This window comes from Chenopodium quinoa, unplaced genomic scaffold (assembly GCF_001683475.1).
Source record: "Chenopodium quinoa cultivar QQ74 unplaced genomic scaffold, ASM168347v1, whole genome shotgun sequence".
NCBI lineage: Eukaryota > Viridiplantae > Streptophyta > Magnoliopsida > Caryophyllales > Amaranthaceae > Chenopodium > Chenopodium quinoa.
In genome coordinates this window covers 8,018,260-8,090,348 of record NW_018745000.1, presented here as the reverse complement: position 1 = coordinate 8,090,348, position 72,089 = coordinate 8,018,260, and positions in this window count along the sequence as shown.

Below are 72,089 nucleotides of genomic sequence, written 5' to 3'. Positions count from 1 at the left end.
ATAATATTAATACATAATTGATATTACAGCTTAATCTTAACTAAACCCTTCAGGTCACACCCAATCGAGTAACCAAATCGAAACGACGAATTAATCCGAAGGATTAAATGAGTCATTTAAGTATTACGAACAGAGACGTCGGATTCCGAGCTTCGAGCGCCGGAACCGAGCGTCATAAGTCAAGTCGAATTTAGGAATCGACGAGACGAGAAATCAAGCAAATAATAAGTTCCAAATATACCCCTAGCCTCGGAATGCCTCGAGCAATCCGAGGGCCAAAGGCAATATAGCTAGCCAAGGCGACTGCCACAAGGCATGGCTCGGCCGCAAGCTCAGCAGGCCTAGCATGGCCGAGCATGTCTGCGCGCATCGCAAGGCCAGCATGGCAGGTCGCATATGCTAGGCGAGCTAGCAGCACCAGCCGCACCATCGCAAGGCCAACAGCACAGAAGAGCTCGCTGGGCTCGCACATGGTCGCACCGAGTGTGCGAGCTCGCTAGTAATACCAACGCATGCATGCTAGCATCACAAGCTAGCAGCGCTGGCAGCTTGCTAGTGCGGCATGGCCAGCATCGCTGGCGTGCTAGCATGCTAGTACCCCACACACACCAACCCGTAAGCAAGCGCAGCGTGCTAGGCTGCACCTAGCACGAGCATCGCAGCAGCAGCAACACGTAATGTGTGCGAGTGTTGCGGGTTGTGCGTGCTTGCGTGCTGTGCTGCATGCATGCACAACACCCAGCTGGCAGGCGTTGCCAAGCACCTGCCAGCATGGCGCGCCTGGGTGCCTAAGGCTGGGTGGCCAGATGGCGCTAGCATTGGACATGTGTAGGGATGCCGGTTTGTGTGGGTTTGCTTTGGGATCAAGGGGAGGATGGTCCCCCCCTTGTGATCCTCACCTAACCCCTTGCTCTCCACTTGACACATGTTATTTGTTTATTCAGTTGCATTTTAATTTGATTTTTGAATTAAATTAAATTGTATAAATGCATTTTACTTACTCTCCCACATTGATGGGAGATTGAAATTCAAGTGCTCCTTTCCTTATAAATACCAATCACTTGGCATTGGGAAAGGGCACTTGAGTTGTGAACTTGAAAGGATCTCCACAAGCGAGAACACTTTCGTTCTAATACTCTAAGTTCTTTTGGTCTAGCCCCGACTAATCTTCGGGGTAGGGTTCATTCGAGTTGGGTCTCAAGGGTGAGAGCCGTTGGAGGCTTGCGCATTTTTGAAGCACTACTCTTTCAAGTACGAGCTCTAAGAAAGAGCGAAGCACGCATCAAAGGTGTGATCGTCTTTTCTTTCACTCTCTTTGTTAATTAATTTTGTGATTGTTAATTAATATGCGTATTTAGTTACTTTAATTTGTGTGCGGATTTTAGGAGGGTTTCATTCCATATAGTGTCGGACACTACGAAACCCAACAAGACATGTTTCTACAATTGAAAGAATTTGCAATGAAGCCGTGATTAATTTACAATATAAAGATGTTGTCTAGAAGCCAAAATCCACCCAGAAACATGTTTTTCGAGGGGTTTTTCGTTTTTGACGAAAAATTTTAAATCGTTAAACCTTGATTATTTATGGCATGTTAATGTTAGATTATGTGTATGGTTAGATCATTAATCTACTACAATAATAACCCTTATTAATTAGGAAAAATTCATGGGAATAATCCCACCTTTGCACCGTTCGTTTTTAATAATCCCACCTTTGAGTTATTTTTTAATAATCTGACCTTTACCCCCCATTCTTTTTTAAATGGTCCCATTTGACTAGAAACCGGCTAAACCGGTCAATTTTTTTTTTGGTTTTAAATACACGTGTCACTATGCAATTTGTCTAAAATTTTAAATTAAAAACAAAATTCATTTTTTTTTAATTTATAAATCTTGATAATTTTTACAAAAAAAAAAAAAGAAATAAAAAAAAAAACAAAACCATCCCTGCCACCATCTTCCCCACCACCCCTGCCACCATTCTCTCTCCCCCTCCCCTTCACGGAGCTCCCTTCTCCCCACCGATCCCAGCGCGCCGACCTCCCCTGCCACCCCTCCCCTGAACCACCCTCGAACCCCCTCCCTTGAACCACCCTCGAATCGAACCCCCTCCCCCTGAACCACCCCTTTCCCTCACAAAACTAGAATCCCCTCCCCTTGAACCACCCTCACCCCACCCATCCAAATGCCCCTGCCACCGATCCTAGCGCATCAACCTCCCCTGCCACCCCTCCCCTGAACCACCCTCGAACCCCCACTCCCTCACGAAACTAGAATCCCCTCCCCTTGAACCACCCTCGGCCCACCCATCCAAACAAACCCTAAACCACGAAAACCGCAACCTCCACCTTCGCCCCACCCATTCCACCCCTTCCCGACTACCGCAGCCCGAAACCACCTCTTACCATGTTTTTCGGCCTCCATAAACCCTAATCCCCCAACCAACACCACCAAAAAATTGTTTTGTCTCATAAAACCCGAAACCCGGAAAAGGGGGTGCAGTGGTGGCGGTGATTGTTGCGAAGGTGGGATAGTGGGCGCGTCTGCCGGAGGGGGGTCGAATTCGGGGGGAAGGGGAAGTGGCCGAAAAAGGGACAGGGGTAGGGGAGGGAGCCGGAAACGTGGTGAAGTTGGTGGTTCAAGGGGAGGGGGAAGGGAATTGGCTGGTAGGGGTTTTTTTTTTTTTTTTTTGAAATGAGGTTTTTTTTTAATTAAGTATAATTTTTACTTTTTTTTTATTGTTTTTTATTTTTATTTTTGACCAATTAAGGGTCGCCACGTGTCATGTAACCTATTATAACAGGTTACATGACCTGTTGGGACCAATAAAAAAGAATGGGGGTAAAGGTCGGATTATTAAAAAATAACTCAAAGGTGGGATTATTAAAAATGAACGGTGCAAAGGTGGGATTATTCCCATGAATTTTTCCTATTAATTAGGCATGTTTATGAAGTCACATTTGGTGCTTAATTTGGTAAGTTCATTTTTCTTATAAACTTGCAATTTCACATTTTTGCAAATTAATTACTTCAAGTGTGAATATTTATGGTGAATTTGTATTTTTGAAGCCCCTACAGTTTTAAAGATCCAATCTTTAATTGTTTAATTTGTTGAAACTTTACTTTCTAGATTCCATGTTAAACTAATTTTTGATTTAATCATTTTTTAGTTGATTAAAGTCTTAAAAGTTCAAAACTTGTGATTGAAATTTAATTAATCTTTATATTGGAAGATATAATTTTTCAAGTTTACACAAGTTAGTGTGTGGAAATTTTCGTTGGATGATTTTGTTTATTTTTCCAACTATTTTTATTTTGTGAAATATCATTATAATTTATGTTTGGTTAAATTAATTGTGAGAATAGCCCTCAATTTTTGCAGCATCAAGTTGAGCCAAAAATAATTTAAAGAATGAATCTTGAATTAATTTTGGTTTGTGCACTAAAAACTTGAAATTTTCTTAAGTTGAACTTATTTTATTTTCAGTTTTGCTCAATATTGGTTCTAAAATTTTAGAATTAATTATTTATGTCATACAAGATCGGGATAAAATCCTAAGGCACAAGCACTTAAATCGATGCACGAAGCCTTGAGCACATCTCTTGGCCAGCCGGCCTGCTTCCGCAGCCCGCATGTGGCTGCCGAGGAGTGTAGGGTGGTTCGTCAATGTGATGTTACTGGCGCGGAAGTGCGCGTGAGCTGGGTGCAGAGCTTAGTGCGCATGGTGCGGTGAGGTGCTTGTGTGAGGTATGTTGTGCGACTGCTAGGCAGTGTCAGCTCACACAGAAGCAAGGGCCTTTGAGGCCTACACTGGCTGGCGTTGCAAGCGCGCTACTGTGGCCAGTATAACGCACATAGTGCGATGCTGTCAGCCACAAATAGGCTGCTTGGCACGGCAGTGGTTGTGTGGGGCAGCACCCACGCAAGGCAATCGTGGCTTGGTGCCTAGCAAACCAAGCCTTGTTACTTGGTGCTAGGCACTCGGGCATCGAAGGGCTATGCGATTTTGTGTTTTTTATCGTTTTAATTATTTTATTTAATTATTAAAACGAGGCTAGGCCTCGGTTCTTCGGGCAATCTCAATATAATTTTGGCAAAATTTTGGGTAAACCAGCTTAATTAAATTATTTGGATTAATTTTAATTAAGTTGGATGCGGAATTTAATGGAAGCTTCATTAATTGTTTGAGCTAATTTTATTGCGTTTAATCACATAATTGGTTTACAAATTTGACTAGTTTTAATTAGGCGCGTTAATTGGATTAACAACCTAAGTTAGTTACTGGTATGTGCGTATTTTGCATTGTTACTTGTTTTCCATTGTAAAATGCAAGGGCCATTCACATATAGTGAATGGATGAATGGAATGAATATTCTATCACGGGTTTTATGAAAAACTAGTGGGGCCCGACAAGGATATTAAATACGGACTGCGTTCTATTATGTACTGTTGTGTATTTTTGTACCTTAATATTGAGATTAGTCCTTGTCATAATTTCATGTAGTTGTATAATTGGTCGTGATGTCTCAAAGACAGTGTTTTTAAGAAGACGAGCCAAGGGGATGCAACGAAAACCCTTGAAGATTTGAAGACTCAAGTTCAAGGGGTCATGCTAGTTGCCAAATGCATCTATTACTCATGTTTTCTAAGTATAATTATGCTTATATATGAAAGACATGTTAGATGCATGTTTAGGGTTTCGAATGTTGTGATGATTAAATTAAGTTCACTTAAATCAACCAACATAGAAACCCTAGGTCCCTATAAAATTGAGTCAAATTTACCATTCCAAAATAACACTTACCGAACTAATGTGAATAGTGATGGGCTATGCCAAAGCAAGGCATCACTATCTCCCTAGGAACGTAAGGTACTAGGTATAAAAGTTGATTTTGGTTAAACTCAATGATATCAGTAAGGAGTCCTTAGATATCATGGCAATGGAGATAAAACGTCAAGAAAGCATTAGATGCGAGGTTTTATCGAACCAAGAGTAGCTTAGAGCTATTATCAATTGGATTGCTTACCTTAAAATATTAAGTGTTAAGACAAGCTAAAGCATGCTTAATCACTTTTTGATTTTTGGGATCTTGGAATTGTTTTATGCTAGCCTAAAAGAGACAAATTTAATGTGTGGATAAAACGCTCAATAAGATTGAAAATTTGCATGTATGCTTTAAATTTCAAACTTATTGGTTTTATGAATGGTTTTTCATTTCAAATTCATTCAATTGTAGAATTATGTCTACAACTAATAACAACAACATCTTAATGTGCCTAGAATTCCTTGACTGTTGGCTTTTAGCCTAAACTTGGTGAACTTCAAGAAATGGGAAGAGGAACTCCGGAAAACTCTTCAGAATTGTTCCATGGAGTACATCCTTGATACTCCCATTCCAAGCTTCTTCTCGAAGGAAATCATGAGTGATGAAACTCATGATGCATGGTCTTTCGATTGCAAGAAAGTCTCACAACTAATGTCTAATTCCATCCTGGAAGAATGGAAGGAAAAGTTCTCCTCCTATTTTTTGGACATGTTCCTCAAAGCACTTGAAGGCATTATCAATGTGAGAGTCACCAAGAGTCTCAATGGCAACTATGATGGACTTGTGTTTGATGTGACTAGGTCGCTCTCAAACATGAAGATAAAGCCACCGGAAGAGGGTTGCCTTGCTAAGGAGAGGTACCGGCTTTGGTCAAGGGTCTACAATACCAAATTGAGACCCGGTATTCCCCTCCAACCTCATGTGCTTAGAATGACTAGGATTTTCAAGCACATGGAGCTTCTCGAAATCCCATTAGAGGATGAGATGGCGGGTCATATCTTGCTTGCTTAACTCCACTCGGGCTATGATGCACTTAGGATGCATATAGCTGCAGTAAAGGAGTCACACTCGTTAAGAGATGTGGTTCAGTTACTTCGCAAGCTTAACTCCTATGGAGCAACGAAAATTCCCTTGAGAGCAAAGAAGAAGGAGTACAAAAACAAAGCGAAGATGCGATGCTTCTATTGTGGTGGGCAAGGCCACTACAAGAGGGAATGCAAGATCTTTTAAAGGGATGAGGAAAAGAGGAATGTTTCATCTACCTCAAGTATCTTCATTAACACTTGTGTATAAAGTTATTCATAGGTATTGGATACCATGTATAAATCACTTTATGCTCCCATTTTCAGGGACCAAGTGAGAGGGCTTCACAAGTGGATGTGCAACTACGAGCGAACAATGAAGATGGTCTATCTGTCATGCTTGTAGGAACATTATTTGTCTTTGGCTTGTAATAGAACTAATTCTCATTTTATTATGTTTTAAAAATATTTTTGATCTAGGGCGTTGGACGCTGAGTTATTTGATCACAAGACTATAACAATGGTTGTTTTTTGAATGTCTGGCTTATATGTTTTATGAGATCACACATTCTTTATGTGACTAGACAAATGTTAATGATACCTCCAAAAGAGCTAAGACCATTGAGTCGAATTAAAACTACTTGTGGCATTTTCGTCTTGTCCACATTAACATCAAACGCATCAAGAAACTTCTTCATGAGGGTATTCTTGACTCATTCAACTTAAAGTCGTTTGAAAATTGCGAAGGATGTTTATTAGGAAAGATGATAAAGCAACCATTCTCGAAGTTGGGACAAAGGGCTAGTGACTTATTGGGTCTTACACACAAGGATGTATGTGGACCAATGAGTACACCCGCAAGAAATGGTTATCCCTATTTTATCACTTTCACGGACGACTATAGTAGATATGGATATGTCTACCTTATGTCGCACAAATCTAAATCATTTGAGAAATCCAAAGAATTTCAGAGTGAAGTGGAAAATTAGCTAGGCAAGAAAATCAAAGCCCTTCAATCGGATCAAGGTGGCGAGTATTTGAGCCATGAATTCGAAGATCATCTGAAAGAACATGGTATTCTCTCAGAGTTGACACCTCCCGGAACTCCACAATGGAACGGAGTGTCCGAGAGGAGGAATCAAACCTTGTTAGACATAGTCCGATCAATGATGGGTCTTAGCGATCTTCATATCTCTTTCAAGGGACACGCACTTCTAACCACGACAATAACACTGAACCGAGCTCCATCAAAAGCTGTTGAAAAGACTCCATATGAATTATGGCGCAGAAACCTCCAAGGTTGTCTTTTCTTAAGATTTGGGGTTGCGAAGCATATATCAAGAAATTACACTACTAGAAAACAGCTAATCAACAACGGAAAAAATCCGTCGGATTGCCCTAAAATTCCGTCGGATTACCTTTTGTAGGAATTTCGCGATTTTCCCTCAGAGAATCCGTCAGAAAGGTGCATTCCGACGGAATTTCCGACGAATTTAGGTCTGTCGGAGTCAAGTTTGACTTAATTGGGAAGTCCGTCGCAATTTTTTGACGGAATATTTTCCACTAGTATGAGTTACCTTCTGACGGAATTTTCCGTCGGAAGAAGTATTTTCCGACGGAATTTTCCGTCGGAAAAGTCAATAAAAAAAATTAAAAAAAAACAGTCCCACCCCTACCCCACACCTACCACCAGTTCACACCCTTGCTCACCACCCCAACCCACCCCCACCACCAACCCACACAACCAGCCCACCCCCTGCCCCCCTACCCACGCATACCCCCCTGCCCACACCACCCACCTTAACCCACCAGCCCACACCACCTTCACAAATCCATGAAACCACCCACAAGCACCAACCTACACATCACACACGCACCTTCACAAATCCACGAAACCACCCACACATCACACACGCACCATCACAAATCCATGAAACCACCCACACATCACACACGCACCTTCACAAATCCACAAATCCACCCACCACCTTCACAAATCCACGAAACCACCCACAAGCATCAGCCCAACATCACAAACGCACACACAACAACTAAAAACCCAAAAAAAATTAAAAAAAACAAGGAAAAAAAACAGAAAATCGAAAAATTAAAACATAAAACATACCTTAAATTGAAATGGGCTCAAATTTCACCACGAAAACGGTTTAACAAGGACAAATTCGGCCATGTAAAGTCTAGATCTAGGCTTTTAATGGTCGAATTTGGCCTAAAAAACAACCCAGATGTTGCACAGTGGTGGTGGAGGTGTTGGTTGCGGCGGTGTTCATGTTGTTCGACGTTGGTGTGAGAAGGAGGGAAAGAAATCAGAGAAGAAAAAGGCGAGAAAGAGGAGGGATAAGAGGAAAGAGAAGGGGAAGGGGAATGCGAAGAGAAAGGGATTCAGATAAAACAGAATGGGAAGGTGAGGAGAAAAGGAGAGAGAAAGAGAAGAGGAAAGAGAAGAGATTCAGAGAAAACAGAAGGGGAAGGAGAAGAGAAGAAGAGTGAGAAAGAGAGGGGAAAGAGGCGGAGAAAGAGAGGGGAAATAATAAGGAGGGCTAGAGGGGAAATAATAGGGTTTAAATGTTGCGACGAAATTAAATTCCCTCGGAACTTACAATTATTCCGTCGGAAGCTGTCAGTTTCGAGGGAATTTAATTCCATCGCAACATTTCCGAGGGAATTTCCGTCGTAAATTACATTTTCCGACAGAATTTTATGACAGACCAGAATTTCGTCAAAAAATTCGAATTTTCCGACGGAATTTAGGTCCGTCGGAATGATTTCATCGGAAAACGACCTATTTCTAGTAGTGTTAATTTCTTACAAACTACACCCAAATCAGACAAGTGTTTCTTTTTGGGATACCCAAAAGAAACTAAGGGGTATTACTTCTACAAAAAATCCAAGAACAAAGAGTTTGTTGCTCGTGATGGTGTCTTTTTAGAGAAGGAGCACCTTTCCAAAATGACAAGTGGGAGGAAAACGGAACTCGATAAAGTTCGAGAGGACGAGCAACAAAGTTAAACTGACAATCAAAGTGCTTTAGAATCAACTGTTGACACTGGTCATAGTCAAACCGACAATGCAAATGCTCAACCTATTACCCTGCATAGGTTGTAACTGTTAGGTTTTGTAGTGCCCAACGCTACGTAGAAGAGAAACCCGCCCAAGACCCGCTCACTAATTAAAGCAACTAAATATTTAATCACATAATTAACAACATAAAAGAGAGAAAGAGAAAAGACATTCGTACCCTTGACGCGTGCTTCGCGCGATTCACGAGCTCTTACTTCAAAGCCCGAGCCTCGCAAGTGCGACGGCCTCCGACGGCTCGCACCCTCGACCCGACCCGAACGGTCTTAGTCCCGAAGGTTAGTCGGGACTTGACCAATAAAAACTAGAGTATTACGAACTTAAGGTTTCTCACTTTTCTAAAGAGATGCCTTTTTAGTTCCACATAAGTGTTCTTCCCAAAACCCAAAACTTGGGTATTTATAGGGAATGGAGACTTGATCTCTATTCTCTCATCAATGTGGGAGATTTGCAATTTCCTCTATTTAATTTTAATGAAAACTAAATAAAATTGCAATTCAATTAACAAGCTACAAGTGGCAAAAAGAGGGAGAGAGAGTCGGTAAGGACCACCTAAAGAGGGACCAGCTCACCATGCTCTCCAAGTCATGCACCATCCCATTTGGTCCCCTCCTTGACCGGCTCTCCATGCAACATAGCTGGCTGGAAGCTTGCCTTGGCTGCCAAGGCTGCCAGCTGGCGCCTTGCACCAAGGCTTGGTTGTCCAGCCAGCATGCCAATGCATGCGTGCTGCTAGCAAGCCACGCCTAATGGGATATTGCCTATGAGCTACTATGCAAGGTGCTGGGGTGCTGCTTAGTGCCCTTACACTGGCACGCAAGCACAACAAGCAGCAATGCCTGACCCAACTTCTCTAGCAAGCACGCACAACCTAGCACTTGCATTCGCAGCACGCTGCTAGCATGTGCGATGCTTCGTGCTAGCAAGGCCCAGCCTTCCAATGCTGCATGCTAGAGATGGGCTGGGTACTTGCAATGGTTGGCGCTGCCACGCTAGCACGCCCAGCCATGCACATCCACACCACACACACGCATGCACACATCTTGTGATGCTTGTGCCATGCGATGTGCGTGTGCTAGGGGATGCTAGACACCGATGATGCGCATGGATTGGTGACCTCGCGCATAAAGACCGTTTCCTGAATGTGCTATACCATATAAGACATTATCGAGATAAAATGAACAATTATTGTCTTTTATTCGAAATTTAAATCCCTTGGCGTGCAACGCCGAAATTGAAATAATGTTTTTGGTAACTCTTGGAACATGGTAACAATTGTCAACTTCTAAAATAGGCCCAGTGGGCAAAGACTAACTGAGAGTTCCAACGGATACGGCAGACATCCTTGCTCCATTGCTGACCCGAAGCTCGACCACTCCCTTCTCTAGCCTCCTATTTATCCTTAGTCCCCGAGCATTGGAACAAAGGTGTTAGGCACATCTGGTCTCTAATACCCATGATGTTTTTTTTAGCGAAGGTTAAGTCTATAACAAAAATACCTGATGAAGAAGCAATGGTGTCGTTCTTCTTATCTTCCTTGAATTTGAGGCAATCCCGCTTCCAATGTCCCTTCTTCTTGCAATAGAAACATTCGGAATCGGATTTAGAAGAGGCTACCTTCTTGTCTTTGCCGCTCTTAGCAGCACTTGACTTAGGCGGAAAATTCTTCTTCCTTTTTCCTTTAAAGCTTCTCTTATTGCCCGAGCGCTTAAACGGCTTGCCCTTTCTCACCTTGAGAGTTTGCTCCGCCTGCTTCAACATACATGAAGCTCAGTGAGAGTTTTCTCCATGTTGTGCATATTATAGTTCATCTTGAACTGATCATAGCCTTTGTGCAGCAAAAGGAGAATGATTTCAATTGCCATCTCGGTCGAATACCCAACATCAAGCCTTTCTATGTACTCAAATAATCCAATCATTTTAAGAACATGTGGGCTGACTGGCTCTCCTTTCTTGAGCATGCTCTCAAGGATGTGCCTGTGGGTTTCGAACCTTTTAGTTCGGGCCTGCTCTTGAAACAGATTCTGAAGTTCATAAATGATCTCAAATCCATCTCCTTTTCAAAGAAAGTCTTTTGAAGGTCCGGAGACATAGTTGCCAACATGATGCACTTGACATCCCGATTGGCACTTTGTCATCGGTAAAGGGCAGCCTGAGTGACCTCCTCGTTGGGAGTGTCGGGCATTTCCTCATCAAGGACGTATTCCTTTTGCTCTTGCATGAGAACAATACGCAAGTTGCTTGATAAGTGTCGTTTATGACACATATTAGGGCGTTTTTCTCCCTTAGGTTTAGGTTTATTTTGGTGTTTCTTTGTTATTTTTATTTCTTTTAGTCTTGTTTTAGTTATCGTTTTCTTAGTTTATGGTTTTGGGCCTTAGTTGTGAATAATATGCTTTTTGCTCGGTTTCTAGCTTGATTTGCATGTTTTTCTATGTGTTCTTTCACTCTTTTCTCTCTTGGTCTATTTGTGTAGGTGCTTGACGCTTTCTTTGATTCTTATGACCCGAGAAAAGGCAAGAAAGTTCAATAGAAGAAGCTTGAAGCTAAGGAAGAAGCTAAGAAGCTTGAGACAAGAAAGCTTGAAGCTCGTAGAAGGCCTTAAACCGAGTCTTGTTCACTCTTTCAGCCATAACTTTTGATCTACACATCGGATTGAGGCAATTTAAATTGCGTTGGAAACTAGACTTGAAGATATTTCCAACGGTAGGTCGCACACCCCAAGAGTCTTTCTAGAACAGAAGTTATGGTCGTTTGAATCTGCAAGATACTGCCAGGCTACGCAGCCTCCGCGGGCGCGGCCATAACACCCGCGGGCGCGGACAGTGGTGCCGCGGGCGCGGCAATCTGTTTCCCGAATTTGCAACTTTCTTCAGATTCCTTGCCGCGGGCGCGGCGACTAGACCCGCGGGCGCGGCATTCAGGGTCTTTTTCGAGCTTTAATTCCGGATTTCCTTCTTTATTTTCTTGTAATATAAATAGAAGACTTCCTAGATTTCTTAAGGGGAGTTTTTACATTTCCTCTCTCCTCTAATGAGGATTAGGGTTAGATTAGGATTTTCTCTCTCTAGTTTAGGAGTAGTTTTAGAGAGAGAAAGCTTGGATTTCAATGGAGATTTGAGAGGTTGAAGAAGCAACTTTGTGGATTCTCTTCTCATCTATTCAATGAGCTTTTCTAACTTTCTCTCACCTTTATTGCTTTGTTCCATCATTGTCTTTGCTTATTTCATTGTTGATTAGAGTAGTTAATTAGTTTGGTTGTTTGATTCTTTCTTTAATTCTAGTTTTATCTTGTTTTCCATGTTCATCTTCATTATGTTTGCTTAGTTTTTGTTCTAGGGAAATGGATTAAGCTGATTGGTTGTGATTAGTATGCAATTTATTCTTGATTATTGTGTTTGGATGATGCTTACATTGACTAGAATCTTTTTAGCTAATTGATTCTAGGTTCTTCATTGTGCTTGCAATCAATTGTGCGAAAGTGAGTTGATTGAGAGTCTAGATTCTTCCATACCTTTGCTAGGCTATTTGCACGGGAGTGAGTTAGCTTAGTAGGATAATTAGCATGCTTAATTGCGCGAGAGTGAGTTGAGTGTGTTATTCGTTCCTAATTGAGATAATGATCATCTATTGCAACTTGTTATTGAATTTATTAACATAATTGGATTCCCCTTTCCCTAGTACCTTGTTAATTGCTTTAAGTAGTGTTTTAGTTGTTTCTCTCTCTTTCTCACAACCTTCCTACTAGTTTAATTAGCTCAAATTAATACACTTAGTCCTTTTGGTTCGACCCTAGCTTGCCACTATCTATTGTGAACTTGATAGAGTTAGGATAGGAATATAAATTGTAAATTTGATCTAGGATAGTAGACCAACGACCTATTATCCCCCGATCATTGCTTTGCCAATCAAGAAAATTTGGCCCACTCAACTTCTCCTTTTCGAGAATTGAGCGTAATGAAAACTGGTTGTTTGAGTTATTTGCAGACATGTTTCTACAATTGAAAAAATTTGAAATGAAAAACCATTCATAAACCAAGAAGTTTGAAATTTTTAAGCATTCATGCAAATTTTCAATCTTATTGAGCATTTTATCCACGCATTAACATTAGTCCCTTTTTGGCGAGAATAAAATGATTCCAAGATCCCAAAAATTAAAAAGTGATTAAGCATGCTTTGGCTTGTCTTAACACTTAATATTTTAGGCTAACCAATCCAATTGCTAATGGATCCAAGCTTCTCTTGGTTCGATAAAACGTCACTCTAATGCTTCCTTGACATTTTATCTCCATTGCCATGACATCTAAGGACTCCTTACTGATATCGTTGAGCTTAAACAAGACAACTTGTATACCTAGTATACCTTACGTTCCTAGGGAAGCGGTGATGCCACGCTTTGGCGTAGCCCATCACCATGCGCATTAGATCGGTAAGTGTCGTTCTTGGAATGGCAAATTTGGCTCAATATTATAGGGACCTAGGGTTTCTATGTTGGTTGATTTAAGTAAACTTAATTAATCATCGCAACATTTGAAATCCTAAACATGCATCTACCATACAATTCAATTGTATATAAAACACAATATATATAAATCATAAGTATAAGATGCATTTGGAAACTAGCATGACCCCTTGAAATCTTCAAATCTTCAAGGGTCTCCGATGCAACTTCTTTGGCTTGTCTTCTTAGAAACGCTGCCTTCGAGACATCTCCGCCAACTAAGCATCTACTACCTACTACGACTAGGAATAATCTAAACATTTAGGTACAAAAATACGCAACGGTACGCAGACCATATTTAGATTTACAAAAATACATAACGGATCACAGTCCGTATTTGCTATCCTAGTTGGGCCCCACTAGTTGCCATTTTCACAAAACCTGTGAAACAATATGCATCCCATTCACCCATTCACTATATGTGAATGGCACATGCATTTTACAACGATAAACAAGTAACAATTCATAACACGCGCAAATTAGTTACTAACTTAGGTGGTTAATCCAATAAACGCCCCTAATTAAAACTACTCAAAGTTGTTAAATATTTTATGTGATTAAGACGCAATTAGTTCATGCAATTCATGAAGCTCCCACTAAATTCCGCATCCAACTTAATTAATCCAATTAATTAAGTAGGTTAACCCAAATTTTGTCAAAATTATATTTTTTTTTTATTGAAAGAGCCGGAAGAACCGAGGCCTAGCCTCGTTAAACTAATTAAATAAAATTAAAACGGCAAAAATTCGCAAAACTCATAGCCCATGTAACATAAAAATCAGCCCACTAAAACATAGTGCCTAGCATCCTAGCCATGGGGTTAGGCTTGCTAGTTACCAAGGCTGCGGCTTGTACGTGCTTGGGTGCAGGCATGCTTACCTAGAAAGGCACGCTACGCCTGATGGCACCAGCAGCATTGCAGCATGCATGTTGGCACTTGCACTGTGTGGCTGGGCCTGCTGAGGCTCGCTGCCTTGCTACCCAGCAGCACTTGCAAGCAACGTCCAGCAGCCATGCACCACACATCAGCACGCACCAATTGTGCACTCCCAGCCCGCCACACAACAGCGTCAAGTTGAGGTAGGAGCACCACCATGAGCACCATGCCAGGCATCGCCCTGTGCGTATGCGTGTGCGAGTTTTAGTGCATGCTGGCTAGCAAGCAGCAGCAACGAAGGGTGCCTGTGCTTGTGCGTGTGCGTGCGACTAGGAAGTGCGAGGGGCCTTACGTGTGCGTGTGCGATAGTGAGAGAGGCAAAATCCCAGCATCCCAACAACACTACGCACCCAGCCAGCAAGGCTGTGCGTGTGTGTGCGATAGCCAGGCAGCAGCGCCCAGCGCCCAGCACAAGGCGTGGCTCGCTAGCAGCACGCAAGTGCTAGGATGGGTGATGCGTGCCAGCTGGACAAGCTAGGCTAGCTGTGCTAGCTAGCAAGCGAAGCAAGTTGCCAGCACAGCCATAGCTTGAGGCAGTTTGAGGTGAGTGGGGACCAAGGGCTTGGAGCATGCCTTGGGGAGCAAGGCAATGGTCGCCCCCAAGGTTCATGGTCCTCACCTAACCCTCTCTCTCCCCTTGACACTTGTTGCATTGTGATTGCATTTAATTAATTATTTGATTTGGAATTAAATAAATTAATGTTTTTGCACATGATCCCACATTGATCATGAAATGGGATTCAAGTTCCCATTCTCTATAAATACCCATTTGGTTGGGATTTTGAGAAGAACACTTGAGTGAAAAAGTAAAGGCAACTCCATTGTTGAGTAAACCTTGAACTTTGTAAAACTCCAAATTTATATTTGTCCGGGCCTCCACTAACTTTCGAGGCTTAGGACGCTCGGGTCGGGTTTGAGGGTACGATCCCGTTGGAGACCTCGTATTTTTGAGGTTCAAGTAAGAGCTCATGATTGAGCGAAGCACGCGTCAAAGGTATAATCTTTTATCCTGTCTTGTGTTTAATTATGTTTTTCTTGTTAATTGCATTTATTATGGGGGCGGGTCTTGGCGGGTTTCTTTCCGCGTAGTGTGGGTCACTACGAAACCCTACAGCGGTATTGGAGCCACGCTCCTTTTAATTTTTGCAATTATTAATTAAGGTGTTTTAAAGTAAAATTTAATTTTTGGTTTTGCTTTTCTAATTAGATTAGAAGCTCGTTTTAATTAATTTTAAAACTCGTATTGTATCGATTTGGCTGTCGACCCCAGATTTTGGCTCAAAAATAGTGATTTTTGGGTGGAATCGACATTCTGAAATAGATTCAACCTTCTTTGAGAACTGTCCAAAAGCCAAATTCGAACCGGAATCCTATGTTTTTGGGGTTTTTTGGTTTTTCAACGAAAATTTTAAATTTTTTTAAGCCTTGATTAATGCAAGCATTACAAGGTTAGATTAAATGCAATATTGCATCCCTAATCTACTGCTATTTTAATTATCCTTGAGCATAATTATGGAGTTTTAATTAGTGCTTGAGTTGATATACCTTTTCACATAAACATGTTTTTCACAAATTTTGCAAATTAATTGCAATAATGTGTGAATGTTTGATGTGAATGTGTAATTTTAAGTTCTTAATATGTTAAAGTTCTAATCTTTAAAGGTTTAAATGATAGGAACACTAACCCTAAATTCCATATTGAACAAAGTTTGGATTTTTCATGTTTGGTTGATTAAAATCCATGAAGTTCAAATACTTTTGAATAAAATTTTGATTAATCTTTATATTGGAAGATGTAATCTTGTTATTTTACACAAGTATGAAAGTTGGAAATTTTTTATCAGTAGATGGTTAATTTATTTTTCCAACTCCCATTTGTCAAATCCATTATTAATTTGCATATTGGCTAAATTAATTATGGACATAGCTCATTTAATTTTAAGTATAAAGAGTGACCTAAATTTGTTCAAAAATAAATTTTGGGATGATTTAGGCTTGAGCACCATTAAAATTAAATTTATTTAAGTTAGACTTATTTTATTTTATTTTTCCTCGAAATTGATTATAAAATGTATTTTAGAATTAATTTTTGTCACACACAAATCGAAATTAAAATTCCGAGTAAAATGCACGAAAATCCATGCAAAACCGCAAGCGTCACCAAGGCTAGCTGGGCTGCCTAGCAACCCACATGTAGGCTGCCTATGGTGTGCACATGGCTGAGCATCAATGTTGCGTGGCTGTGTGACGAGGTGTGCTAAAGTGCTGGGCTTGGGCAGCGGCATTGGATGCTGGCTGCTTGGGGCGCTGCTAGGCAGCGTGGTAGCAAGCACCAGCCAGCCCCCACTTGCTGGCAGGCGCCAGCATGCGAGCAGGCATGCGTGGTGCTGGCCAGCGTAGTGTGCTGTGCTGGGCGCAGCATGCTAGCACCAAGCGCCAGCACGACCCTTGATGCTGCTGGTGCTGTGTGGCGTAGGCTGCTGGAAAGCTTATGCTGCTGCTGGGCAGCGAGGCAGCCAACCCCAGCCAGCTAGCCCACTGCTGCCTAGCAGCCATGGTGCGCAATGCACCATGCTTGGGAGGGGCTTGTTTGCTTAATTTTTAAGCTATGCAATTTTGCGAAAATTTTGTCGTTTTAAATTATTTACGTAATTATTTTAACGAGGTTAGACCTCGATTTTTCCGGCTTTTGCAAAATTTTTTATTTTGACAAATTATGGTTATGCCGACTTAATTAATCGGATTAATTAAGTATGGATGCGGAATTTAGTGGGAGCTTAGTTGATTACTTGAGCAATTTGCTTTTAGAAATAATGGATTAAACAACTTTGACTAGTTTTAATTAGGCCCGTTAATCAGATTGACCACCTAAGTTAGTTACTAGTTTTGCGTGTTTAATTATGTATTTCGTAATTTGCATGGGCCATTCACAAATAGTGAATGGGTGAATGGAAGATTGTTTTCAAAATAGGTTATTGAAAATGGCAACTAGTGGGCCCGACTAGGATAGAAAATACTGACTGCATTCTGTTATGTATTTTTGTAAATCTAAATACGGTCTGCGAACCGTTAAGTATTTTTGTACTATTAGATTAATCTTAGTCGTTCTAGCTAGTTTATTTTATTTTGGCCAAGATGTCTCAAGACGGCGTTTCGATGAAGACGAGCCAAGATGAAGACCCATGGAAATTGAAGATTTCAAGGGGTCATGCTAGTTGCCAAATGCATCTATTTTATGCTTTATATATATTTTGTTATTATATATGATTGCTAGATGCATGTCTAGGATTTCTATATGTTGCGACGATTAGTTAAGTTCACTTAAATCAACCAACATAGAAACCCTAGGTCCCTTAATAATACTGAGCTAAAATTTTTCGTTCCAAGAACAACGCTTACCGAACTAATGCGCGTACGTGATGGACTACGCCAAAGCGAGACATCACTACTTCCCTAGGAACGTAAGGTATACTAGGTATACAAGTTGTCTTGGTTAAGCTCAACGATATCAGTAAGGAGTCCTTAGATGTCGTGGCAAAAGAGATAAAATGTCAAGAATGCACCAGATGCGACGTTTTATCAAACCGAGAGTAGCTTAGAGTTATTAGCAATTAGATTGCTTACCCTAAAATATCTAGTGTTAAGACAAGCCAAAGCATGCTTAATCACTTTTTGATTTTTGGGATCTCGGAATCATTTTATTCTCGCCCAAAAGGGACAAAATTATTAATGCGTGGATAAAATACTCAATAAGATTGAAAATATGCATGAACGCTTTTAAATTTCAACTTATTGATTTATGAATGGTTTTTCATTTCAAATTCTTTCAATTGTAGAACAATGTCTACAAGTAACTCAAACAACAACCAATTCTCTTTACGCTTAATTCTCGACAAGGAGAAGTTGAGCGGGCCAAACTTTCTTGATTGGCAAAGAAATATGCGCATTGTACTAATGCAAGAGCAAAAGGAATACGACCTTGATGAGGAAATGCCCGACGCTCCCAATGAGGAGGTCACTCAAACTGCCCTTAAGCAATGGCAAAGTGCCAATCGGGATGTCAAATGCATCATGTTAGCCACTATGTCTCCGGACCTTCAAAAGACTTTCTTTGAAAAGGAGATGGCTTTTGTGATCATTTCTGAGTTTCAAAATATGTTCCAAGAGCAGGCCCGAACTGAAGGGTTCGAAACCTACAGGCAGATCCTTGACAGCAAGCTCAAGAAAGGAGAGCCAGTCAGCCCGCATGTCCTCAAAATGATTGGATTATTTGAGAACATGGAAAGACTTGATGCTTGGTATTCAACCGAGATGGCAATTGACATCATTCTCCACTCGCTTCACAAAGGCTATGATCAGTTCAAGATGAACTATAATATGCATAGCATTGAGAAAACCATAACCGAGCTTCATGGTATGTTGAAGCAAGCCGAGCAAACCCTCAAGGATGAGGGCAAGCATGACATGCTCATGGTGAGGAAGGGCAAGCCATTCAAACGTCCGGGAAAGAAGAAGAGCTTTAAAGGAAAAAAGAGAAATTTTCCGCCTAAGTCAAACACTGCCAAGCGCAGCAAGGACAAGAAGGTAGTCTCTTCCAAGTCCGATTCCGAATGTTTCTACTGCAAGAAGAAGGGACATTGGAAACGGGACTCCCTCAAATTTAAGGAAGATAAGAAGAACGAGACCGTTGCTTCATCATCAAGTATTTTTGTTATAGACTTAAACTTCATTAGCAAAACATCATGGGTATTAGATACCGGATGTGGCTCACACCTTTGTTCCAATGCTCAGGGACTAAGGATAAATAAGAGGCTAGAAAAGGGAAAGGTCGAGCTTCGGGTCGGCAATGGAGCAAGAATGTCTGTCGTCTCCATTGGAACTCTCAGTTTGTCATTGCCCACTAGGATTATTTTAGAACTTGACAATTGTTATCATGTTCCTAGAGTTACCAAAAACATTATTTCAATATTGGCGTTGGACACCAAAGGTTTTGAATTTCGAATTAAGAACAATAGTTGTTCAATTTATTTCGATAATGTTTTATATGGTAAAGCATATTCAGAAAATGGTCTTTATGTGCTTTCTCTTGACAAACAAGTCTATAACATTAATGATACCGCCAAATAAGCTAAGACCATCGAGTCGAATCAAACCTACTTGTGGCATTGTCGTCTTGGCCATATTAACGTCAAACGCATCAAGAAACTTCTACAAAAAGGTGTTCTTGACTCATTCGACTTGGAGTCGTTTGAAAATTGCGAAGGATGTCTATTAGGCAAGATGATAAAACATTCGTTCTCCAAGTTGGGAGAAAGGGCAAGTGACTTATTAGGTCTAATACACACGGATGTATGTGGACCAATGAGTACACCCGCAAGACAAGGTTAACGATGTTTCATCACCTTCACCGATGATTTTAGTAGATATTGCTATATCTACTTAATGTCGAATAAATCTGAATCCTTTGAGAAATTTAAAGAATTTCAAAAAAAAGTTGAGAATCAACTTGGCAAGAAAATTAAAGCACTTTAATCGGATCGAGGTGGCGAATATTTGAGCCATGAATTCGACGATCACTTGAAAGAAAATTGTATTCTTTCATAATTGACACCTCCCGGAACTCCTCAATGGAACGGAGTATCCGAACGGAGGAATCGAACCTTGTTAGACATGGTTCGATCAATGATGGGTCTTAGTGAACTTCCTATCTCTTTCTGGGGACATGCACTACAAACAGCGGCACTAACACTGAAACGCGCTCCGTCAAAAGCTGTTAAAAAGACTCCATATGAATTATGGACTAAGAAACCTCTTAGGTTGTCTTTTCTCAAGATTTGGGGATGTGAAGCATATGTCAAGCGATTAATTTCGGACAAACTTCACCCCAAATCGGATAAGTGTTTCTTTGTGGGATATCCAAAAGAAACCAAAGGGTATTACTTCTACAATAAATCAGAGAACAAAGTGTTTGTTGCTCATGATGGTGTCTTTTTGGAGAAGGAACACCTTTCCAAAATGACAAGTGGGAGGAAAATCGAACTCGACAAAGTTCGAGAGGACGAGCAACAATGTCAACCTGATAAAACTGACAATCTAAGTGCTTTGGAAGTAGCTGGGAAGATTGGTCATAATCAAACAGACAATGTAAATGCTCAACCTATTACCCTTCGTAGGTCGCAACGGCAAAGATCTCAACCAGATAGATACCTTGGTATTGTCTTAACCGATGATCAAGACATCCTAGTTATGGATGGAGATGAGCCAGCGACATACAAGCAAGCTATGACGAGCCCCGAGTCTGCTAAATGGCAAGAGGCCATGAAATCCGAGACTTGGTGAATTTTCCCGAGGGTTACACACCCATTGGTTGCAAATGGATCTTCAAATTGAAGACAGACAAGGATGGAAATGTATCGATATACAAGGCTAGACTGGTGGCAAAAGGTTATAGGCAAGTCCACGGGATTGACTATGATGAAACCTTTTTCACCGGTTGCAATGCTAAAGTCTGTCCGGATTATTCTAGCGATCGCTGCATATTACGATTATGAAATATGGCAGATGAATGTCAAAACCGCCTTCCTAAATGGGATTTTGGAAGAAACTGTGTACATAACACAGCCAGAAGGTTTTATCGATCCAAGCAACGCTGGAAAGGTTTGCAAGCTTAAGAAGTCCATTTATGGACTAAGCAAGCCAGCAGGAGTTGGAATCTGCGATTTGATGAAGCCATCAGCAACTTTGGTTTTATCAAGAATCCAGATGAATCTTGTGTATGCAAGAAGGTCAGTGGGAGTGACATCGCATTCCTAGTCCTATATGTCGAGGACATACTGCTCATTGGAAACAGCAAAAAATTATTAGAGTCCGTAAAGGGCTGGTTGGGAAAATGTTTTTCAATGAAGGACTTAGGAGAGGCACAGTACATATTTGGCATTAAGATCTACAGGGATAGATCTAAGAGGATGATTGGATTGAGCTAGAGTACTTACATTGATAAAGTACTGGCACGATTCAACATGGAGAATGCCAAGAGAGGGCATCTACCCATGTCCCATAGCGTAACTCTCAGCAAGAAACAGTGTCCACAAACACCTGTTGAGCGAGAGAGAATTGATCAGATTCCATATGTTTCGCTAATTGGGTCGATCATATATGCCATGATATGTACCAAGCCAGATGTCTCGTATGCCTTGAGTGCTATGAGCCGATACCAATCAAACCCAGGAGAGGCGCATTGGACTGCGGCCAAGAATATCCTGAAGTACCTGAAAAGGAACAAGGATAAATTCCTGGTTTTTGGTGGCCATAATGATCTGGTTGTTGAAGGTTACACCGACGCTAGCTTCCAAACTGACAGAGACGACTTCAAGTCACAGTCAGGGTACATATTTTGCCTAAATGGAGGAGCATTTAGCTGGAAGAGTGCCAAGCAGAGCACAACTACAGACTCTACAACTGAAGCCGAATACTTAGCTGCTTCAGAAGCTGTTAAGGAGGTTGTTTGGATTCAGAAGTTCGTTAGTGAACTTGGTGTTGTACCTTCCATCAAGGGTCCGATAGATCACTACAGTGACAACAATGGAGCTATCGCTCAGGCTAGAGAGCCAAGAGAGCACTAGAAGGTCAAACATGTCCAAAGGCGATTTCACATGATAAGGGAATGCAAATCCGAAGGTGAAATCAGAATTTGCAGGATCGGCACGGATGATAATGTGGCCGATCCTTTGACTAAACCTTTGCCTCAAGTGAAACACAATAAGCACGTTGAGGCAATGGGAATCAAGCACATGGGAGACTGGCTTTGAAATTCCCTGTACATGTGTTTTAATTAAACTGGTTGTTTTATTATAAGACACTGTATTGAAACCATTCATTAATGGAGTAATTAATTTTGTGCAAAATTATCATTCACTCCATTACTATTTAATTGTGGGTTTAGAATTAAATAATTAGTCCATTCGATTTATGGAAATATTCAAAACAGGGTATCAAGACCATGTCTTGGATAAAGAAACACCTGTTAAGTGAACATTGAATATTAAAATCGAAAATTATCCCTAATCGAGGTCATCTAACTGATGGACGATTGATGACCACCAGAGATTAGTGTGTAGTATGATTTACAACACCGTTTCTTGTGCTGCAAGGACATGATGGTCATAAATCATTTGAATAGGTGCCAGTTTGGAACTGCACTGGATCGACCTATGAGAGTACTTTAATAGATTCAAAAATTGTCATAAGTACATTTCTCATTATAGGTATCGGAACTCGTTTCCTCGACCATGAGTATTGTGAAGTTTTCTTGTTTGAGAACTAGTCTCTTTGATGTTGCCTAATCTCTGCCGTAATTGGGAATCATAACGGGAACTCTCAGGAGATTAGGTCCTCTTAGTAAGAGAAACTTATAGTACAAGACTGGGAATGTCCCCCTATCAACAATAGGGAATATGTCTTTGTTGTTTACAAGGCCGCTCGATGAGCGAGACTGTGAAAATGCATGGCCGTGCTTAGACGGATTTTAGAAATCATCTGCTTATTGACAGTCGAACTCGGAGATCGAGAAACACTTCTGAATGTAATAAGGATGACGATGAATCTTACCTTATAGTTCACGAAGAGACATTAAACGACATAGGAAATGGGCTATACACTACATGCACACTTGTCCGGAAGGACAAGTGGGATATTGAAAGGAATGGTGTCCTTCCAACAAGTGTATTATTCTGATAGAGGGTTCAGAATTATTACAGAGCTCATTCTTCAGTAAGGTCAAGTGATCGAAATGCCTAGGTGGAGGCCGCTTCCGATCAGTAATATTAAGGTAAAATTAATATTACAGCTTAATCTTAACTGAACCCTTCGGGTCGAACCCAATCGAACAACCGATCCGAGATGACGAATTAATCCGAAGGATTTAGTGAGTCGACGGAGTTTTACGAATATAGACGTCGGATATCGAGCCTAGGGCATCGAGACCGAGCGTCGCAAAATCACAAGCATTAAGTACGAGCATAGCCGTAGTTAGGCTAGGCTAGCTCATCGCAAGCCTAGGCGCACCATGTGCGGGCTAGGCGCACCATGGTGTGCTAGGTGCGCCATGCGTGCTAGGTGCACAAGGCAGCCCATCGCAGCTTTTGCATGGCATGGCAGCACCATCGCAGGCCACACGCACCATGCACAGCAATATCGCATGGCTAGGCCTGTGCGTATGTGCGTGTGCATGTGCCTAGGGCCATCGCAGGCCACACGCACCAAGCACAGCCATCGCAGTGCTGGGCACTTGCGTATGTGCGTGTGCGTGTGTGCCTCGCACCATCGCAGCAGCAGCCTCGCACAGCAGCACCATGCCAGGCATCGCCCTGTGCGTGTGCGTGTGCAAGTGCCAGTGCATGCTGGCTAGCAAGTAGTAGCAGCGAAGGGTGCCTGTGCTTGTGCTTGTGCGTGTGACTGGGAAGTGCAAGGGGCCTTGCTTGTGCGTGTGCGTGTGCGAGAGAGGCAAAGGCCCAGCCTCCCAACAACACTACGCACCCAGCCAGTAAGGATGTGCGTGTGTGTGCGATAGCGAGGCAGCAGCGCCCAGCGCCCAGCACAAGGCGTGGCTCGCTAGCAGCACACAAGTACTGGGCAGGGTGATGCGTGCCAGCTGGGCAAGCTAGGCTAGCTGTGCTAGCTAGCCAGCGAAGCAAGCTGCCAGCACAGCCATAGCTTGAGGCGGTATGAGGTGAGTGGGGACCAAGGCCTTGGAGCATGCCTTGGGGAGCAAGGCAATGGTCCCTCCCCAAGGTTCGTGGTCCTCACCTAACCCTCTCTCTCCCCTTGACACTTGTTGCATTGTGATTGCATTTAATTAATTATTTGATTTGGAATTAAATAAATTAATGTTTTTTCACATGATCCCATATTGATCATGAAATGGGATTCAAGTTCCCATTCTCTATAAACACCCACTTGGTTGGGATTTTGAGAAGAACACTTGAGTGGAAAAGTAAAGGAAACTCCATTGTTGAGTAAACCTTGAACTTCGTAAAACTCCAAGTTTATAATGTCCGGGCCTCGATTAACCTTCGAGGCTTAGGACGCTCGGGTCAGGTTCGAGGGTACGATCCCGTTGGAGACCTCGTATTTTCGGGGTTCGAGTAAGAGCTCATTGTTGAGCGAAGCACGCGTCAAAGGTATAATCTTTTATCATTTCTTGTGTTTAATTATGTTTTGCTTGTTAATTGCATTTATTATGGGGGCGGGTCTCAGCGGGTTTCTTTCCGCGTAGTGTGGGTCACTACGAAACCCTAAAAAGTACTCTCATAGGTCTATCCGGTGCAGTTCCAAACTAGCACCTGTGCAAATGATTTATGACTACTATGTCCTTGCAGCACAAGAAACGGTGTTGTAAATCATACTACACACTAATCTCTCTAGTGGTCATTAATCGTCCATCAGTTAAATGACCTCGATTAGGGATAATTTAGATTTAAATATTCAATGTTCACTTAACAGGTGTTTCTTTATCCAAGACATGGTCTTGATACCCTATTTTAAATATTTCCATAAATCGAATGGACTCATTATTTAATTCTAAACCACAATTAAATAGTAATGGAGTGAATTGTAATTTTGCATAAAATTAATTACTCCATAAATGAATGGTTTAATACAATGTCTTACATTAAAACGACCAGTTTAATTAAAACACATGTACAGGGAATTTCAAAGCCAGTCTCCAACGTGCTTGATTCCTATTGCCTCAACGTGCTTGTTGTGTTTCACTTGAGGCAAAGGTTTAGTCAAAGGATCGGCCACATTATCATCCGTTCCGATCTTACAAATTCTGATTTCACCTTTGGATTTTCATTCCCTTATCATGTGAAATCGCCTTTGGACATGTTTGACCTTCTGGGCTCTCTTAGCTCTCTAGCCTAAGCGATAGCTACATAGTTGTCAGAGTAGAGATCTATCGGACCCTTGATGAGGGTACAACACCAAGTTCACTAATGAACTTGCGAATCCAAACAGCCTCCGTATCAGCTTCTGAAGCAGCCAAGTATTCGGCTTCAGTTGTAAAATCTGCAGTGGTTCTTTTCTTAGCAATCTTCCAACTAAACACTCCTCCATTTAGGCAAAATATGTACCCTGACTGTGACTTGAAGTCATCTATGTCAGTCTGGAAGCTAGCGTCGGTGTAACTTTCAACAACCAGGTCTTTGTGGCCACCATAAACCAGGAATTTATCCTTATTCCTTTTCAGGTACTTCAGGATATTCTTGGCCGCAGTCCAATGCGCCTCTCCTGGGTTTGATTGGTATCGGCTCGTAGCGCTTAAAGCATACGATACATCTGGCCTGGTACATATCATGGCATACATGATCGACCCAATTAACGAAGCATATGGAATCTGATCCATTCTCTCTCGCTCAACAGGTGTCTGTGGACACTGTTTCTTGCTGAGAGTTACGCCATGGGACATGGGTAGATACCCTCTTTTGGCATTCTCCATGTTGAATCGTGCCAGTACTTTATCAATGTAAGTACTCCGGCTCAATCCAATTATCCTCTTAGATCTATCCCTATAGATCTTGATGCCCAATACGTATTGTGCCTCACCTAAGTCCTTCATTGAAAAGCACTTTCCCAACCAACCCTTTACGGACTCTAGTAATTTTGTGCTATTTCCAATGAGCAGTATGTCATCGACATACTAGACTAGGAATGCGATGTCACTCCCACTGACCTTCTTGTTGACACAAGACTCATCTGGATTTTTGATAAAACCAAACTTGCTGATGGCTTCATCAAATCGCAGATTCCAACTTCTACTTGCCTGCTTCAGTCCATAAATGGACTTCTTAAGCTTGCATACCTTTCCAGCGTTGCTTAGATCAGCAAAACCTTCTGGCGGTGTCATATACACAGTTTCTTCCAAAATCCCATTTAGGAAGGCGGTTTTGACATCCATCTGCCATATTTCATAATCGTAATATGCAGCAATTGCTAGGATAATCAAGACAAACTTTAGCATGGCAACCGGTGAAAAGGTTTCATCATAGTCAATCCCGTGGATTTGTCTATAACCTTTCGCCACCAGTCTAGCTCTGTGTATTGATACATTTCCATCTTTGTCCGTCTTCAGCTTGAAGATCCATTTGCAAGCGATGGGTGTGTAACCCTCAGGAATATTCACCAAGTTCCAGACTTGATTTTCAGACATGGAGTCCATCTCGGATTTCATGGCCTCTTGCAATTTAGCAGAGTTGGGGCTCGTCATAGCCTGTTTGTACGTCGCTGGCTCATCACCATCCATAACTAGGATGTCCTGATCATCGGTTAAGACAATACCAAGGTATCTGTCTGGTTGAGATCTTGGACGTTGTGACCTACGAAGGTTAATGGGTTGAGCATTTACATTGTCTGTTTGATTCTGACCAATCTTTTAGCTGCTTCTAATGCACTTAGATTGTTAGTTTTATCAGGTTGACATTGTTGCTCGTCCTCTCGAACTTCGTCGAGTTCGATTTTCCTCCTACTTGTCATTTTGGAAAGGTGTTCCTTCTCCAAAAAGACACCATCACGAGCAACAAACACTATGTTCTCGGATCTATTGTAGAAGTAATACCCTTTGGTTTCTTTTGGGTTTCCCACAAAGAAACACTTGTCTGATTTGGGGTGAATTTTGTCCGAAATTAATCGTTTGACATATGATTCGCATCCCCAAATCTTGAAAAAAGACAACCTAGGAGGTTTCTGAGTCCACAATTCATATGGAGTCTTTTCAACAGCTTTTGACAGAGCTCGGTTCAGTGTTAGTGTTGCGGTTTGTAGCGCATGTCCCCAGAAAGAGATAGGAAGTTCACTAAGACCCATCATAGATCGAACCATGTCTAACAAGGTTCGATTTCTCTATTCGGACACTTTGTTCCATTGAGGAGTTTCGGGAGGTGTCAGCTCTGAATGAATACCATTTTCTTTCCAGTGATCGTTGAATTCATGGCTCAAATATTCGCCACCTCAATCCGATCGAAGTGCTTTAATTTTCTTGCCAAGTTGCTTCTCAACTTTTTTCTGAAATTTTTTTAATATCTCAAAGGATTCAGATTTATTCGACATTAGGTAGACATAGTCATATCTACTAACGTTTGTTAACGAAGTTGAATTCTTAGTGGTCTTAGTTTAAGTAGCGGTATCAACTTTTGTCTAATCATATGTAAAACATGCAATTTCCATTGAACATATATTTGCAAGACAATTTGAAACAACTATTGTCAAAGTCTTACATTCAAAATAACTAGGTGTCCAACACCATAGATCGTAGTATGTTCAAAAGCATGATGAAAATTAAGATTAGTTTAATTACATGTTATAGACAAAATGGTGCATGCAAGCACGACCGAAAAACCATCTTTGTCGTCTACTTGTCCTTGCACCAACACTTGATAAGCTTCTCACTTGGTCCTTGAAAAAGGCAACATAAAGTGAGTCATACTTGGTATCTAATACCTATGATAAGCTTAATTCACAAGTGTTTAAGGATGATACCTAAGGCAGATGCTCCATTCCTCTCTTCTTCTTCTCGAAAGAGCTTGCATTCTCTCTTGTAGTGGCCTTGCCCACCACAATAGAAGCAACGCATCTTTGCCTTGACCTTCTTGAACTCCCTTTTCCTTGCTCTCAAGGGCCTCTCGGTCAATCCACAGACGGTGGCTCGGCTGAGTAGTTGCACCACCTCCATTAAGGAGTGTGTCTCCTTTCCCGCAGCTATATGCACTCTAAGTGCATCATAGCCTGAGTGGAGCGAAGCAAGAAAGATATGCCCCTCCGTCTCATCCTCCAATGAGATTCCGAGAAGCTGCATGTGTTTGAAGAGCCTAGTCATTCCAAGCACATGAGGTCGGAGGGGCATGCCGGGTCTCAATTTGGCATTGTAGACCTCTGTTCAAAGCCGACGCCTTTCCTTAGCAAGACAACCCACATTTGGTGGCTTTATCTTCATGTTTGAGAGTAACCTAGTCAAATCAAACACGAGTCCATCATAGTTGCCATTATCACTCTTGGTGACTCTTACATTCACAACGTCCTCAAGTGCTTTGAGGACGAAATATGTCCGGAAGGTAGGAGGAAAGGCTTTCCTTCCAATCTTCCAGGATGGAATAAGCCATGAGTCGTGAGACTTTCTTACAATTAGAAGACCATTCCTTCATGAGCCTCATCGCTCATGATCCCCTTAGAGAAGAAGCTTGGAATTGGAGTGTCAAGAGTGTACTCCAAAGAATAATTCCGAAGAGCATTCCTGAGTTCCTCCTCCCACTCCTTGAAGTTTACCAAGTTTAGGCAAAATGCCAACTTGTTGGGGAGTTACGGGCAAATAGAATTGTTGTTTGAGTTATTTGCAAACATTGTTCTACAATTGAAAGAATTTGAAATGAAAAACCATTCATAAACCAATAAGTTTGAAATTTAAAAGCGTTCATGCAAATTTTCAATCTTATTGAGAATTTTATCCATGCATTAATAATTTTGTCCCTTTTGGGAGAGAATAAAACGATTCTGAGATCCCAAAAATCAAAAAGTGATTAAGCATGCTTTGGCTTGTCTTAACACTAGATATTTTAGGGTAAGCAATCCAATTGCTAATAGCTCTAAGCTACTCTCGGATTGATAAAACGTCGCATCTAATGCATTCTTGACATTTTATCTCTTTTTCCACGACATCTAAGGACTCCTTACTGATATCGTTGAGCTTAACCAAGACAACTTGTATACCTAGTATACCTTACGTTCCTAGGGAAGAAGTGATGCCTCGCTTTTGCGTAGCCCATCACATACGCGCATTAGTTCAGTAAGTGTTGTCCTTGGAATGGAAAATTTTAGCTCAATATTATTAAGGGACCTAGGGTTTCTATGTTGGTTGATTTAAGTGAACTTAACTAATCATCGCAACATTTGAAATCCTGGACATGCATCTTAGCACTGTCAGCATGCACAACAAGCATGCATCAACCCCAGCCAGCACATGCTCGCTGGATGCTACTGTGCTGGATGATGCCTTAGCTGCTGCTGGGTGCTAGGCGTTGGGCGCTGCCAACGAGCTGCCGCTGCCTAGCCAACGCATATGCACACGCACACGCACAACCATTCTAGCTGGTGCGTGGTGCTACTGCCTGCCCCTTCTCGCACACACTTCCATAGCCAGTATATGTGCTGCTAGCGAGCCACGCATGCTTGGCATTGACTCGCCAGCCACGCGCACAAGCATGCGATGCTTAGTGCTGTGCTAGTGATGATGCGATGCCATGCATGCACACGCACACACGCATAGGCCTAGCCATGCGATAGGCTGTGTTGTGTGCTGCGATGGTGCGACATCCCTAGGCACACACACACGCACACACACACAAGTGCCTAGCACTGCAATGGTGTTGTGCTTGTGCGCTGGGGTGCGATAGTGATGATATGCCATGCGAAGGCTGCGATGACATCTAGGCACCCAAGCACGCATGCTGCGGTGGTGCTGTGCCATGAGAAGGCACGCACACACGCAAGCATGCTGCTGTGATGGGCTACCTTGTGAGCCTAGCATACATGGCGAGCCTAGCACACACATGGTGCGCCTAGCACACACATGGTGCGCCTAGGCTTGAGATGAGCTAACATAGCACTTCACATGGCTAGGCCAATGTGATGCTACGGCTATGCTCGTACTTGTTGCTTGTGATTTTGCGACGCTCAGTCTCGACGTCGTAGGCTCGATATCCGACGTCTGTGTTCGTAAAAGTCCGACGACTCATTGAATCCTTCGGATTGATTCATCGTCTCGGATCGGTTGTTCGATGGGGTTCGATCCGAAGGGTTCAGTTAAGATTAAGTTGTAATATTAATTGTACCTTAATATTACTGATCGGAAGCGGCCTCCACCTAGGCATTCCGATCACTTGACCTTACGGAAGAATTAGCTCTGTAATAATTCTGAACCCTCTATCAGAATAATACACTTGTTTGAAGGGCACCATTCCTTTCAGTGACTGGCTCTCCTTTCTTGAGCTTGCTCTCAAGGATCTCTCTGTGAGTTTCGAACCTTTCAGTTCGGGCCTGCTCTTGAAACATATTATGAATTTCAGAAATGATCTAAAAAGCCTTCTCCTTTTCAAATAAAGTCTTTTGAAGGTCCGGAGACATAGTTGCCAATATGATGCACTTGACATCCCGATTGGGACTTTGCCATCGATTAAGGACAGCCTGAGTGACCTATGAGAGTAATTTAATAGATTCAAAAATTGTCATCGAGAATTGAGCATAATGAAAACTGGTTGTTTGAGTTATTTGCAGACATGTTTCTACAATTGAAAGAATTTGAAATGAAAAACCATTCATAAACCATGAAGTTTTTGAAATTTTAAAGAATTCATGGAAATTTTCAATGTTATTGAGCATTTTATCCACGCATTAACATTAGTCCCTTTTGGGCAAGAATAAAATGATTCCAAGATCCCAAAAATACAAAAGTGATTAAGCATGCTTTGGCTTGTCTTAAAACTTAATATTTTAAGGTAAGGAATCCAATTGCTAATAGCTCCAAGCTACTCTTGGTTTGATAAAACGTCGCATCTAATGCTTCCTTGACATTTTATCTCCATTGCCACGACATCTAAGGATTCCTTACTGATATCGTTGAGCTTAACCAAGACAACTTGTATACCTAGTATACCTTAAGTTCCTAGGGAAGCGGTGATGCCTTGCTTTGGCGTAGCCCATCAACACGCGCATTAGTTCGGTAAGTGTCATTCTTGGAATGGCAAATTTGGCTCAACATTATAGGGACCTAGGGTTTCTATGTTGGTTGATTTAAGTGAACTTAATTAATCATCGCAACATTTGAAATCCTAAACATGCATCTATCATACAATTAACCATATATAAAACACAATACGTATAAATCATAAGCATAAGATGCATTTGGCAACTAGCATGACCCCTTGAAATCTTCAAATCTTCAAGGGTCTCCGATGCAACATTTTTGGCTTGTCTTCTTAGAAACGCCGCCTTCGAGACATCTCCGCCAACTAAGCATCTACTACCTACTACGACTAGGAATAATCTAAACATGAAGGAACAAAAATACGCAACAGTACGCAGACCATATTTGGATTTACAAAAATACATAACGGATCGCACTCCGTATTTTCTATCCTAGTCGGGCCCCACTAGTTACCATTTTCACAAAACCTGTGAAACAATATACATCCCATTCATCTATCCACTATATGTGAATGGCCCATGCATTTTACAACGATAAACAAGTAACAATGCATAACACGCGCAAACTAGTGACTAACTTAGGTGGTTAATCCAATAAACGCGCCTAATTAAAACTAGTCAAAGTTGTTAAATATTTTATGTGATTAAGATGCAATTAGTTCATGCAATTACAAAGCTCCTACTAAATTCCGCATCCAACTTAATTAATCCAATTAATTAAGTCGGTTAACCCAAATTTTGTTAAAATTATATTTATATTTTTTGCAAGAGCTGGAAGAAGCGAAGCCTAGCCTCGTTAAACTAATTAAATAAAATTAAAACGGCAAAAATTCGCAAAACTCATAGCCTACGTAACATAAAAATCAGCCCACTAAAACGGAGTGTCTAGCATCCTAGCCATGGGGCTAGGCTTGCTAGGCACCAAGGCTGCGACTTGTGCGTGCTTAGGCGCAGGCATGCTTGCCTAGCAAGGCATGCTACGCTTGATGGTACCAGCAGCATTGCAGCATGCGTGCTGGCGGTGGCAGTGTGTGGCTGGCCCTGCTGGGGCTCGCTGTCTTGCTGCCCAACAGCTATTGCGAGCAACGTCCAGCAGCCATGCACTACACAGTAGCACGCACCAATTGTGCACTCCCAGCCTGCCACACAGCAGCGTCAAGTTGAGGTAGGAGCACCACCATACGCACCTAGGCAGCCACATGTGGGCTGCGTGAGCAGCCCGGCTAGCCTTGGTGGCGCTTTGGTGATTTTACCTCGATTTGCATGCTTTTATCTCAGGATTTTAATCCCGATATATGTGTGACATAAAATTAATTCTAATTTTATTTTAGAGGAAAATGAAAAATAAAATAATTCCAACTTAATTAAATTCAATTTGAATAGTGCACAAGCCTAAATTATTCAATAACCATTATTTAAATCAATTTAGGTCTATCTTGATGCTACAAAATTGAAGGGCTACACTCATAATTAATTTAATCAAATATAAATTAATAATGAGATTTGACAAAATTATAGTGGTTGAAAAAATAAACCCTTTCATCCAATGAAAAATATCCAACAATAACTTGTGTCTAATTGAAAAATTACATCTTCCAATATGAAGATTCATTAAATTTCAACAAGTTTTGAACTTTTAGGACTTTAATCAACTCAACAATGATTAAATCCAAAAATTTGTCCAACATGGGATTTAGCAATCAAAGTTCCAACCAAATAAACAATTAATGATTGGATCTTTAAAATATTAGGGACTTCAAAAAATTACAAATTCACCATACATTCACACTTCAAGAAATTTATTTACAAAAATGTGAAAATTTCAAGTTTACGTGAAAAATGAACTCACCAAATTGAGCACCAATTATGACTTCATAAACATGCTTAATAAGGTTTATAATTGCAGTAGATTAGTGATGCAACCATACATTTCAAGGTTTAAGGATTTAAAATTTTTCATCAAAAACGAAAAACCCCTCGAAAAACATGTTTCTGGGTGGATTTTGGCTTATGGACAGTCTAATTAGAAAGCAAAACCAGAATTTAAATCCATTTTAAATCACCTCAATTAATTATTAGTTACAATAATTCAAATGAGCGTGACTCCAATACCGCTGTTGGGTTTCGTAGCGTCCAAAGCTACGCGGAAGAGAAACCCGCCCAAGACCCGCTCACTAATTAAAGCAACTAAATATTTAATCACATAATTAACAACATAAAAAAGAGAAAGAGAAAAGACATTCGTACCCTTGACGCGTGCTTCGCTCGATTCACGAGCTCTTACTTCAAAGCCCGAGCCTCGCAAGTGCGACGGGCCTCCTACGGCTAGCACCCTCGACCCGACCCGGATGGTCTTAGTCCTGAAGGTTAGTCGGGATTTGACCAATAAAAACTAGAGTATTACGAACTTAAGGTTTTCTCACTTTTCTAGGGAGATGACTTTTTAGTTCCACTTAAGTGTTCTTCCCAAAACCCAAAACTTGGGTATTTATAGGGAATGGAGACTTGATCTCCATTCTCCCATCAATGTGGGAGATTTTCAATTTCCTATATTTTATTTTAATCGAAACAAAATAAAATTGCAATTCAATCAGCAAGCTAAAAGTGGCACAAGGAGGGAGAGAGAGTAGGTGAGGACCACCAAAGGGGGGACCAACTCACCTTGCTCTCCAAGCCATGCACCATCCCATTTGGTCCCCTCTTTGACCGGCTATCCATGCCACATGGCTGCCTGGCAGCTTGCCTTGGCTGCCAAGGCTGCCAACTGGTGCCTAACACCAAGGCTAGGTTGTCCAGCCAGCACGCCAATGCATGCGTGCTGCTAGCAAGCCACGCATGCTGGGCTCTTGCCTATAGGTACTGAGCTACTGCTATGTGATGCCTAGCACGCATAGCGTGCTGCTGCTTGGTGCCCCTACGCTGGCACAGAAGCACAGCATGCAACGATGCCTTGCCTAGCTCCACTAGCAAGCACGCACTACCTAGCCCTTGCATGCGCAGCACGCTGCTAGCATAGGCGATGCTTCGTGCTAGCGATGGGCTAGGTGCTTGGCCTAGCATGATGCGATGGCTGGCGCTGCCATGCTAGCACGCCCATCCATGCACAGCCACACCACACACACGCATGCACGCATCTTGCGATGCTTATGCTATGCGATGTGCGTGTGCTAGGGGATGCTATGCACCCATGAGGCGTATGGGTTAGTGACCTCGCCTAGCCTAGCACTTGCATGGCTAGGAAAATGTGAGGCTACGGCTAAGCTCAAACTTGCCGCTTGCTTGATTTCACGTCTCGTCGAATTCTAAATTCAACTCGACTTGCGACGCTCGGTCTCGACGCTTTAAGCTCGATATCCGACGTCTTTGTTCGTAATACTCTAATGACTCATCTAATATTTTGAATTGATTCGTCGATTTAGATCGGTTATTCGATTGGGGTGCGACCCGAAGGATTCAGTCAAGATTAAGCCGTAATATTAATTATGCATTAATATTACTGATCGGAAGCGGCCTTCACCTAGGCATTCCGATCACTTGACCTCACTGAAAAATTAGCTTTCTAATAATTCCAAACCCTCTATCGAAATAATACACTTGTTGGAAGGACACCATTCCTTTCAGCAACGGCTAAGATCTCAACTAGATAGATATTTCGATGTTGTCTGAACCGAGGATCAAGACATCCTAGTTGTGGATGGAGATGAGCCAGCGACATACAAACAAGCTATGATGAGCCCCGACTCTATAAAATGGCAAGAACCCATGATATCCGAGATGGAATCCATGTTTGAAAATCAAGTATTGGACTTGGTTGGCCCGAAGATTACACACCTATCGGTTGCAAATGGATTTTCAAGTTGAAAACCGACAAATATGGAAATGTATATGTATACAAAGCTAGAGTGGTGGCAAAAGATTACAGGAAAATTCACGGCGTTGATTATGATGAAACCTTTTCGCCAGTCGCCATGCTTAAGTTTGTCCGAATTATCCTAGTAATTGCCGCACATTATGATTATGATATATGGAAAATGGATGTCAAAATCGCCTTCCTTAATGGGATTTTAGAAGAAACTGTATACATGACACAGCCGAAAGGTTTTTGTAGATCCAAATAATGCTGGGAAGGTATGCAAGCTTAAGAAGTCCATATATGGATTGATGTAGGCAAGCAGAAGTTGGAATCTGCGATTCGATGAAGCCATTAGTAAGTTTGGTTTTATCAAGAATCCAGATGAGTCTTATGTTTACAAGAAGGTCAGTGGGAGTGACATCACATTCTTCGTCTTATATGTCGATGACATATTGCTCATTGGAAACAGCATTCCATTGTTAGAGTCTGTAAAGGCTTGGCTTGGAAAGTGTTTTTCAATGAAGGACTTGGGAGAAGCACAGTACACATTGGGCATCAAGATCTATAGGGATAGATCTTATAAGATGATTAGATTGAGCCAAAGTACTTACATCGATAAGGTACTGGCACGATTCAACTTGCAGGAAGCCAAGAGAAGGCACCTACCCATGTCACATGGTATAACTCTCAGCAAGAAGCAGTGTCCACAAACACTTGATGAGCGAAAGAGGATGAATCAGATTCCATATGCTTCGCTTATTAGATCGATCATGTATGTCATGATATGTACTAGGCCGGATGTATCGTATGCCTTGAGTGCTACGAGCCGATACTAATCAGACCCAGGAGAGGCGCATTAGACTACGGCCAAGAATATCCTAAAGTACCTGAAAAGGAACAAGGATAAATTTCTGGTCTATGGTGGGAGTAATGATTTGGTTGTTAAAGGTTACATCGATGCAAGCTTCCAGACTAACAGAGACGACTTCAAGTCACAATCAAGGTACATATTATGTCTAAATAGAGGAACGTTTAGTTGGAAGAGTGCTAAGCAAAGCACAACAGCAGATTCTACAACTGAAGCCGAATACTTGGCTTTAGAAGAATCTAAGGAGGCAGTTTTGATTCGTAAGTTCGTTGGTGAACTTGATGTTGTACCCTCAATCAAGGGTCCGATAGATCTCTATTGTGATAACAATGGAGCTATTGCTCAGTCCAGGGACCCAAGGGAACATCAGAAGGTTAAACACGTCAAGAGGCGATTTTGCATGATAAGGGAATGGAAGGCCAAGGGTGAAATCGGAATTTGTAAGATTAGAACGGACGTTAATGTAGCCGATCCACTCACTAAACCTTTGCCTCAAGTGAAACACAATAAGCACGTTGAGGCAATGGGAATCAGGCACATTGGAGATTGGCTTTGATTTCCCTATTCATGTGTTTTTATTAATTTTGAGGATTTTAATGTAAAACACAATGTTGAACCATTCGGTTTTGGAGTAATTAAATTTTCTGCAAATTATTATCATTCCATTTCTATTTAATTATGGTTTATAATTATTCAAAATAAACCAAATGTATTGGATATTCAAAATACGGTATCAAGACAATGTCTTGGATAAAGAAACAACTATTAAGTGAACATTGAATATTTTAATCAAAAATTATCCCTAATCAAGGTCATTTAAATGATGGACGATTAATGACAACTTCAGATTAGTGTGTAGTATGATTTATAGCATTGTTTCTTGTGCTACAAGGACATGATTGTCAAAAATTATATGCACAAGTATTTGTTTGAAACTATACCGGATCGACCTTTGAGAATACTTTTAGAGATTAAAAATCATCATAAGTATATTTCTCATTATAGCTATCGGAACCTCTTTCCTCGACCATGAGTATTGTATGTTCTCTTGTTTGAGTACTAGTCCGTTTTGATGTTGTCAAACGTCTGCCGTACATGGGGATTATAACGGCAACATGTAGGGTTTCGTAGTGACCCGACACTACGGGGGAAGGAAACCCACCAAGACCCGCCCCTTAATTAAAGCAATTAAACAAGCATAATTAACTTAATCAAACAAGATTAAGGACAAGAATTATACCTTTGACGCGTGCTTCGCTCCTAAAGAGCTCTTACTTCAAAATCCCGAAAAGACGAGATCTCCGACAGATCGTACCCTCGTCCCGACCCGAGCGTCCTAAGTCTTCAAGGTTAGTCAAGACCCGAACAAAATAACTATGAGTTTTACGAATCAAAGGTTTACTCTAATCTAGAGTTGCCTTTTTAATTCCACTCAATGTTGTATCAAATCCCAATACCAAGCTTGGTATTTATAGGGAAATGATCCCTTGATTCTCATTCCCCAACCAATGTGGGAGAATGTTTTATTTGTCAATTAATTTATTTCTAAAATTAAATTAATAAACAAATGCAATCACAATTCGACAAGTGTCAAGGAGGGAGAGAGTGTTAGGTGAGGACCATGGAGTGGTGGGGGGACCAATGCCTTGCTCCCCAAGGCTTTCCCAAAGCCTTGGTCCCCACTCTCCTCATAAACCGCCTCACCCTAACATGCTACCCAGCTGCCAGCTAGCCTAGCATGCTAGCACAAGCCCAGCAGCATCGCTGATGCTCGCTGGTGCGTGCTGGCGCAAGTGCTGGCTGGTGCGTGCTGGCGCTGCTGCCAGCCTCCCTCGCATCCTCGCTACTTGCATGGCCCAGCATGCGTGCTGCTAGCGAGCCACGCATGCTGGCCTCTTGCCATGCACCGCACTCCCACACCATGCGCACCACGCATCTCTCTCGCACACAGTGCCTAGCATGCGTGCTGCTAGCGAGCCACGCATGCTTGGCTTGACGTTGCTTGCTAGCTTGCCAGCCCCTCGCACACACTCTCGCACTCCCTCACGCATCAGCCTCGGCACTGCGCACTATGCACGCACATGCCTCGCCCAGGCACCACGCACCATGCATGCGCCAGTGCCTAGCACTAGCTATGCTTGGTGTGTGTGGTCCTGCCATGCGCCCAGCACTATGCTAGGGTTGCTATGGCATCAGGCCATACTAGGGCACCCATGGTGCGCCTAGGGATGCTGCCTGGGTTGCGATGGCGCCCAGCCATCCTAGGCTACGCATGGTGCGCCTAGTGATGCGTACAGGCCCTGCGATGGGCTGCTGGCTTACGATGGTGCCTAGCATCATGCTACGGCTGCGACAGCGCCTAGGCATGATGCTAGGGTTTTGCTGGCGCGCCTGGTGCTAGCGATAGCCAGCCATGGTGCCTAGCATCATGCTAGGGCTGCCATGACGCGTCTAGTGTCTATAATGAGCTAGCCTAGCCTAGCTATGGCTACGCTCATACTTGTCAATTGTGATTTTGCGACGCTCGGTCTCGATGCCCTAGGCTCGACTTCCGACGTCTGTATTTGTAAAACTCTGTCGACTCATTAAATCCTTTCGGATTAATTCGACGTATCGGATCGGAGATTCAATTGGGTTCGACCCGAAGGGTTCAGTTAAGATTAAGTTGTAATATCAATTGTACCTTGATATTACTGATCGGAAGCGGCCTCCACCTAGGCATTCCGATCACTTGACCTTACTGAAGAATTACCTCTGTAATAATTCTGAACCCTCTACCGGAATAATACACTTGTTGGAAGGACACCATTCCTTTCAATCTCCCACTTGTCCTTCCGGACAAGTGTGCATATTGTGTATAGCTCATTTCCTTTGTCACTTAATGTTTCTTCGTGAACTATAAGGTAAGATTCTTTGTCATCCTTATTACGTTCAGAAGTGTTTGCTCGATCTCCGAGTTCGACTGTCAATAAGCAGATGATTTCTAAAATCCATCTGAGCATGGCCATGCATTTATAGTCTCACTCTTCGAGCGGCCTTTTAAACAACAAAACATTTTCCCTATTGTTAGTAGGGGGACAATCCCAGTCTTGTATTGTAAGTTCTTCTTACTGAGAGGACATAGACTCCCGAGTGTTCCCGTTATGATCCCCTGTTACGGCAGACGTTTGGAAACATGAAAGAGCCTAGTACTCAAATAAGAAAACTTCACAGTACTCATGGTCTGAGGAAATAAGTTCCGATAGCCATAATAAGAAATGTACTTATAACAAAATTTAATTTTCTTAAAGTATTCTCATAGGTCTTATCCAGTACAGTTCCAAACTGTACCTGTGCAAAAATATTTATGACTGTCACGTCCTCGCAGCACAAGAAACGGTGCTGTAAATCATACTACACACTAATCTATTGCGGTCATCAATCGTCCATCTGTTAGACGACCTCGATTAGGGATACTTTTCAATTTAATATTCAATGTTCACTTAACAGGTGTTTCTTCATCCAAGTCATGGTCTTGATACCCTGTTTTGAATATTTCAGTAAATCGAATGGACTCATTATTTAATTCTAAACCACAATTAAATAGTAATTGAGTGAATGATAATTTTGCACAAAAATTAATTACTCCATTAATGAATAATTTTATCCAAGTCATGGTCTTGATACCCTGTTTAATTAAAACACTTGTACATGGAATATCAAAGCCAGTCTCCAACATGCTTGATTCCCATTGCCTCAACGTGTTTGTTGTGTTTCACTTGAGGCAAAGCTTAAGTTAAAGGATCGGCCACATTATCATCCGTGCCGATCTTACAAATTCTGATTTCACCTTTGGATTTCCATTCCCTTATCATGTGAAATCGTCGTTGCACGTGTTTGACCTTCTGGTGTTCTCTCGGCTCTCTGGCCTGAGCGATAGCTCCATTATTATCACAATAAAGGTCTATCGGTCCCTTGATTGAGAGTACAACACCAAGTTGAAAGGAATGGTGTCCTTCCAACAAGTGTATTATTCCGATAGAGGGTTCAGAATTATTACAGAGGTAATTCTTTAGTAAGGTCAAGTGATCGGAATGCCTAGGTGGAGGCCGCTTCCGATCAGCAATATCAGGATACAATTGATATTACTGCTTAATCTTAACTAAACCCTTCAGGTCGAACCCAATCGAATCTCCGATCCGAGACGTCGAATTAATCCGAAAGGATTTAATGAGTCGAGAGAGTTTTACGAATACAGACGTCGGACATTGAGCCTAGGGCGTCGATACCAAGCGTCGCAAAATCATAATCGACAAGCATGAGCGTAGCCATAGCTAGGCTAGGCTAGCTCATTGCAAACCTAGGTGCACCATGTGTGTGCTAGGCGCACCATGGTGTGCTAGGCACCATCGCAGCCTAGGCGCACCCTGGCAGCCCATCGCAAGCTAGCATGGGTGCCTAGGTGCGTATGGCAGCCATCGCAGGCCACAGAGGCACCAGGCAGCCCATAGCAGCTACCAAGCATGCTAGCGTGGTGCCTGGGTGCATGTGGCGCCTATCGCAGGCCATGGAAGCACCAGGCGCACCATCGCAAGCACTAGGTGCTGCGTGCGTGCGTGCCTGGCCTGGAAGCACCATCGCAAGCACCAAGTGCTGGCATGGTTTGCTTCCTGGCAATGGCGCGCCATGTGCGTGTGCTTAAGTGCTAGCCTTTGCATGGCAGCACCAAGCATCGCAGCACATGCGAGAGGCTGCGCGCCAGCGTGATGTCAGGCCTCGCACAAGCAGCCTCGCACCACAGGCGCATTGATGCGTGTGGGCTGGCAGTGCGTGGTGCGTGGCGCATGGCTGGTGCATGGCGCATGGCTGATGCGAGGGATGTGCAATCAGCCAATGCGTGGGATGCGAGGGCCAGCATCAGCGATGCCCAGCAGGCACAAGCTGGGCGATGCATGGCTGCGCATGCAATGGCAAGGCAGCACCACGCATATGCGTGCGTGTGTGCCTGCGATAGCAGCGAGGCAGCACCACGCATATGTGTGTGCGTATGCCTGCGATAGCAAGGCACCAGCGCCAGCGATGCCCAGCAAGTGCTAGCTGGGTGATGCATGATGTGCGTGCGATAGTGGCGCTGGGCAACTTGGTGCGTGATGCTTGGTGCGCCAGCCAAGCAAGCTAGCTGGCTGTGCGTGCTGGCAGCGCTAGGTGGCAGCCAGCCCAGCTGCCTTGCAAGTGGCGGTTTGAAAGGGGAGTGGGGACCAAAGCCACCAAGCTTCCATTGGGGAGCAAGGCAATGGTCCCCCCCCCCCATGGGATACGGTCCTCACCTAACCCATTCTCTCCTTTTGCCACTTGTTAGCTTGTGATTGTTTTGCATAATTATTTATTTTAGAATTAAATAAATTATTGCAATTGCACATGATCCCACATTGATCATGAAAAGGGGTTTCAAGTCCCCATTCTCTATAAATACCCACTTGGTTGGGATTTTGAGAATACAACCTTGAGTGGAATTAAAAAGGCAACTCTAGAAAAGAGTAAACCTTTGATTCGTAAAAATCATAGTTATTTTGTCCGGGTCTTGACTAACCTTCAAGACTTAGGACGCTCGTGTCGGGTCGAGGGTACGATCCGTCGGAGATCTTTTCTTTTCGGGATTTTGAAGTAAGAGCTCTATAGGAGCGAAGCACGCGTCAAAGGTATAATTCTTGTCCTTAATCTTGTTTGATTAAGTTAATTATGCTTGTTTAATTGCTTTAATTTAGGGGCGGGTCTTGGTGGGTTTCCTTCCGCGTAGTGTCGGGTCACTACGAAACCCTACACAAGTTCACAGATGAACTTGCAAATCTAAACAGCTTCCTTGGCAGCTTCCGAAGCGGCCAAGTACTCGGCTTCAGTTGTAGAGTCTGCAGTGGTGCTCTGCTTGGCACTCTTCCAGCTGAACGCTCCTCCATTCAGACAGAATACATATCCCGACTGTGACTTGAAGTCGTCTCTGTCAGTCTGGAAGCTAGCGTCAGTGTAACCTTCAACAACCAGTTCTTTGTAGCCTCCATACACCAGGAATTTATCCTTGTTCCTTTTCAGGTACTTAAGGATATTCTTGGCCGCAGTCCAATGCGCCTTTCCTGGGTTCGATTGGTATCGACTCGTTGCACTCAGGGCATACGATACATCCGGCCTTGTACATATCATGGCATACATGATCGATCCGATTAGCGAAGCATATGGGATCTGATTCATTCTTTCTCGCTCAACAGGTGCCTGTGGACACTGTATCTTGCTGAGAGTTATGCCGTGGGACATGGGTAAATGCCCTCTTTTGGCATTTTCCATGTTGAATCGAGCCAGTACCTTATCAATGTAAGTACTCTGGCTTAATCCAATCATCCTCTTAGATCTATCCCTGTAGATCTTGATGCCCAATATGTACTGTGCCTCTCCTAAGTCCTTCATTGAAAGCACTTTCCCAACCAGCCCTTTACGGACTCCAACAATTTTGTGCTATTTCCAATGAGCAGTATGTCATCGACATACAGGGCTAGGAATGCAATATCACTCCCACTGACCTACTTGTATACACAAGACTCATCTGGATTCTTGATAAAACCAAATTTGTTGATGGCTTCATCAAATCGCAGATTCCAACTCCTGCTGGCTTGCTTTAGTCCATAAATGGACTTCTTCAGCTTGCAAACCTTTCCAGCGTTGCCTGGATCGACAAAACCCTCTGGCTGTGTCATATACACAGTTTCTTCCAAAATTCCATTAAGGAAGGCGGTTTTGACATCCATTTGCCATATTTCGTAATCGTAATATGCAGCAATCGTTAGGATAATCCGGACGGACTTTAGCATTGCAACTGGTGAAAAAGTTTTGTCATAGTCAATCCCGTGGACTTGTCTATAACCTTTTGCCACAAGTCTAGCTTTGTATACCGATACATTTCCATCTTTGTCTGTCTTCACTTTGAAGATCCATTTGCATCCAATGGGTGTATAACCCTCGGGCAAATTCACCAAGTCCCAGACTTGATTTTCAGACATGGAGTCCATCTCGGATTTCATGGCCTCTTTCCATTTTGCAGAGTCGGGGCTCGTCATAGCTTGCTTGTATGTCGCCGGCTCATCACCATCCATAACTAGGATGTCCTGATCATCAGTTAAGACAATACCGAGGTATCTGTCTGGTTGAGATCTTTGCCGTTGCGACCTACGTAGGGTAATCGGTTGAGCATTTACATTGTCTGTTTGACTCTGAAAAATCTTCTCAGATGTTTCCAAAGTATCTAGATTGTCAGTTTTGTCAGGTTGACATTGTTACTCGTCCTCTCGAACTTCATCGAGTTCGATTTTCCTCCCACTTGTCATTTTGGAAAGGTGATTCTTTTCCAAAAAGACACCATCACGAGCAACAAATACTTTGTTCTTGGATTTATTGTAGAAGTAATACCCTTTGGTTTCTTTTGGATATCCCACAGAGAAACACTTATCCGATTTGGGGTGAAGTTTGTCCGAAATTAATCGCTTGACATATGCTTCGCATCCCCAAATCTTGAGAAAAGACAACCTAGGAGGTTTCTTAGTCCATAATTCATATGGAGTCTTTTCAACAGCTTTTGACGGAGCTCTATTCAGTGTTAGTGCTGCCGTTTGTAGGGCATGTCCCCAAAACGAGATAGGGAGTTCACTAAGACCCATCATTGACCGAATCATGTCTAACAAAGTCCGATTCCTCCGTTCGGACACTCCGTTCCATTGAGGAGTTCCAGGAGGTGTCAACTCTGAAAGAATGCCACATTCTTTCAAGTGATCGTCGAATTCATGGCTCAAATATTCGCCACCTCGATCCGATCAAAGTGCTTTAATTTTCTTACCAAGTTGATTTTCAACCTCTTTCTGAAATTCTTTGAACTTTTCAAAGGATTCAGATTTATTCGACATTAAGTAGATATAGCCATATCTACTATAATCGTCGTGTGAAGGTGATGAAATATCGGTAACCTTGCCTTGCGGGTGTGCTCATAGGTCCACATACATCCGTGTGTATTAGACCTAATAAGTCACTTGCCCTTTCTCCCAACTTGGAGAATGGCTGTTTGATCATCTTGCCTAATAAGCATCCTTCGCAATTTTCAAACGACTCTAAGTCAAATGAGTCAAGAACACCTTCTTGAAGAAGTTTCTTAATGCGTTTGATGTTAATGTGGCCAAAACGACAATGCCACAAGTAGGTTTGATTCGACTCGATGGTCTTAGCGTAGTGGTATCAACTTTTGTCATCTGTAAAGCATGCAATTGAACATAAATTTGTAAACTTGAAACAACTAATGTCAAAAGTCTTACATTTGAAATTCCTAGGTGTCCAACACCATGGATCATAATATGTTCAAAGCATGATAAAACTAGAAATAGTTTTAATTACATGTCATAGACAAAATAGTGCATGCAAGCACGACCGAAAAATCATCTTCGTCGTCTTTTGTCCATGCACCAACACTTGATAAGCTTCTCACTTGATCCCTGAAAAGGCAACATCAAGTGAGTCATACTTGGTATCCAATACCTTATGATAAGCTTAATCCACAAGAGTTAAGGAAGATACCTGAGGCGGATGCTCCATTCCTCTCCTCCTCCTCCCGAAAGAGCTTGCATTCTCTCTTGAAGTGGCCTTGCCTGCCACAGTAGAAGAAACGCATCTTAGCCTTAACCTTGAGATCCCTCCTTCTTGCTGGTCTTTTGGTTGCCCCAAATGAGTTGGCCCGGTGCAGAAGCTCCACCACATTCTTTAAGGAATGTGTCTCCTTTTAATCAGAAATATATGCCTTTAATGCATCATATCCTGAGTGGAGTGAAGTGATCAAAATATGACCGGCCATTCCATCTTCTAGTGGAATTCCGAGGAGTTCCATGTGCTTGAAGAGCTTAGTCATTCTTGCCACATGGGGTCGGAGGGGCATACCCGGTCTCAACTTAGTGTTGCAGACCGTAGGCCAAAGATGGTACCACTCTTTCGCAAGACAACCTTGATCCGACGGCTTTACATTCATGTCCGTAAGTGACCTAGTCACTTCAAACAAGAGTCCATCATTGTTGTCGTTGAAACTCTTAGAGAATCTTACACCGACAACATCCCTTAGTCCTCCAAGGAACAAATCTGGGAAGGAAAATGGAAGTTTTTCTTTCCATTCTTCCGGGATGGAGTTATCCATGAGTTGTGACACTAATTTGCAGTCTTTCCACCATGCACAATAAGTTTCGTCACTTAAGAGGGTCTTGGAACAGAGAGTTGGGAGGGAAGTATCCAGAACATACTCCTTGGAACAACTCCGGAGAGTTTTCCCGAGTTCTTCTTCCCATTCATCAAGGTTTGTTAAGTTAAGCTTGATAGCTAACTTATCGGGGAGTTCCGGGCACACATGGTTGTTGTTTGAGTTACTTGCAGACATGATTTCTACAATTGAAAGAATTTGAAGTGAAAAACCATTCATACATCAATAAGTTGAAATTTAAAGCGTTCATGCATTTATTCATACTTATTGAACATTTTATCCACGCATTTTAAGATTGTCCCTTATGGGCGAGAATAAAATGATTCCGAGATCCCAAAGATCAAGAAATGGATAAGCATGCTTTGGCTTGTCTACCATTAAATATCTTAAGGTAAGCAATTCAATTGCTAATAGCTCCAAGCTACTCTCGGTTTGATAAAATGTCGCATCCAATGCATACTTGACATTTTATCTCTTTAGCCACGACATCTAAGGACTCCTTACTGATATCGTTGAGCTTAACCAAGACAACTTGTATACCTAGTATACCTTACGTTCCTAGGGAAGTAGTGATGCCTCGCTTTGGCGTAATCCATCACGTACGCGCATTAGTTAGGTAAGTGTTGTCCTTGGAATGGCAAATTTTAGCTCAATATTATTAAGGGACCTAGGGTTTCTATGTTGGTTGATTTAAGTGAACTTAACTAATCATCGCAACATCATAGAAATCCTAGACATGCATCTAGAAAACATATATATAATAACAATATATAAGGCATAAAATAGATGCATTTGGCAACTAGCATGACCCCTTGAAATCTTCAATTTCCATGGGTCTTCATCTTGGCTCGTCTTCCTCGAAACTCCGTCTTGAGACTTCTTGGCCAGAATGAAATAAAAGAAGCTAGCTAGAACGACTAAGATTAATCTAAATAGTACAAAAATACTTAACGGTTCGCAGACCGTATATAGATATACAAAAATACATAACGAAACGCAGTCCGTATTTTCTATCCTAGTCGGGCCCCACTAGTTGCCATTTTCAAACAACCTGTTTTGAAAGCAATTTTTCATTCACTCGTTCACTATTTGTGAACGGCCCATGCAATTTTACGAAATACATGATTAAACACGCAAAACTAGTAACTAACTTAGGTCGTTAATCCAATTAACGCCCCTAATTAAAACTAGTCAAAGTGGTTTAATCCATTATTTCTAAACGCAAAATGCCAACGCATTCAATTAAACTCCTACTAAATTCCGCATCCGAACTTAATTAATCCGATTAATTAGTCGGCTTAACCCATAATTTGTCAAAATTTTGCAAAATCGAAAATCGAGGTTTTTAGCCTCGTTAAAATAATTAATTAAAATTATTGATACGGGAAAAATCGCAAAATCATAGCTCAACCTTAAGCAAGAAGGGCATCATCCAATGATGCTTGGCGCACCATGGCTGCTAGGGAGCCCATGGCCCCTGCCCCATGGTGCGTGGTGCTGGCAGCTAGCAGGTGCGCCTAGCACAGCCTGCCTAGCATGCTAGCACCAACAGCATGCTACGCATGCTAGCAGCTTGCTGGCACAAGCATTAGGGGCTGGCTGGCTGGGGCTTGCTGCCTCGCTGCCCAGCAGCCGCACAAGCATACCACCAGCCTAAGGCCCCTGCGCGCCAGCACATACACCACACAACAGCCCCTCCACGCCACACAGCTACGCACCAAGCGATGCACAGCCATATGCGCACCACAGGCAGCCTACACGTGGGCTGCTAGGCAGCCCGGCTAGCCTTGGTGACACTTTCGATTTTGCATCGTTTTGCGTGCATTTAACTCGGAATTTAATTCCGATTTGTGCGCGACACTAATAAATTCTAAATCAAATTTTAGAATTAATTTTGAGGGAAAAATAAAATAAAACAAATGTTAAGTCTAACTTAAACAATTTATTTTAATTGGTGCACAAGCTCAAATTTATCCAAAATTTCAATTTTGAACAAAATTAGGTCAACCTTTATGCTTAAAATAAAATGAGCTATGTCCAAAATTAATCTTGCCAATATGCAAATTAATAATGGATTTGACAAATGGGGAGTTGGAAAAATTAATTAATCATCAAATGATAAAATTTTCCAACTTGCATACTTGTGTAAAATACCAAGATTACATCTTCCAATATGAAGATTAATCAAATTTTACTCACAAGTAATTGAACATAATGGATTTTAATCAATCAAAATATGAAAATATCCAAACTTTGTTCAACATGGAATTTAGGGTTAGGGTTCCAATCATTTAAACACTTAAAGATTAGAACTTTAACATTACTTGGGAACTCAAAATACAAAATCACAACAAGTTTTTTACACCTTATTGCAATTTATTTGCAAAATTGTGAAAAACAAGTTTATGTGATTACTTGGTATATCAACTTAAGCACTAATAAACACTCCATTATTATGCTCAAGGATATTTTAAAACCAGTAGATTAGTGATGCAAATGTGCATTTAATCTAACCTTGTAATGCTTGCATTAATCAAGGCTTAAAAAGAATTAAAACTTTCGTTGAAAAACGAAAAACCCCAGAAAAAGTGGGTTTCTGGTTCGAATTTGGCTTCTGGACAATCCTAAAAATCACTATTTTTGAGCCAAAATCTGGGTTCGACAGCCAAATTGATAATAAAATCGAGTTTTAAAAATTATTTAAAACGAGCATCTAATCTAATTAGATGAACATGAACCAGAAAAATAAATTCTTTAAAACACCTCAATTAAATAATAATTGCAAAAATTAAAAGGAGAGTGGCTCCGATACCGCTGTAGGGTTTCGTAGTGACCCGACACTACGCGGAAGGAATCCCACCAAGACCCGCCCCTTAATTAAAGCAATTAAACAAGCATAATTAACTTAATCAAACAAGATTAAGGACAAGAATTATACCTTTGACGCGTGCTTCGCTCCTAAAGAGCTCTTACTTCAAAATCCCGAAAAGACGAGATCTCCGACGGATCGTACCCTCGACCCGACCCGAGCGTCCTAAGTCTTGAAGGTTAGTCAAGACCCGGACAAAATAACTATGAGTTTTACGAATCAAAGGTTTACTCTTTTCTAGAGTTGCCTTTTTAATTCCACTCAAGGTTGTATCAAATCCCAATACCAAGCTTGGTATTTATAGGGAAATGATCCCTTGATTCTCATTCCCCAACCAATGTGGGAGAATGTTTTATTTGTCAATTAATTTATTTCTAAAATTAAATCAATAAACAAATGCAATCACAATTCGACAAGTGTCAAGGAGGGAGAGAGTGTTAGGTGAGGACCATGGAGAGGTGAGGGGACCAATGCCTTGCTCCCCAAAGCTTTCTTAAAGCCTTGGTCCCCACTCTCCTCATAAACCGCCTCACCCTAGCATGCTGCCCAGCTGCCAGCTAGCGTGCCAGCTGGCTGTGCCATCTAGCCTAGCATGCTAGCACAAGCCCAGCAGCATTGCTGATGCTCGCTGGTGCGTGCTGGCGCTGGTGCTGGCTGGTGCATGCTGGCGCTGGCGCTGGTGCGTGCTGACGCTGCTGCAAGCATCCCTCGCATCCTCGCTACTCGCATGGCCCAGCATGTGTGCTGCTAGCGAGCTACGCATGCTGGCCTCTTGCCACGCACCGCACTCCCACACCATGCGCACCACGCATCTCTCTCGCACACATTGCCTAGCATGCGTGCTGCTAGCGAGCCATGCATGCTTGGCTTGACGTTGCTTGCTAGCTTGCCAGCCCCTCGCACACACTCTCGCACTCCCTCACGCATCAGCCTCGGCACTGCGCACTATGCACGCACATGCTTCGCCCAGGCACCACGCACCACGCATGCGCTAGTGCCTAGCACTAGCTATGCTTGGTGCGTGTGGTCCTGCCATGCGCCCAACAATATGCTAGGGCTGCTATGGCATCAGGCCATCCTAGGGCACGCATAGTGCGCCTAGGGATGTTGCCTGGGTTGCGATGGCGCCCAGCCATCCTAGGCCACGCATGGTGCGCCTAGTGATGCGTACAGGCCCTGCGATGGGCTGCTGGCTTGCGATGGTGCCAAGCATCATGCTAGGGATAGCCAACCATGGTGCCTAGAATCATGCTAGGGCTGCCATGGCGCGCCTAATGACTATGATGAGCTAGCCTAGCCTAGCTATGGCTACGCTCATACTTATCGATTGTGATTTTGCGACGCTCGGTCTCGACGCCCTAGGCTCGACTTCCGACGTCTGTATTTGTAAAACTCTGTCGACTCATTAAATCCTTTCGGATTAATTCGACGTCTCGGACCGGAGATTCGATTGGGTTCGACCCGAAGGGTTCAGTTAAGATTAAGCTGTAATATCAATTGTACCTTGATATTACTGATCGAAAGCGGCCTCCACCTAGGCATTCCGATCACTTGACCTTACTGAAGAATTACCTCTGTAATAATTCTGAACCCTCTACCAGAATAATACACTTGTTGGAAGGACACCATTCCTTTCACAACACTCAGGCGGCTAGGTCGGCTTAGTAAGGGAAGCTAACAATGCAAGACTAGGAATATCCCCCTATTAACAATAGGGAACATGTCTTTGTTGTTTACAAGGCCTCTAGAAGAGCGAGGCTGTGAAAATGCATGGCCGTGCTCAGATGGATTTTAGAAATCATCTGCTTATTGACAGCCGAACTCGGAAATCGAAAAACACTTCTGGATGTAATAAGTATGACAAAGAATCTTACCTTATATTTTATGAAGAGACATTAAGTGACATAGGAAATAGGCTATACACTAATTGCGCACTTGTCCGGAAGGATAAGTGAGAGATGAAAGGAATGGTGTCCTTCGAACAAGTGTATTATTACGAAAGAGGATTCATAATTATTAGAAAGCTAATTATTCAGTAAGGTCAAGTGATATGAATGCTTAGCTGGAGGCCACTTTTAATCAGTAAAATTAATGCATAATTAATGTTACAGCTTAATCTTGACTGAACCCTTCGAGTCAACCCAATTGAGTAATCGAACCGAAACATTGAATTAATCCGAAGGATTAAATGAGTCGTTAGAGTATTAAGAACATAGACGTCGGATTTCGAGCTTAGAGCGTCGGAAGTCGAGTTGAATTTATGAATCGACAAGACAAGAAATCAAGCAAACAACAATTTACAAATATACCCCTAGCCATGGAATGCCCTGAGCAATCCGAGGGCAAAGGGCAATATAGCTAGCAAAGGCCAATGCCGCAAGGTAAGGCTCGGCCGCAAGCTCAGTAGGCCTAGCATGTCCGAGCATGCCTTGCGCGCATCGCAAGGCCAGATGGCTGGCCGCATAAGCTAGGCGAGCCAACAGCACCAGCCGCACCATCGCAAGGCCAACAGCACATAAGAGCTCGCTGGACCTCGCACATGGTTGCAGCGAGTGTGCAAGCTCGCTAGCAATAGCAGCGTATACATGCTAGCATCGCAAGCTATCAGCGCTGGCTAGCTGGCTAGTGCGGCATGGCCAGCATCGTTGGCGTGCTAGGCGTGCTTGCATGCTAGTGCCTCGCAGCATGCGAGGCTGCACCTAGCACGAGCATCGCAGCAGCAGCAGCATCACGCAATGCGTGCGAGTGTTGCAGGTTGTCCAATTGCTAATAGCTCTAAGCTACTCTTGGTTTGATTAAGCATGCTTTGGCTTGTCTTAACACTTAATATTTTAAGGTAAGAAATCCAATTGCTAATAGCTCTAAGCTACTCTTGGTTTGATAAAACGTCACATCTAATTCTTTCTTCACGTTTTATCTCCATTGCCACGATATCTAAGGAATCCTTACTGATATCGTTGAGTCTAACCAAAAGTAACGTGTATGCGGTGCCTTGCTTTGGAAAATGCACCAACATACCATACATCCCTAGGAAATTAGTAATGCCTTGCTTTGGCATATATAGCCCATTACTATTCTCATTAGTTCCGCAAGTGTCATTTTAGAATGGCATATTTAACTCAATTTTCGTTGGGACTTAGGGTTCTATGTTAGTTGATTTAAGTGAATTAAACTAATCATTGAACATTCAGAATCCTAAACACGCATCTAATATCGCAATTATATAACAAAAATATATAAAGCATAATTAAAGATGTATTTGGCAACTAGCATGACCCCTTGAACTTGAGTCTTCAATTCTTCAAGGGCCTTCGTTGCATCCTCTTGGCTTTGTCTTCTTAGAAATGCCGTCTTCGAGACATCACCACCAATTATGCAACTACTAGACATGGTAGGACTAATCTAAATAATTTAAGTACAATAATATTTAACGGTACGCAGTCCGTATTTTGATTTACAAAAAATACAAAACAGAACGCAATCAGTATTTACTATCCTAGTCAGGCCCCACTAGTTACCATTTTGTAAAACCTACATCAGAATATCTATTCGATTCATCCATTCACTAAAGTGAATGGCCTATGCATTTTACAAATAATTCAAGCAACAATTCAAAATGAGCGCAAAACTAGCTACTAACTTAGGTGGTTAATTCAATTCACGCGCCTAATTAAAATTAGTTAAAGTTGTTATCCGATTATGTGAATTAACGCAATAATAATAGCTCAAAATTATTAATGAAGCTCTCACTAAATTCCACATCCAAATTAATTAAAATTGATCCTCGGCAGCCACATACGGGCTGCGCAAGCAGCCTAGCTGGCCGAGAAATAAATCGAGGCTTCGTGCCTCGATTTGCATGCTTCCTCGGAATTTTATTCCGATTTTTGTGTGACATAAAAATTAATTCTAAATTATTTTTAGAATCAATATTGAGCAATATGAAAATAAAACAAGTTCAAATTAGTTAAATTCAATTTTAGTGTACAAACAAAAATTAATTCAAGAACCATTCTTTAAATTATTTTTTTGGCTCAACTTGATGCTACAAAATTGAGGGCTATTCTCACAATTAATTTAACCAACATAAATTAATAATGAGATTTGACAAAAGAAATTGGAAAAATAAACACAATCATCCAATGAAAAATTTCTCCAAAACTAACTTGTGTAAATTTGAAAAATTACATTCTTCCAACATGTAGAGTAATTCAAATTTCAATCACAAGTTTGAACATTTAAGACTTCAATCAACTCAAAAATGATTAAAACCAAAAATTAGTTCATTATGGAATTTCGAAGGTTAAGATTCAACCAAATAAACAATTAAAGATTGAATCTTTAACATTTTAGGGGCCTCAAAAATACATTTTCACCATAAACATTCACACTTCAAGCAATTAATTTGCAAAATGTGAAATTGCAAGTTTGTGTGAAAAAAAGAGCTAACCAAATTAAGCACCAATTATGACTTTATAAACACTCTTAATAAGGGTTATAATTGCAGAACATTAATGGTATAATCAAACACATAATCCAACAATTGCATGCCATAATTAACCAAGGTTTAAAGATTTAAAATTTTTCGTCAAAAACGAAAAACCCCTCGAAAAACCATTTTCTGGGTGGATTTTGGCTTCTGAAAGGCCATTATAACCACAAAGTGGTTAAAGTCTTATTTAGAACGTCAATTCCACCCAAAATTCACTATTTTTGAGTTAAAATCGGAGTTCTTAATCCAAAATCAGCATAAATACGATTTTAATCTAATTAAAAACCAGCTTCTAATGTAATTAGGAAGCAAAACCAGAAATTTAAAACCATTTTAAATCACCTTAATTAAGTTTTAGTTGTAAAAATTAAATGCAAGAGGCTCTGATAACGCTATTGGGTTTTGTGGTGTTCGACACCGTGCGGAAACCAAACCCGATAACCAGATCGCATGCATAATAATTACAACATAAATAAAAGAATGCAAAATAAATAAAACATAAGAGAAGAGATAGAATGCTCACCCTCGTAGCGTGCTTCGCTCAACCTTGAGCTCAGACTTGAAAGCTTCAAGTTCCGCGAGTGCGTGAACCTCCGACGGCTCACACCCTCGCTACCGAACCACGCCGGTCCCTACCCCGAAGCTTCGTCAGGGCTAGACCAAAAAAAACTTAGAGTTATTAGAACAAAGGTTTTCTCTTCTTGGAAATCTCTTAAAATTCACCAACTCAAATATCATTCCCAAATGCCAAATGATTGGTATTTATAAGGAATAGAGCCCTTGAAATCCCATCATCTTTCAATGTGGGATAGTTGGTAAAACAACAAAATAGAATTTAATTTAATTCCAAATTAAATTAAATAGCCAAGAAACAATAATCAAATGACAAGTGTTATCAGACAAAGAGGGTGTAGGTAGAAGGACCACCTTGGCCTTGGAGAGCAAGGCAAAGCTTGACCTCCCCACCTACTCGATCAGCCCGGGTAGCTTCTCGGCCTTGGACAACAAGTCCAGCCTTGCTGGTAGCCTTGTGCCACAGGCTAGACAAGCTAGCCCATGCCCGCAAGCCTAAAGATGCCACTGGGCTAGTCCACGCACACACGCAGGCCAACAGCAGCACCTGTAAGCAAGCAGCAGCAGCATAGCAGGCCCAGCAGCGCCCCTCGCAAGCATGGCTTGTGGTGCTTGTGGCACGCAGGCACATGAAGCAGCCCCAGCCAACCACGTAAGCCACAGCCAGCTTAGTTGGGCCTTGCGAGGGCTGCGGGTGCTCGATGCCTCAATGCTTGCAGCCCTTAGCCACTTGCTTCTGATCCGAGGCGTGGCTAAGGCTCGTGCTATCCTCATAATTTTAGCATGAGTTATTATTTGATTATTTTTCTCGTCTTCGACGAGTCCTTAAATCGACTCGACGTATGACGCTCGGTTTTGACGCTCTAAGCTCGTAATACAACGTCTTTGTTCGTAAAACTCTATTGACTAATTTAATCCTTCGAATTAATTCGTCGCTTAGGTTGGGTTACACAATTGGGTGTGACCTAAAAGGTTCAGTCAAGATTAAGCTATTAATTATTCATTAATATTACTGATTTGAAGCAACCTCCAGTTAGGCATTCCGATCACTTGTCCTCACTGAATAATTAGCTTTCTACTTAATTCCGAACCCTCTATCGGAATAATACAGTTGTTCGAAGGACACCATTCCTTTCACCATCTTCGGCCGTAAATACTTTGAACTGTAGATTTGACTCTGTATCATGGTCCGAATGGACCTTAGTTGACGAATGCTTCTTCTCAGGAGGTGGTACAGTCTCTTGAGAAGCCATCTTAGAGGTACTTTCCCCAATGACGGCCCCAAATGTTTTGGGGTTTTTTGGATCCTACGGGAGATTTACGTCACTAAGCCTGGGTCTTCGTCACTTGTAACCGAAATAAATGGAAGCCCCAGTTGGTCGGAGTACCGCCTCCGACTGTCAAGTTAGTACGTGTTCGGAGAGTAAAAGCGGAAAGTAAAAGTATCTATTCGGATCTCGAGATCAGGTGTTTTCTCTGTTGTAAGAAAATTGATTGTGATAAAATAAATGAATGTGTCCCCCAATTGGGGAAAAATTCCCTTTTTATAGGGTCATAGGGAATTTCTCCCTTACCTAGGTCACTCTAACCTAGATTTGGTGGGCTGCACCATTTTGCGGCTCCTCCGGAAATGGGTCTTAAAGGTCGTCATTCCCCTTGAATATCTGTATGCCACATGTCAAGTCCCTAGAGGTCCATTTTGGATTCCTCCTAGGGTGACACGTGTCACACTCTTATTGGTCCAAGTGGCTGGGGTAAAAATACCAAAATCAATATACATATTAATCATAATTAAAACATCATGAAATCATTACACACACCCAAAATCAATAATTAAACAAGGTTGGATTAATTTAAAACAAAGGAGAGAGAGAGAGAGAGTGAAAGAGTTTTTTTTTTAAACACAACTACACACACGGGAGGGGCTGCTGCCGCCCTCCACGCTGGCTGGTGCTGTTGCTGGTTGCTGCTGGCGACGGTGGCCGGCCGGTGGGAAGTGGTGTTGGTGGGCGGCAACCTTGGTGTGTGCGTGTGTGTGTTGTGAGGGAGAGGGGAAAATTAAGGAAAGAGATAAAGTTTACCTTTGGGTATTCTCCACTTTGAGCAAGGTCTAATTTGCTCATAAGATGGGTATTTATACCCTCTCTCAAAAACCTTCTATCTTAAATTTCCTTTCTACCCTTAATGATTCCTTCTCCTATTCAAACTAGTTATTAACCATCTTTAAATTTCCATTGACCTTAAAATTTCCTTTATAAAACAATTATACCCCAAAGTTTACAAATAATAAAATAAAATATTTCTAAAACAATTAAATAAATAGAAATGGACCTTTAATTAAAATAAACCTTTTTAAATTAATAAATTACCATAAATAATTCATTTTCAATTATTTAAATACTTTATAAAATAATATTTTAAATTAAAATATGTATTAAAATACGGGATTTTTGCAGGCGGAGTACCGTTGTATGGCTGCCGTGACCTCGGAGTTAAAATGGCTCGAGGCATTACTTCTTAGTTTCGGAGTTGAACACCCACGTGCGATGAATTTATTCTGTGACAGTCAGTCGACATTGCATATTGCTCAGAACTCTGTATTTCATGAGCGTACCAAACATATTGAAGTTGACTGTCATTATGTGTGGGACGCGATACAGGATGGTATTATACGCACTAGTCATGTCAAAACTGATGGACAACTTGCTGATGTTTCCACAAAGGCATTAGGCAAGCGACAATTTACATATCTACTTGATAAGTTGGACATTTGTGACCTCCATGCTCCAACATGAGGGGGTGTTAAGCCGTATTTTGTATGATAGGCTTTTATTGTTTTTGTATTAAGCTAATGGGCCATTGTGGAGGCCTCTTTGTCTATACTATACTACGTGTCTAGGTTGTATATAAACCTGATATTCAGAAAATACAAACCAAGGAAATACATTTTCTTGACAAGCCTTGAGTAGCGTCCAACCTCTATAATTAGAGTTTACTCTTCTCTCTTTAAGATTATGCAATTAACAATGTTGAATATTATTGATTGTGTTTTCTTAATTGTGATGTATAGCTAAATTTGTTTATTCACGGTTAGAGATGTAGTATTTTATTATCTATCAATGAATTGAATTATTTTGTTTAGGTTTATTTATATAATTGCAATTCGATAATCTTGTTTTATTTTGTATAATTAATCAGGCCAATTGATTGTATGTTTATGGTATTGGATTATTAGCAAAAGTGAACCTTCAATACTAGTTTGTGGGATTATCAAACGTCAAGTAGTATAATTTTAGAAATAGTTATACACTTGGGGTGGTCTTAATTGAATTCCTATTCTTAATAAGTTTATTTCAATTGTTGTGATCACGAGAGTAGACATGAAATTGATTTAAATATACGTTTTCTACGTTGGGAGAGGAGATAACATACTATTGGTAATTCGATCATTGCTATGTTATATATGTTCAACCCTGCAATTAGTTTAATTTCATTATAGAGAGTAATTGGTGAAACTCGAAACTTAAAACTATTTCTCATACTTGTCTGTCGTTTTCATTAGTTTGCAACTTTAATCGTTTATAGTTTTAGTAGTACTTTTCTCATATTTTTCCATGATCTAAATAATATTTTAAATTCTTAACATAGTAATTAAGTAGACCTTCTTGTGGCTACAATACCTTGCTCACCCTATAGTTACAGTAATTGACCCGTATACTTGCGGTAGATTAAGGCTCGGACATGCATGATAGTTGGGTACTTGTATGGTGTAAATTTGTTAAAAAACAAAAAGGAACAAATGTATTTGGAAAATGTAATGATAAAAAAGGGAGTACCTGTTGCTTATATAAGAATTTAATTTTAATACTAGCTTCCTCTCCTCAAAATAAATAGTTATTGCTTCGTTCAATGACAGATCTTGAAACTTTTTTTTTTAATTCGGGGCCGGGAATTCTTAACATGATAAAATCATGCATAACAGTATTAAACGACACAGTTAATTTATGCTTTTATCTTTTTTTGTTGTATGGTTCACTAATTCATGAATTATAGAGTTTGATACAAGCATTCAAATTATTAATTAAGCAATAAAAATCAAATTGTACATAACAAAAGAATTAATGTACCGAAATTTAAATGGTTGACGTATATATGATTTGACAATTATTTGCAATTTGTTTTTTTTTTCTTCTGATGGAATATATACAACCTATACAGGAATAAACTGTTGCAATTTGTCAAAGGAAAGAGGGGGTTAAATTACTGTGTCAGATAAATTGGTAAATTTCTTAAAAGCGTTTTTTACAGAGTTCCTTGTATATGTATTATCTTATTGACATATTTTATTAACTAGTAGTTATTAGACCTGGTAAATGAGTCATTTGGATTGGGTGTGGGTCGGGTTATTTCGAGTCAACATATATTTGGATCGGGTTTGGGCTAGATCAAGTTGTTTCGGATTTCGGGTCGCCTTTGGGTCTGGTCAAGTTTGGGTCGAGCCGTTTTGTGTCGGGTCAATTCAAGTTCGGTCAATTCGGGTCAGGTCAATTTTCAGGTTCATATGTCAGGTCAAGTTCAGATCAGGTCAAGATCGGGTCAGGTCATTTCGACTAAATACTTTGAGTCAATCTTTATTAGTAGATTTTGTTATTTTACGACATAATTATTGATCACGGGATTTTCCCCGCCCAATCACAGTCTGCCACGTGTCAGACAGTAATCAGTCCAGCATGGACCAATTGCGCCACGCCACGTGGCCTGCTATCTGCCAACCTGGAAAACGGCATCTCAGACCCGGTTTTCCGAGAAAGGCCCAATCAACCCTAGGTTGACCTAAACCTAGTATTGGGCACGCTTTCCAAGACTATAAATACATTCATTAATCCTCAGTAAAGGGGGATTCAGAATTAATTACTCTCACCTAGAGAAACCAGATCACCCTTTTCTTTCCGCACCTTGTTTTACTCCACATACAAGTACTAAGTTGATCGTCAGAGGCGGAGCTCCCACCACCCGGAGTCTCCGTTGTTTTGCAGGTACAGGCGCAAAGGTACCAGTCCCGGAATTGTAACTCTCCCGCAGGACACTAGAAAACCCCGAAACCTTTTGGCGCCGTCTGTGGGGAGAGTACTTTCGAGATGGAATCACAGTCTGTACCGAATCAAAGTGAGAAGCGTCCCATGGACGACCCTCAGGTCTACACTGACCAGGATACTGACAATGAGGTCGAGGTCGAGACTCACACGGCCTCAGACGAGACCCTAAGGGCCCGACGCACCCGTCCCTCCGAAAGGAAGGAACAAGAGGACTGCCTGGCTGATCTAGTAAACCAGCCGGCCAGCCGCTTGATCATCAACAGGCGGCCGAGGGATTTGCCCCCATCACCAGAAGCGAACTCATGACCTTCATGAATAGTTTCAAAGGGGAGATCCAGGAGCTTAACAACAAGAGGACGCCTGTTCCACCAAAGGAGTAGTCGGCCAGAAGACCCTCCCAATCTGGGAGGAAGAAGCTTGTAAAGGATCGGGAGGCGACTCCTTAACCTAAGCCTAGGGCAAGGGAGGAACCATTGATCTTCTCGTTCTGCTTCCCAGAAGCATCAGGCGGCGCCGTATGTCCCTCAACCATATGTCCCGCAGTCCCAATATTTCATGCAGCCTACTCTTTTTGGAGGACAGGTGGCAAGGAATGTCTAGCCTTTGGACTGGCAACTTAGATTGCTCAAACTTAGAGAACAGCCATCCGCCTTCTTTAAGGAAATAATAGAGGCCGCCCAGCCGGCCAAAGTAAAAAATGTGTTGGTAGGGGCATATGATGGCACTACCAACCTAGAAGATCACATGATGGCATACACCAACCTAATGTACCTCCAAGGGTTGGATGACGCCACATGGTGCAAATGTTTCCCGGCCACACTGAAGGGAGTCGCCCAGCAATAGTTTGGCAACTTGCCGGCCGGGAGTATTAACAATTTCAAGACCCTCGCCTACTTGTTCACATCAAGCTTCGCAATGAACATTCCTGCTAAGAAGACCACCCTTGATTTGGGGGCCATACAGCAGGGAAAGAAGGAGGGACTGCGCTCTTACATCAAAAGGTTCAATCTGATGAGAATTCAGATACAAGGACTACCTGATGAAGTAGCCTATACAGACTTTTTCAAAGGTCTGAAGGACGAGTCGAACTTCAAATTCGACCTCGTCAGAAAGAGGGTGACCACCCTCCAAGAAGCAATGATGGAGGCGGACGCCTACATTCAGGCAACTAACCTCTATAATGTTGGAAAGCAGTCGGACCACAAAAAGTCTGACAAAAGAGCCGGCCAAAGCATTCGGCTAATAAAGAAGAGAAAAAGAGAAAAGAAGTCTGGGCAGCTGACTCCTCTGAACAGCCGTCCCAGAAGAAGAAGAAGGAATTTAAACCACACTCCCCCAAGTATGAGTTTAACAAGGATAGCCATGCCATCCTCAATGAAATAAAAGACCGACTCCCTATTGAGAAGTCGGCCGCCATGAAGGGTTTTGTCAGCAATCGGAACCAAAGTAAATACTGTCACTACCATGAGGACATTGGCCCTAAAACCAATGAATGTATCAGCCTCAAGCACCTTCTGGACCGCCTGGCAGACAAAGGAGATCTTGACTCCTACGTCAAGAAGTCCAAGGGGAATCCACCCCCCTAAACAGAAACAGGCGGCCAAAAGGAAGCAACAGTCAACCAACAGCTCTGACACCGACGAAGCGCCCATTTATACCATAGCAGGCGGCTTCGCAGGAGGTGGCCCTACTATCAGGCGTCTAGATCTTAACTCCGTCGAGCAAGGACGGATCTCCAAAAGTTCATTTCCCGAGGTTGTAATCACTGAGGAAGACTTGGGAGATGTGAGGGGGCCGCATGACGACCCTATTGTAATTGAATGCAAGGTGGCTAACCAAAGAGTTGGTCGAATACTTATTGATATTGGAAGCTCATCTGACCTCATCAGTTATCGATGCTTCACCAAGCTCAAGTACAAGACTGAGAGCATGCATCCTGTCTCCCATCCTTTAGTAGGATTCGGAGGAGGAGTTGTCCACCCAGTTGGACGAGTGGATCTACCTGTCTGCCTGGGTGAGAAAGGACAGGGCCGTTACATGGTGGTCCGATTTTTGGTGGTCGAAGAACTGTCGGCCTACAATATGGTCTTAGGGCGACCCACTCTGAACAATTCAAAAGTTGTTATCATTCCGTCTCTCATGCTCCTCAAGTTTGAGAGGGATGATGGAACAGTCGGCTCCCTAAGGGGAGACCAGAAGATGGCCAGAGAATGTTATCTCTCTGATATCAAGCCCACCGTGGTGGCATCTGGCCCCAATGGAGAGAATACTGACCTTGAGCAAATCAAGGGAGCCGAGCCTGCCCCAATAGCTGCCGGCAAGAAAATAAACGCCACCCATCTGGAGGCCAAGAGAAAAGAAAAACGATAGAAATCATTGGCCGAGGAGCGGTCAGACGAGTTTCGCCCTCAGCCGGCTGGTGAGCATGTGGACGTCGTCCTGAAAAACTCACGTCCTAACCGAGCTGTTAAATTTGGGACGACTACTCTTGCAGCGCTTGGTGATGATTTTCACCAACTCTTGAAGGAATTCAAGGATATCTTCGCATTTGAGGTACATGAGATGCCAGGTATAAGTCCAGACTTGGCAATACATAAGCTGGCTGTGGATCCGAAAAAGAAGCCGGTCAGGCAAAAGAAAAGGAACCATGGCGAAGAAAGAAGCCAGGCGGCTGCCGCCGAAGTTAAAAAGTTACTTGATGCAGGGTTCATTCGGCAATGTTATTTCCCTGACTGGGTTACAAATGTTGTGCTCGTGAAAAAGCCGAATGGTACCTGGCCCATGTGTGTGGACTACACAAACTTGAACAAGGCGTGCCCCAAAGATAGTTATCCATTGCCCAAGATCGACACTCTGGTCGACTCTACAGCCGGCCACGCCTTAATGAGCTTTATTGACGCCTACTCTGGCTTCCATCAGATTCCCCTGTGGAAGAAGGACCGAGAGAAAACAGCCTTTGTCACAAATCAGGGATTATACTGTTATACGGTCATGCCGTTTGGTTTGAAGAACGCCTCGGCCACCTTCCAGAGAATGATAAACACGGTCTTCTTTGACCAAATTGGGAGGAATGTGGAGGCGTACATAGATGATATGATTGTTAAATCCAAACTCCAGACGGACCATTTGGCCGACCTCCGAAAAACATTCACCACACTCAGGCGACACCATGTCATGCTCAATCCTAAGAAGTGTGTTATTGGAGTTGAGTCTGGGAAGTTCCTCGAATTTCTTATCAATCAAGGAGGTATAGAGGCTAACCCCGAGAAGGTACAGGCGGTCATAGACATGCAGTCGCCCCGCACCGTCCGAGAGGTCCAGAAATTAACAGGTTGTCTAGCGGCCCTGGGGAGATTTCTCACCCGGGCAGGCGACAAATGCCTCTACTTCTTTCAAGCAATATAAAAGAAAGCTATGTTTGAATGGGGGCCGGATGCTGAGGCGGCCTTCCGAAAGCTGAAAGAACATTTGCATTCCTTACCAAGGCTGGTCAGCCCTTTGCCCAAAGAAGTCCTTTATATGTATCTAGCAGTTTCTGACCATGCTTTAAGTGCCGTCCTCCTTGCTGAGAGGGATGACTGCCAGCTCCCGGTCTATTTTGTCAGTCACGTCTTGAAGAATGCCTAGTGAAGATACCCCCCGGTTAAAAAATTTGGCCTTGCCCTCTTTATGGCAGTTAGAAAATTAAAGCCCTCTTTATGGCCAGTCGTGGTGTACACAGATCAGCCGATCAAACGGCCCCTAACAGTCATGGAGTCGTCAGGCCGAATGATCAAGTGGGCAATAGAGATACAGAGCCTTGAAATCACATTCGAGACAAGAAAAGTAGTTAAGGGGCAAGCATTTACTGATTTCATAGTAGAAATGACTCGGCCCTCTAATTCTAAAATTTTAGACCAAGTGTGGAAGGTCTATGTAGACGGGAGCTCCACTTCGAATGGTTCCGGTGCAGGCATCATATGTTAGTCGCCCGAAGATGATAGGTATGAGTATGCTCTACAATTCAACTTCCAAGCCTCGAACAACGAGGCAGAGTATGAAGCTCTACTGGCCGGTATCCGCATGTGCAAGGCGGTCGGGGCAAGGAAGATAGCCGCCTGTTCAGACTGACAGTTGATAGTAAGTCAATACAATGGTGATTATGAATCCACCCATCCGGCCATGATTAAATATTTAAAGGCGGTAAGACAGACGGCCGGGTCACTTGAGGAATTTCACCTAACTCAAGTACCCAGGTCCGAGAATAACCAGGCGGACGCCCTCTCTAAACTGGCATCCTCGGCCTCCTGTGACACTCCAAGGAACGTTTTCTGGGAAGTTATGGAGAAACGAAGCATTGAGGAAGAACCTATTGGAATCCTTGATAGAAGCTTAACTTGGATGGATGACATCCGAGCCTATTTAACAACCGGCACCTTGCCGAGTGATCACTCCCATGCGGCCCTACTGAAAAAATGGGCATCCAACTTTGAGATGTGTAAAGGGGAACTCTTCAAGAAAGGGTATCTTCAGCCCCTCTTGAAGTGTGTTACCCCAGAAAAAGGACGAGAGGTCTTAGAAGATCTACACTCAGGGTATTGCGCTTCTCACGTAGGCGGCAGGTCGCTTGCTCAAAGAGTAAGGCGGCAAGGTTAATTTTGGCCTACCATGAAAGCTGATGCCATGAAAATGGTTAAAAAATGTGACAAGTGCCAAAGATTCGGCAAGTTAATCCATCGTCCGGCCACCGACCTCACGGCCATCCATAGTCCTATACCATTTTCTAAGTGGGGCATGGATATCCTAGGGCCCTATACGCCTGCAACAAGCGGTAGGAGGTACATTTTGGTAGCAGTCGACTACTTCACTAAGTGGGTGGAGGCAGAAGCAGTTAAGGGTATCAAGACAAAGGACGTCATCTCCTTCATATGGAAGAATGTCATCACTCGATTTGGGGTACCCATGTCTATGGTTGTTGATAATGGTCCCCAGTTAGAGACTCCTGTTCTCAAAAACTAGCTGGGAGACCAAGGTATCTCTCATTGCTTTGCATCAGTCGCTCGACCAAAAGAAAACGGCCAAATGGAAGCTTTCAATAAAATCATCTCAGACGGTATCAATAAGAAGATTGAACGAGCAGGCGGCCTATAGGCAGACGAACTACCGCATGTTCTCTGGGCCATCAGGACGACTGAAAAAGGGGCAACTGGAGAAACTCCATTCCTCCTAACTTATGGGGCAGAGGCTGTTCTACCAATTGAACACTACGAGCCGACTCTTCGTATAATGTTGTATGACAAAGAAACAAATTGGGATTTTCCCCGCCCAATCACAGTCTGCAACGTGTCAAGGAGTAATCAGTCCAGCATGGACCAATCGCGCCAAGCCACGTGGCCTGCTATCTGCCAACCTGGAAAACGGCCTCTCAGGCCCGGTTTTCGAGAAAGGCCCAATCAGCCCTAGGTTGACCTAAACCTAGTATTGGGCACGCCTCCCAAGACTATAAATACATTCATTAATCCTTCAGTAAAGGGGGATTCAGAATTAATTACTCTCACCTAGAGAAACCAGAGCACCCTTTTCTTTCCGCACCTTTTGTACTCCACATACAAGTACTAACTTGATCGTCGGAGGCGGAGCTCCCACCACCCGGAGTCTCCATTGTTTTGCAGGTACAGGCGCAAGGGTACCAGTCCCGGAATTGTAACTCTTTCGCAGGACACCAGAAAACCCCGAAACAATTATTATTGCTTTTAGAGAAAATATAGTTGTTAGTGTTAATATCATTGTTAGGGTTTTTTTCGAAATTTTTTACGCACTAATATGATATAAAAAATATTATTAGACCGTGTCAAAAAAAATATTATTAGAGACAATATAAGAATTTATAAGTATATCTCATATTATTCTTAAAAAAAATTAAAATTACTCAGATCGATCCGGATGCCCTAATAAACGGACCAGTTTTGGTCTCTAAAGATGTGAGTCGGGTTCTCACTCGAACTCCGGTCAATCAGATTCGGATCTGGATTTGGACCCAATTCCACGATCCGAATATTAAACGGATCGAATTCGAATTTAGCCACATTTGACCTGAATCTGGTCCATTGCCATTCCTAATTGCGGTTATTTCTATTTGGGTCTGTTCGTGTCAAGTATATAGCTTAAATTGGTATAAGGTAATTTTAGTTCAGATCACTTTGGGTTTCATGTCTGTTTGGGTCAATTAATTCAAGTTAAATTCAGATCGGGTCAATTCGGGTCAGGTATGGGTTGGGTCATTCCACTTCGGGTCAAGTATGGGTCGGGTCAGGTTGATTTTGGGTTCGACGGTCAATTTCGGGTCACTATTCTCAGATCGACTTTGGGTCATGGATCGAATCATTCGGGTCGGGTCATCGGGTCTAGATCAGGATTACCATGTCTAAGTAGTTATTGTAGCTTACATGTTAGTGGACATAAGTAGCATGTTTGGGCTTTCAGTTATACAATTCAATTCTTTTTTTTTAAAAAAAAAAGCTTTTAGGGGCCAAAAAAGCTTTTAGGGGCCAAGCCCTTGTGAGCCTTCATTAAGGTCTGCCCCTGACTTTATTTGATTTGCTAAAGTCAAAATTAATTAATCAATTTGATGGTGTTTTTCTACTAATACACAATATAGATGTGTAGACATGTTAATTTTGTTAGAATTACTTCCATAAAATATTGTATAGTGACGTAGGGAGTAGTTAACTTTATTTAAGGTCAAGATGTGGAAGCATGTAATATGAGAGCACCTGACATGACAAAAATGAAAATATTGACATGACAAAAATGAAAATATTCATATACGAAGCATTTTGCATGGCATAATAAATTGGGCAATCACGATCATACCTCAAAATCATTTATTTTTTTGAAGGACAACATTTGTTGATGCAAATCTTGTACAGTTTGCTGCAATGCAGAATCAAGACGTTTTGTTGCAAAGAGGAATCAAGTACGCTTTGCTGCGATGCAAAATCATGTACGAATTGCTGCGGTGACGAATCAAGTAGAGCTCGCACCATTCAATTCTAATGTTCATTCTCCAAGCTATTTAATAAATGAAAATTATAATCCAACATAATTTTATTTTATTTTATTTTTTTTTTGGGAAACTACATAATAAGAATAATAATTACATAAATGAAACTAAACATTTGATAAATAAAAAAATGTTGATAATACTATTTAACAACATTCATAAAGTAACAAAATTAATTACTTGAAAAAAATATATCAATTATGAACTATATAATCATTAAAACATTATAGTAGTCATATTTCAAACGACTACTGTAAAATCTGAATTGGGTGAACCTTCACCCACATCCATCCACTCCACTGAAAATTTTACAGTAGTCGTTTGAAATATGACTAGCATAAGATTTGTATTTCTTTGGGATATTTCCCCACTGCTACTAAATCACTACCTCCCCAAGTCAAACTGGTGCTTGTTGTTGCACCCGGAGCCGTTGCGCTTCGAATTCGATCCATTTTTCGCGAAGATTTTTTTCTTGAATATCATTCAAAAAAGTTTCAGATTGCTATATTTCAATGATTATATAGTTTATAATTGATATATTTATTCTAAGTTATTAATTATATTACTTTATTAATGATATTAAATAGTATTATCATCATCATTTATTTTTTTTTTATCAAATTTTTAGTTTCATTTGTGTAATTTTTATTCTTATTTAAAGTTTCTAAAAAAATATTTATTTTATGATGGATTAAAATTTTCTAAATTTATATTTATATTTATATTGTAGATATTATAAGCCTAATTATGGCAATTTTATAACATGAAAAAATTAAACAGATCATATTATATATCATTAAAATAATATCGTAGTCATTTTTCAAACGACCACTGTAAAATCATCCCCAGTCCACCCGTATTCATCCGTTGTCACCTGCTTATCACATTACTCGCATCCATCCATTCTTCATCTATGGGTGAAATGGATGGATCGAGCAATTAAATGATAAATATTAAGATCAACTATTAAAAATAGTTATCTTTGCATTATAAATACAAGTTGAGAGGCGCACGCAATACGTGCACGATTATCCTCCATGCTCTTAATACTTCGTACATAAAGTTGTCTTGATACTTTACTTATTTGCATAATGACATATTGATATAATTTATCACTCTGTATCTTATATGATTAGTAGATGTAAAAATCCATTTAAGGGATGAGCTAAAAAAGAAAACCATGCAAAAAAAATCCTACTCCATCCGTCCCTAAATGTTCGACCCTTGTAGCCAAAATTTAGCCCAAAATGATCATCCCATTTGCAATAAAATAACCTCTAATTTGCAACAATATTTGTGCAAAATTAACTTCCCTATGTAAAATTTTGTGTTTCCATGTACTTTATTATTTTCTCTCTCTAGTTTTTTGCAATTCCCATGTAAACTCATATTTTCAATGCACTTTTACACCTTCTTATTAACTTTCTTAATACCCGTGAAAATTGCCCATTAGAGTCGATCTTTTAGGGACGGAGGGAGTAGATTTTACTTTTACACGTGGTTAAATATTTTTTTAAGCATTACACGGGCTTAAACAAATTTCATTGTATTTATGTGTCATATAAATCATACATACTTATAAAATATGTTTCAATATAATTCTATCATTTAAATTAAACATTCTTGTAAAATAGGTGCACAATATAAATATTCGTACTACTAATTAAATTATACTACTAACTTTTAAAACACCAAATGTGAAATTTATATCACCAAATAACTACCATGAGAGGAGTTATCATTGTAAATTTATAGACCAGTTAAAAATGAAAGTTAGTTTTAAGATTAAACTTTAAATAAATTTTAATTTTTTTATTAATTATAATAAATTTTTTGAAGAGGGGTAAAATGGTCCACTCGAAAATTCCCAACCAAAAACACTTCTTCTCTTTATATATTACATAGATAATTTGATTAAAAAAAAAAAAAAAAAAAGAAAGAAACAATAACAACGATCTTTTTTCTTAGGGCTTCTTGTCAATAACAAGAAGTTGTTTGAAAGATTTTATCTATAACACACACACACAAAAAAAACAATCTATAACAAAAAAAAAAAAAAAAAACACACACACACACACAAAAAACAAAAAAAAAAAAAAAAGAAAGGTCTTTACGGTATATTTTGTATGTGTTAATTAATATTTTAAAATAAAAATATACACATAATATATGTTAAACAAGTTGGTGGATGGTTAACTATTGGAGTTGAACCATTTACACCACCTGGATTCGATCCAATCTATCACCCGTTTTTCAACCAATCTATTTAATTTGGATTTCTAATGGATATATACATTGGTGTATGGTTAACTAATGGAGTGTACCATTACTTGGATCCAAACCGATCTATCTCCCATTTCTCATCCGATCCATTTTTGGATTTTTTACGGATATGCATTTAATATTGCCGTCTCAAGTTGATTTCTTAAAGAGATTTTTTTACTATTTAATATGCATTTAAATAGATTCTAATTCTTAAAGCAAGTTGAATTCTTAAATTGAACTATTTTTATGCTGATATAAATTGCTAATTAGAATCTATTTCTATGCTGATATAAACTCTAATAATACTATAAACTCTAATTCAACTTTATATAAAAATTAGATCATCAAACTTTTCAAGCATGTGATTTAAATAGATTCTAATTCTTAAAGCAATTTTTTTTAATATTTAATATGCATGTAATATTGTCGTCTCAAGTTGAAAATTTATATAGTGGCTATATATATATATATTTTTTTTTTTATTTAGAGTTAGTTGATAGGTTCTAATAATGTGATTTGCTATATTTTAATGGTGTGATCAGTCAAATTAAATAAGAGTCTTGAAATTGTAATAAAAAATAATATTATTGAACAAATAATAGTGTGCCGTAATGACACTATGAGTTACATATTTTTATAAAAGGAAATGTAAAAAACAAACCGTCCAAGATTTCAGTGAATATGAAAATTGATGATGAGCACATATTTTTATAAAAGGAAATGTAAAAAACAAAGGAACAAAAGGATTACTTAATTACTAATTATCTTTTTATAAAAAAGGAAGGAATGGAGTACTTACTATAAAAAAAGGAACGAAAGGAGTACTTATTAATTATCTCTTTATATTGTTTGATAGCAAGATGAAGAAGCATCTCCATGAAATTGTTGGTTACACGAGCCAGCTGTGGGTGTTGTTTCAGCAACAATGTAGCAATTTCAACCCTGACGTTGAGAACTGCAACATGTAACGGCGTATTTCCCACCAAATTGTTATAATGATATCATTACTTTTTTTTTCTTCTACCTTTGTTTTTTTATCTAATAAATCTTTCACATGTTTTATCCTTTGTCCCTACCGAGTTGTTTTTTTTTACCGGTATGTTGATGTGTCAATGTTCAAAAGTGTTCATTGTGTGATGCGAATCAAGAAGCTAATTCTTTTGAAAGATCTAATGTACTTTTAGATGGTTTAAACAACTCCATTATAGGTTGCCCAAACAAGGAAATAATCAAGGAAAGGTTCAATAGCTTAAATTGGAAAGAAAGAAGCATGATTTCCAAGAATGAAGAAGTTGCGCAGTTCACTTCCGGCGACGATACAGGCGGCCACGCGCCGAGATGGTTCCCACGCGCCTGCCTTCCGGCACCGGACTGAGCCAAGCTACAAGGTGGTGTGGCGCGTGTCACAAGTGGTGGCGCGTGTCACAAGTGGTGGCGCGTGAAGTGGTGTTCAGGCGGCGATATGAAAAGAATGATTTCTTTTCCTTAGTTTTATTTTGTGAGTCTTTAGTTAGGTTTTTGCTTACAAGTTTTTACCTTTCACTTGAAAGGGTTTTTCTTGTTTTAAGCACTTAGGATTTCTAATTGCATTAGGAATTGTTTTAGCTTAATAAGTTCCTAGATTGATTAGGACTAGTTTTAGCTAAGCAAGTTTCTAAGTTGATTAGGATTTGTTTTTAGCAAAGTAAGTTCCTAAGTATAGCTTGGAGTGCAAGCTTGAGTTAGGATAAAATAGGCAAGTTTTATCTTAAGAGTAGTTAGAGTTTAAGTAGGATTAAATAACTAAATCAAAGTTATCTAACTTGATTAAGTTATGCAATCCGTGGGTTTTTGTTAGGGGACTAGAATTCTAATTCAGGTGGGATAGGATAGTTGATTGAGTCTATAAATATAGGGTTGTAATCTTCGAATAATATAGAAGTTTAATCATACATTCATAATAATATTTCTTATTGCTTTTGTTTAAGTTGGATTACTTAAATTCTTGATTGGTGGATTCCAATTTGCTGTTTTGTTTGTTTTAGTTAAAACAATCATCTAGGTTAATTAATTAGGTGGATTCTTGATTAATTAATCTAAGTTTCTTGCTTAATTCTTAGTGAATTTTCTGTATAGAATTAGGTTAGATTCATATCTTTGTGAGGCTTAGTTTTCGGACTACAAATCACATCATTGTGCAGGCTTTTTTTTTTTTTTTTTTGTACATTTTACAAGTAATATGCTACAATAGAAATTACTTACCATGTATACAAAAAATTTACGGAGTAAAAAACTATCTTTCTCCGTATTATAAACAAATTTCACAATGTGTTTGTTTAAAACCGTGCATGGCACGCGAACTAAACTAATAAAATATATAAAAAAACAAAACCTAAAATGATTAATAAATAACAGAAAATTAAACTCGTGTGGGTGTTAGTTAGAAGAAAACGCACTTCAAAGTTGGAAATATTTTAGAATAACTAAAATTTAGAATTATTCAAAGAAAATCAGCCAAATTTGAGACTATTAAAACCAATTTTTCTAATAATATTAAAAAAGACAGAGAAGAATCGTTTGTCGATTATTTATTGTTTATTGTTGAAAAATTTGAGTGGCCGAGGTCTAATTAATGTAAAAATGTAATGAATAAATGTAAGATACAAACTACTAATGTAAGAAAGTGTTTAGAATGTATAAATGTTAGGGAGAAATCAAAATATTTATTTTTTCTAAATAGTTTTAGGATTGGTTAAAAAAAAAAAAAAAAAAAAAAAAAAAAAAAAAAAAAAAAAAAAAAAAAAAAAACAGGTGCTTAAATCAAAATTCATAATTTTGCATAATATTAAATTTAATAATAAATTTCATTGGAAAAATTGACTTATTATGCTAAATTTTTTACAGAGTTGAATATATAGTGTATAGTGTACTAGCTAGTTAAAGTGATAAATTTAAAAGAAATCGAATATAGTGTCGTTAAAATCGCTAATAAGTGCAATAAAGTAGGCACACAAATGGGAATGATATATGAAGCCAATTGTTATATAATATATGTATTTAGTGGATGCCCATTATACCCTTATGATATTTAACCCTAATTGTATCACATGTATATACATATATATATATATATATATATATATATGTACTCCCACATCATTCAGTAATAAGAATATCGATCTATTCTCTCCCCTACTTTCTCCTATTCCCTTTATTTCACAACACGTTATCAGCACTAAATCTCTAAGCCACCGATCAAGATTAGAATTAAATTACAATCAAAGGTAATCATCATATTGTTACAAGAAATTTAGCATCAAATTACTGTTAAAATTAAGTTAAGAAAAGCCGATTAAAATCCCCAAATTCCCCCCTACTTTGTCGCCCAACACCCCGGCACCGCCGCCTCTACACTGCACCACCGCCCTTCCAAGCCGGCGGCTAGACTGCAGCCCCTCTTCTTTTCTTATTTCCTCTGCTTCTCTTTGTGCCTTCCCCTGTAAATAAACCAAAGTTTATTTTGGTCATTGATTATTTTCTTAGTTTTCTTGAAACCATTGATCCTCTAAAGTCGATACATCTAATTTCTTTTGACCCATAAAGAGAAAGTCATCATAAGATTGCTATTAAAATCTGGGTATACGAATAGCAAGAAACACCCTACAAATTAATGGATTACGAATTTCTAGCGGTGCTATTTGAGTTTTGATAGGCGGTATCAAGAGCCCGTGCAATGATGATCCATGAAGCCATTGTGATTAGCAGGGTAGTTCCTTATTTCATTTATTATATTGAATTTTATTTTTACAATATATACTTATTATGGCATTTTTAATACATGTTATATATTTATGACGTATTGTTTTGTTATGTTATGTGGGGTTTGATAATCTGATTATGGGTTTGATTATAATTAAAAGTTAGTGTAACTCACCTTGGTGAGTATGTTAGGAGGAACACTTCTATGATAGCTTATTTGTTTGTGGGACTTGCTGATTTGAAGTTTTTTTGATTCTTCTAATACTTGTTAGTTGTTACGTCCTTTGTTAAATATGATCAGGAACTTTGTAATTTATTCCAGTTGATTCATGATGCTATTTGTTCTAGTTGATTCATGATGCTATTTATTCGATCTCTTGAGAGTACTTTTGTTATCCTTTTCTATAATCTTGGACAATGGTCTTGTTTATCATGGAGCATAATATTTGATTATCCCTATTGGTTTGACTCTTAAAGGAATTTTAAAATACTATATATTAATTTAATTTCTTGTGAATTTTGTCTTTTATTGAATTTGAAATGTGTAAATTGTTGGAGGTGTAGTATTCATTTCTCGTTGAAAGTCGAGTTAAATTCGTTACTTTTCTGTGCTTATTAGCAAAAGGAAAGAAAAATAAGTAAGATCGTACAAAGTATATTTTGTATGTAACCCAATAAATTGTAGTTCGAACCCCTATTTCATGAACGTTTATGAATGTTTTGGGCATGAACTTTTGTAATGTGCAGTAGCAAATCTATTTTTATTGTTTATATGAATATTATGTTGCTTACCCAAAGCTAGATATCATTCCTTAAATCTATAAAAGAAGTCACGTTTATTCCCATGTGATATACATAACATGATGTGGGGGTTTCTAACTATGATAATTAATTTCTCTTAAGTGTTTC